The sequence below is a fragment of the Phacochoerus africanus genome, chromosome 7 (genome assembly GCF_016906955.1).
Source record: "Phacochoerus africanus isolate WHEZ1 chromosome 7, ROS_Pafr_v1, whole genome shotgun sequence".
Lineage (NCBI taxonomy): Eukaryota > Metazoa > Chordata > Mammalia > Artiodactyla > Suidae > Phacochoerus > Phacochoerus africanus.
This window is the reverse complement of record NC_062550.1, coordinates 36,663,154-36,735,242: the sequence shown is the minus strand read 5'-3', so window position 1 is coordinate 36,735,242 and position 72,089 is coordinate 36,663,154. Positions and strand designations below refer to the sequence as shown.

The 72,089-nt window shown below is 40.1% G+C and overlaps 2 protein-coding genes across 4 annotated transcripts in view; both read right to left on the bottom strand.

The window, feature by feature from the left end:
* The window catches only part of SLC35E3 (solute carrier family 35 member E3), a 15,113-nt gene extending 488 nt beyond the window's left edge, over positions 1–14,625 (bottom strand). The window contains exons 1-5 of the mRNA XM_047787161.1: positions 13,979–14,625; positions 13,027–13,137; positions 9,987–10,145; positions 5,182–5,264; positions 1–537 (exon numbers count right to left, since the gene is read on the bottom strand). The exon at positions 1–537 is cut by the window's left edge and continues 488 nt beyond it. Coding sequence (XP_047643117.1) covers positions 351–537; positions 5,182–5,264; positions 9,987–10,145; positions 13,027–13,137; positions 13,979–14,380 — 942 coding nt within the window. The 5' untranslated portion in view covers positions 14,381–14,625 and the 3' untranslated portion in view covers positions 1–350. The remainder of the gene's footprint in view (positions 538–5,181; positions 5,265–9,986; positions 10,146–13,026; positions 13,138–13,978) is intronic.
* A 6,743-nt stretch (positions 14,626–21,368) lies between these two features.
* On the bottom strand, positions 21,369–70,933 carry NUP107 (nucleoporin 107). Of its 3 annotated transcripts, XM_047787157.1 has the most exons (28): positions 70,817–70,933; positions 68,461–68,552; positions 67,559–67,645; positions 66,824–66,939; positions 61,364–61,508; positions 59,398–59,501; positions 56,562–56,689; positions 55,818–55,866; positions 49,870–49,941; positions 49,397–49,485; positions 44,571–44,649; positions 42,354–42,467; positions 38,341–38,431; positions 38,131–38,207; positions 35,801–35,860; positions 34,898–35,043; positions 34,730–34,778; positions 30,595–30,664; positions 30,146–30,264; positions 29,427–29,465; positions 29,027–29,177; positions 28,567–28,679; positions 27,531–27,633; positions 26,926–27,086; positions 25,603–25,728; positions 25,092–25,205; positions 22,320–22,487; positions 21,369–21,723 (listed from the first exon to the last, which is right to left on the bottom strand). In XM_047787157.1, exons 1-28 carry the CDS (start codon positions 70,822–70,824, stop codon positions 21,616–21,618), a joined length of 2,778 nt encoding a protein of 925 aa, XP_047643113.1. In that variant the 5' UTR covers positions 70,825–70,933; the 3' UTR covers positions 21,369–21,615. The 3 variants fall into 3 exon arrangements, with proteins under 3 accessions (XP_047643113.1, XP_047643114.1, XP_047643115.1); XM_047787158.1 differs by lacking the exon at positions 70,817–70,933 and having other exon boundaries at positions 67,559–67,647; XM_047787159.1 differs by lacking the exons at positions 68,461–68,552; positions 70,817–70,933 and having other exon boundaries at positions 66,824–66,966; positions 67,558–67,630.
* Positions 70,934–72,089: the final 1,156 nt, after the last annotated feature.

Genomic DNA, 72,089 nt, shown 5'->3' with positions numbered 1-72,089 from the left:
GAGGATTCCTGTGTGTCCTTAAAAAGATATGAATTCCTTTGTCACCATTACAGAACTGTAATTTCAAGTACTTCATTTGATATAACCAAACCATCCAATATAATTCATGTAATCATTTGAAAAGAAGCATGAGCCATGTCTCAGAGCATTAAGTTTTTTCCAAAGGTGCTCTAAAAGAGAACGTCACATTTAGAATAAAATTTCCTTTGTGTTACTTCTTGGGACCCATCGTGTAATGAATTTGGCAATATAATTTTTGTTTCTTCTTTGAAAGCAACTTTTTTAATTGCATACTTCACACTTCTATAAAATCTTCTTGAAGCGACTTCCTTTCCGCCACAAACACCCAATTAAGGACGCTGTACCAATTTACTCTTACTTCCTTCCTGTTCACTGAGTTTAAAATGGGTATAGGCGAGAATGCCAAATAATGTACACAACATGCCAAGGCCTTGATTAATTGACAACGGATCCTTAAATAAAACATATCCTCCAAATAAAGTAATGCAGAATTTGAAGTGTCCAAACATGTTATAGCTGAGGGTTTTGGATAAGGATAAAAAAAGAGTAACAAGCTAGATTTATATTTTCACATGTGCATACCCACGACCACCTCTCACCACCCCTCTCCCCCCAACCCCAGTCCCGTGAGGGAAGTGCTGGTGCCTTTAGGTAGGTTTTTTGCATTTAATCAGTGACAGATTGCCTCAACTCTCCTTGTTGACCTCTCCAAAGAAGAGAAAGGGGGCCGCAAAACAAGGCTGGGAAAGGGATTCAGAATAAGGTACTGAGGGAGCTCCCATCAGCTCAGTGGAAACCAGTCTGACTAGTATCCATGAGGATGCAGGTTTGATCCCTGGCCTCACTCAGTGGGTTAAGGATCTGGCATTGCTATGGCTGTGTTGTAGGCCAGCAGATATAGCTCCGATTCAACCCCTAGTCTGGGAAGCTCCATATGCTTCCCGTATGGCCCTAAAAAGACAAAAAAAGAAAAAAAAAGGAAAGAAAAAGGTAGTGGGAAGATATTTTATAGAGCAATTCGAGATACTGTTTCATGGTGCCATTTCTAATAAAATTTCCTGGGCAATAAGGTGAGACATATAAGGTGCCAGAGAGCTGACGCAAAGTCGACACAGCCAGTGTGCTCAAATTTTGGAGGGACTTTTGGACAGGGGAAGGAGCAGCACTGAGCACCGATGACACCCCAGGTGCCATGCCATTATATTATATTATATATAAATGCGTATATAATTGAGCACTTTAATTATATATTATATATAAGCACGTATATAATTGAGCACTTTTATTAACTGAGCATGTTTCCCTTCACTGTGTTTACTCTCCCCATCCTACAACTGTACAGGCTCAAGGATTTTAAGTACCTTGGATCAGAGTCAGTAAGTGGCAGGGCGTTGGAGTCCAAACACAGATGGGTCTATTTAACTCCAAAGTCCATGTTCTAGTTGAGTTTACTGCCAGAGAACTTGCTGCCGGATTAGTGCATTTCCAAATGACTGTGCACTTAAAAGTCAGACTAAAGACACACACGTGGTTCCTTTACAAATTCTTCTCTATCTTAATTTTTTCTATTTGAATGAATCCCTTATTGTTTTGCAGATGTTTGATATGTATCCATCTGCTCTTCCTAATAACAATACTGGAAACACTCGCTGCCTCAGTGGCACGCTGCCTAAGCCAATATATGCAAGGCGTGTATTTATACTTAATAAATATCTGCCAGGTGCTGGACACAAAGTCTCTCAAACACTCACAGCAACCCAACATTACAGGTACCATGACCCCTTTTCATAAGCGATGAGAGCAAGACCCCAAATATCCCACAACTCAGGCCCACCAGCAGGGATGGAGCCAGGCTTGCTCACCTGGACCTGTCCGACCTCAACGCCCAGGCTCCCTTCTCTGTTCTGAGTCCAACTAAGCAACGTGGAAGTTCCCTCTGGGCAGGCGAGGTGCACTGGGTCACCAGGGTACCTGTGCCTGCCTGCCCCCATAGGGGTGATTTTCCTGAGGGATGGGGGACCTTCCCAAGGATGTCAATGATAACCATAGAAACAAGGCTAATTATGAGCTATCTTCAAGTGCACTGGCTCCCACACAGCCGCATTTCCTTACTCCCCAGCCACTCTTACATATATATGAGAAGGCTGGTATAATATACATACATTATACCCATGGCATGCAGAAGTGCCTGGGCCAGGGATAGAAACTGAGCCACTGCAGGGACAATGCCACATCCTTAACTGCTAGGCCACCAGGGAACGCCTCACCTCTCTTGTAAGTAGTCACAATCTGTTAAAGATACTTACACGAGAGGAAGGGCAAATTTATTTAATAAAAAAAAATTTTTTTAACCTATTTTAGGGCCGCTTTCGCAGCATATGGAAGTTCCCAGGCTAGGGGTCAAATTGGAGCTATAGCTGAAGCCTACACCACAGCCACCTACATCACAGCTCATGGCAACGCTGGATCCTTAACCCACTGAGGCGAGGCCAGGGATTGAACCTGCATCCTCATGGATACTAGTTGGGTTCCTAACCTGCTGAACTCCAAAAGAGGCATTTTTTTTTTTAATTGCACATCACTCCTTTATGATAATGATCAGGAAAAAAGATTTAGTACAGTTATGCTCAAATGAGTACCTAGCCCAAATGATGAGCTAAGCAACTGGAACATGCTTCAGAACTCAGGCATAGTGAAAGTCACACTCAGGTGTGATCAAGAGGCATTCCATTGCCATAAAACAATAAGGCAGGGAGGGATTCTAAAACACACAGCAGGATAAACTCCTACATCTTAGGAGTCAAGTTTATCCTGTGATGGTATAAGGAATGGATTCTTTTCTTTTTTTTGTCTTTTTAGGGCCGCACCTTTGGCACATGGAGGTTCCCAGGCTAGGGGTCGAATCAGAGCTGCTGCTGCCGGCCTACGCCAGAGCCACAGCAACGCAGGATCCGAGCCACGTCTGCGACCTACAGCACAGCTCACGGCAATGCCAGATCTTTAACGCTGAGCAAGGCCAGGGATCGAACCTGTAATCTCACGGTTCCTAGTCGGATATGTTTCTACCGCACCACAGCGGGAAATCCAGAATGGCTTATTTTCTGATGACCGCATGTGGGAATATTTCAACCGCCACTAAAAACCCCACAAGGGGTTTTTTGTGTGCGTATATATATATATATACATACATGTATATATATATTTATGTAATTTTTTTGGTAAAAGTAAATAAAGCAAATTTAAAGAAATTCTTCAGGGAATCCTTTTGTAAATTAAAGAAAGAATAAAAAATGGGAGCAATCTGTACTCCAATTCCTCTGTCTCTGCACTCTGCTCCAGTGGGCTTTTGCCAGGACGCTCTGAAGTTCTTGACAAAACCGTCAGCGCCCTCCACCTCACCAAACCCGTCCTCATTACCAGCCTTCTTCAAAGTTGACCAGTCATCAGCACTGGACACAGCTGACGCCCCTTCTCCTCACTTGGCTTCCACTCCCTCTCCTCCTGCCTTCCACCCTGAGTGCTCCTTCTCTGCCCCTTCTGCCTGGCTCCTCTCATCTCTTCAAACTTAAACACAGAGGGGACCCATGGCTCAGTCTCTGGCCATCTTTTCTTCTTCTACTTGTTTGCCTGGTGATCTCAGCCAGTCCTGCTGCTTCAAACCACATCCACACACCACTCTCTCTGCAGCGGCTCCAGCCGAGACCTTGACCCTGAACTCTCAGACTTGCTTTACCCCAAATCGAGCACTTGGTCTTCCTCCCCCACCCCAAGCCTCCTCCCAGGGGGCCCTATTTCAGTCCATGGCAACTCCACTCTACCAGCTGCTCAGGCTCAAACCGGGTGTGTTAAACCTTGTCTCCTTTCTCATTCTCCACATCCAATCTGCCAGCAAAACCTCTTGGCTCCTCTTGAAAATATATCCAGAATCCAGTCACTTCTCACTATTTTCACTGCCACCATCCTGGACCAAAGCATTGCGGTTTCTTTCTTTCTTTTTTTTTTTTTGGTCTTTTTGTCTTTCTAGGGCTGCACCCACAGCATGTGGAGGTTCCCAGGCTAGGGGTCCAATCGGAGCTGTAGCTGTTGGCCTACACCAGAGCCACAGCAACGCCAGATCTGAGCCATGTCCATGACCTACACCACAGCTCATGGCAATGCTGGATCCTTAACCCACTGAGTGAGGCCAGGGATCGAACGTGCAACCTCCTGGTTCCTAGTCAGATTCCTTTCCACTGCACCATGATGGGAACTCCTACTGCGGTTTCTAAATCAGCAAGTAGCTGAAAAAACTAAATGCTTGATACACACAAAGTGTTTCGAACAGGGCCTGGCACAAAATAAACATTTACTAAATGGTTTTTTTTTTTCCCTTTCTCTCTCTCTCTCTCTTTTTTTTTTGGCCACACCCACAGCATATGTGGTCCCAGGCCAGGAAGCAAACCTAAGCCACAGGAGTGACAATGCCAGATCCTTAATCCGATAGGCCCTCAGGAAACTCCAGTGTTGATGTTGTTGTTTTTTAAATTATCACTCATTGTTATTTGTTGATAGTTGGCAAATGTGCTTTTTTCCTTTGTTGGCATCTCAGTATTCACTCACTAAAAGCAAAATGTTGAAAATGGGCAGCTGAGTTTGATTCAGACCTTCAAGTCATGACGTCATTTCTTGATTTGAAGCAATAGTGAGAAAAACAGGCACGCCCATAGCCAGCACAAAAACAAACTCAGAAGTCAGAGTGACTGGTCTGAAATTATTTTCTGTTTTTTGGATTAACCACCCCTTTGCCTTACACCTAACCAGCTAATGATAACTGAAAAGTGAGGGAAAAACCAAGGATCCCCCCATTATTCACTCCGCAAATATTTATTTAACCCCACTCGGTGCTCTATGTTAATTCTGGTATGGGAAAAGGTCACCTATTCCTTAAGAAAATTCAAAAGCATGTATGATACAGACAGCTAACCCATTTCCCCAGTTCATAGTGCTGTAAATTTCCACAGACTCTAGCGTGGAAAGAAATAGTAAAAGACCAAAACTAACTCACTCTACTCAATTGAGGCCATGCAACAGTGATTGTGAGACTCATTTAAGGAAACTGGTGTGATGGAATTTGGAGAATATAAAAGACTGCGCATTGGTAGGTTATCAGGAAAAGGATACGTGACTGGTGAAGTGTTCCCAATGATCCAATAAATCGATAAGTTCACCATGAAAGCTATTACTCCAGAAAGCAGGACCATCAGCTACAATTAAAACCAAAAGAATCATTAATGCAAAGTGGCTGCAATCATTACAATCATCAAGTGAAAACACATTTCAACAGGCATTTCTATCAACCACTAAGAAGTGATTTTTATTTTTTAATTTTTTTAAAAATTGGAGTTCCTGGAGTTCCCGTTGTGGCTCAGTGGTTAACGAATCCGACTAGGAACCATGAGGTTGCAGGTTTGATCCCTGGCCTTGTTCAGTGGGTTAAGGATCCGGCGTGGCCACGAGCTGTGGTGTAGGTCACAGACTCAGTTTGGATCCTGTGTTGCTGTGGCTCTGGTAGGTTGGCGGCTACAGCTCCGATTAGACCCCCTAGCCTGGGAACCTCCATATGCCACGGGAGCAGCCCTAGAAAAGGTAAAAAGACAAAAAAGACAAAAAAAAAAATTGGAGCTCCTGCTCTGGCTCAGCAGGAATGAACCCGACTAGTACCCATGAGGATATGAGGATTCAGGTTCAATCCCTGGCCTCACTCAGTGCGTTAAGGATCTGGCATTGCCGTGAGCTGTGGTGCAGGTTGCAGACAAGGCTGGGATATAGCATTGCTGTGGCTGTGGTGTAGGCTGGCAGCTACAGCTCTGATTCGACCCCTAGCCTGGGAACTTCCATATGCCACAGGTGTGACCCTAAAAAGCAAAAAAAAATTAAAAAAATTAAAAAAAATAAAAATTTGGGGGGGCCTCACTCATGGCATACAGAAGTTCCCAGGCCAGGAACCGAATCTGAGCCACAACTGCAGCTTCGAAAATGCTAGATCCTTTAACCTTTTGTGCCAGGCCTGGGATCAAACCTGAACCTCCATTGCAGTTGGATTCTTTTGTTTTTTTGTCTTTTTGTCTTTTTAGGGCTGCACCCGTGGCTTATGGATATTCCCAGGCTAGGGGTCAAATCAGAGCTATAGCTGCCAGCCTACACCACAGCCACAGCAACGCAGGATCCAAGCCTCGCCTGCAACCTACACCACAGCTCACAGCAACGCCAGATCGTTAACCCACTGAGAGTGGCCAGGGATCGAACCCACAACCTCTGAGCCCCGACGGGAACTCCTGCAGTTGGATTCTTAACCCACTGCACCATGGTGGGAACACCAACAAAAACATTTTTAAAAAGAGGAAATCCAGTTGGGAGATAGCAAGAACTGAGGATAAAAGAGCAGAATAGCAGTCAAAAGTGCTACTTTTTTTTTTTTTTTTTTTTGCTGTGCTGTTCTCAGCATGTGGAAGTTCCTAGCCTAGGGATGGACCCTTGCCACATCAGCGATCCAAGCAGCTGCAGTGACAACACTGTATCCTTAACCCACTGTGCCACACAACTTCTCAGAAGTGTAATTTTGTCTACAAAATATAATGGAAAATTCTCCAGTAATATCCTGTCTCTGGGTGTGAATATCCAGGTTCATTTTCCTGAACTATCCAAAGAAAAATTATTTTGTAATAATTCTTTTTCTGCATTTTTAGGGCCACACCCGCAGCATATGGAAGTTCCCAAGCTAGGGTTCGAATCAGAGCTGCAGCTGCTGGCCTGCACCACAGCCAAGCCAGATCTGAACCTCGTCTGCGACCTACACTACAGCTCACAGCAACATATGCTGCAGGGGGGGCCCTAGAAAAGGCAAAAAGACAAAAAAAAAAGAAAAAAAGAAAGTAATATGTACTCATTACAGAAAAATCAGAAGACAAAGATGAGCAAAAACATAATTTTTCCTCCAGTTTTATTAAGATATATTGACATAGAGTATTGTGTAAATTTAAGGTATAGAGCATACTGATTTGACTTATATTCATTATGAAATGATGACCACAGTAAGTTTAGAGAACACCCATTATCTCATATGTATACCAAACTAGAGACATAGAAAGAAACACATTTTTTTCCTTGAGAAGAGAATTCTTTTTCTTTGTCTTTCTGCCTTTTTGTAGGGCTGCTCCCGAGGCATATGGAGGTTCCCAGACTAGGGGTCGAATTGGAGCTGTAGCCGCCGGCCTACACCAGAGCCACAGCAATGTGGGATCCGAGACAAGTCTGCAACCTACACCACAGCTCACGGCAACGCTGGATCTTTAACCCATTGAGCAAGGCCAGGGATCGAACCCGCAACCTCATTGTTCCTAGTCAGATTCGTGAAGCACTGAGCCACGACGGGAACTCCGAGAAGAGAATTCTTATAGTTCCAACCACTCACCACTGTTAATACTTTGGCATATAACCTTCCACATCTTTTTTCCACTTTGCTCATATTCATACTTATTTAAGTTGAATCCGTAGGCATTCACTGGATATCTAAAAACCAGGCCACATCTTGTAAGGAACACAATGGTTTCTTGCCCTCAAAGATATTAGAAACCACTTGAGGATATAATAAGAATGCTGATAATCATAGCTTATACTTACATAGTACTTATTATGTGCCAAGAAGTATTCTAAATGTTTTATATATATATTCTTTTTTGATTTTTTTTTTAGGGCCACACCCGCAGCATATGTAAGTTCCCAAGCTAGGAGTTGAATCGGAGTTAGAGTTGCTGGTCACACAGCCACAGTAACGCCAGATCTGAGCCACATCTGTGACCTACACCACAGCTCAAGGTAATGCTGGATCCCCAACCCAGTGGACAAGGCCAGGGATCGAAGCGGCAACCTGTGGTTACTAGTTGGGTTAGTTTCCTCTGCACCACAACAGGAATTCCCCGTTTCATCTTAGAAGATAAAACAGGAGAGTTCCCATTGTGGGGCAGTGGAAATGATTCCAACTAGTATCCATGAAGATGCAAGTTCGATCCCTGGCCCAGTGCAGTGGGTTAAAGGATTCAGAGTTGCTGCAGCTGAGGCGTAGGTTACAACTATGGCTCAGATCTGATCCCTGGCCAGAGAACTCCATATGCCGGGGGTGGCCATAAAAAGAAAAAAGAAAAAGGAAAATAAATAAAAGTTATAGAACATTCTCTCTCTTTTTTTTTTGTCTTTTTGCCTTTTCTAGGGCCACTTCCCGCGGCATATGAGACATTGTTAAGTGGGAAAAGCAAGATACAGAAAATTGTGTGTAATAGAATCCCATGTCTATAAAAGAAACAGATGTGTAATGTATGCAGACATCAGTGTATGTGAGCCTGTGTATGCTGCATGTGCTTCTGTATCAGTATGTACAGCACGGAGAAAAACAGAAGAACAAACACTATAACACTAGCATGACTTACTTCAGGGGCAGGGGTGGGCTAGTGAGATGCTGAAGGGTGTACAGGTAGGAGGGCAGGGGAAAAGCAAGCCATGATAAAAACAGCATGGATAACATGGCATATACACACACATATGAAATTACACACACACACACATGCATAGGTCTGTGTGTATGAAAAGATCTCACACCAAAATGGTAAAGGTGATTACCTTAGTGTGGCAAGATTCAAGGGGACTGTGACTTTATTTATTTAATTTGTCTTTTCAGATTCGTGAAGCACTGAGCCACGACGGGAACTCCGAGAAGAGAATTCTTATAGTTCCAACCACTCACCACTGTTAATACTTTGGCATATAACCTTCCACATCTTTTTTCCACTTTGCTACATTTTCATTATAAAAAGAAAATAAGAAAATGCCCAAAGTATTTGCGGGCTATAGCTTGGCATGCCCAGCACAGGAACCAGGCATCAGAAGACCTGAATGCTAGTCCTGGTTTTGCCACTGACTAGCTGTTTGACCCGAAGCAAGTCCCTTAATCTTTATGTGCCTCAGTTTCTTCATCTAAAGAGTAACCCTTATCTTGCCTCCCCCAAAGGGTGATTATAAAGGTTAAACGTGAGAGAGTTCCTGTTGTGGCTCAGTGGTAACAAACTCAACTCGTAACCATAAGCATGTGGGTTCCATTCCTGGCCTTGCTCAGTGGGTTAAGTACCTGGTGATGCTGTGAGCTGTGGTATAGGTCACAGACTCCACTTGGATCCTGTGTTGCTGTGGCTGTGGTGTAGGCCGGCAGCTGTAGCTCTGATTTGACTCCAAGCCTGGGAACCTCCACATGCCATGGGTGCAGCCCTAAAGAGGAAAAAAAAAAAATTATGAGAACAAACCCAGGGTTGCCAAGGGGGAGCGGGGGGAGGCTGGGGCTAGCAGATGTAAGCTTTTAGATATGGAGATAACCTACAAGATCTTACTGTACAGCACAGACAACTGTATTTAATGTTTTATGATGAACCATAATGGAAAATAATTTTTTTTTGTCTTTTTGTCTTTTCTAGGGCCACACCTGCAGCATACGGAGGTTCCCAGGCTAGGGGTCTAATTGGAGCTGTAGCTGCTGGCCTACACCACAGCCACAGCAATGCCAAATCCGAGCCACATCTGCGACCTACACCACAGCTCACGCCAATGCCAGATCCTTAACCGACTGATCGAGGCCAGGGACCAAACCCGCAACCACATGGTTCCTAGTTGGATTCATTAACCACTGTGCCATGACGGGAACTCCCGGAAAATAATATTTTTTAAAAAGTGTATATATATATGTATACCTGAATCACTCTTCTGTGCAGCAGAAATAAACACAATATTATAAATCAACTATACTTCGACTTCAAAAAAAGAAAAAAAATAAAGATTAAATGTGAGAATGGATCTGAGACAGAGCTCTGGAAACTAACAATTGCACTAGTAATGGAGAATTATTATTGCCTTGTTTCTTAGACACCCAAACAATTAGAACTTACCAAAGCAGAGAGTGACCAAGGACCAAATATTCCTCCTTCTCCGAACACTGGCTCAAAGAAGGGCACGGCGACCAGCAACATGGCAGATGACATAGGGGCCTGGTAGTACAGCAGCTGCATTGAATTTACTTGCAATTCATGCTGTTTGGCTCCTACCCACTGAGAATGAGGAGAGAGAACAAGTTAGGCAGGAAGAAAGAGCATCACTCAATAAACAAAAGCTGCAACTCTAGCCATAAAGATGGGACTGGGGGGCAGGGCTGGGGAAGAAGAAATGCCTAATGGTTCTACCAGATCTCAAAGATCAATAATATACATGAATATCCTTTAAGCACTCTGGATGAAAGGAGCTTTATAAATTCAGTGTCTGATCATCTACTTTCTTCTTAATTATAAAGGAGAAGCAATATCCTCTCCTCCCTCCTGAACCTAGCAAATGGGGAAAGTCAATGCACACAGGGCCCCACAGGCATCTTGGGAAAATATGGTAGGAATCGAGATGCATAAGCAGAATAATATTTAAAAGCAAGATAAGCAAGACTACAGATACATGGAGCTCCCGTTGTGACTCAGCGGTAATGAACCTGACTAGTATCCATGAGGATGCGGGTTTGATCCCTGGCCGCACTCAGTGAGTTAAGGATCTGGCGTTGCTGTGGCGTTGGTGGGAAATGGGGCTTGGATCCCGTGTTGCTGTGGCTGTGGCATAGGCGGGCAGCTGCAGCTCCAATTCAACCCCTAGCCTGGGAACTTCCATATGTCTCAGGTGAGGCCCTAAAAAACAACAAACAAAAAATACAAGGAGTTCCCCTCGTAGCTCATCGAAACGAATTCAACTAGTATTCAGAAGGATGCAGGTTCCATTCCTGGCCTTGCTCAGTGGGTTAAGAATCTGGCATTGCTGGTCGAAGGCGTGGTGCGGATCCCGAGTTGCTGTGGCTGTGGCGTAGGCCAGTGGCTACAGCTCAACCCCCTAACCTGGGAACTTCCATGTGCTGTGGGTGCAGCCCTAAAAAAGCAAAAAAAAAAAAAAAGGAATACAGATACAGTATACAGTATGTGACTTCATTTCTTTCTAAAAATGACCCCTCCAAAATGATGACTGGGGAACAGGGTGGACTCCAACTAGAGATTGACAGGAACCTCTGTTATTCCAGGTGGTTGACAATATGTGTGGCTAGAAAGATATGTGAGGGTTTTTTTTTTTTTGCCCATACCTGTGGCACGTGGATGCTCCCAGGCCAGGGATCAAACCCGAGCCAAAGCAGTGACAAGGCCAAGTCCTTAACTACTAGGCCACCAAGGAACTACTCCTTATAAGGTCTTTTCGTTCATTTCAGAAAACGCAATCAACAGCAGAAAGAACTTTCCTTTTTTTTTTTTTTTTTTTTTCTTTTTAGGGCCACACCTGTAGCATATGGAGGTTCCCAGGCTAGAGGCTGAATCTGAGCTACAGCTGCTGGCCTACACCACAGCCACAGCAATGAGGGATCCGAGCCATGTCTGCGACCTACACCACAGCTCATGGCAATGCGGGATCCCCAAACCACTGAGTGAGGCGAGGATCGAACCTGCATCCTCATGGTTACTAGCTGGGTTCGTTAACTACTGAACCACAAAAGGAACTCCTGGAACTTTCCTCTTCATGGCTGACTTTTCTGTGGATAACCCCCCACCAATATACCTCACTCAATAAATCAGATAATCACAAACCCTAAAAGACCAACACCCCAAAGCCTCAAAATGCTTCACAAATATAACTGAAAAGGAGGCTTTAAAGAAAGCTTGACAGGACTATCCCTGAATAAGACCTGGCAAGAACAGCCAGGCTTTTGAATAAATGCTCCTATATAATTCTTTTCCCTGTAGGTCTGGATATCCTGTTACATGAACTCAAAGTTGACAGAAATTCACCAAGACAAAAATAGAAGAGCAGGAAATCTGAAGCCAGCCTCAGTAAGAGTCTTCTATAACTATGAAAGACAAAGAATTGATTCTTTGGCTTGGGGCGGTGGCGCAGGGAGCAAAGATGAATGCGGAGGGTGTATGCACACCCCTCCCTTGCTTCAGCAGCCTCTCTGGGCAGCTGAGTCTTTGACACAGAAAGGCCTGGAATGGTGGTGACCCTCAGGCCTCCATGCCCTCAAAGCTCACCTGAAGTGCTTCTGAAGTGACCAGGACCAGAATATTTAAGATGCTACGGCTAAATTTAAAATTAAACTCCTAACATGCATAACAAGAACACCTTGGTTTATAACCAGGGGATGGTTGTGAAAAAAGTAAAACTGGCTACACGTTTTGGCTCCGATTCCCCATGCAAGCACATCAGAAATGTCTAGTCCAAGGTTTTCAGTATAGAGAAAATACTGTTTCACTGTACCCTACCCTGTCCATTATCCTCCCCCCCGCCCCGTATAAGAAACAGACAGACAAAAATACTTGTTGAGACTTTATGGTAATGAAGTAAGTGAATCCATGTATAAATTTCCAATAAATGCCTCCTACAGGCAAGGCACCGTGTTAGTGCACGAAATGAAATGCCCATAAAATACTGACAGAGACAAATGATTAGAAGCAATATACAAGCTGTAACGGCAGCATATTTTTGAGGCAAAGATTTATAAATGTGAAAGTTTCCTTTCCTCTTCAAAGTTTTGAACATGTACTCACTCCTTCACAGTAATGTCATAATTAAAGAGTGAATGACAAATATAACCAATGAACTCCATCCTCAAGGAAAAAGTCTTACTACTCATTCTGTAAAGATGTCCCAGAAAATAATATAACATCACCCCAAACCCAGACTGTTAAGCATGGGTGTCATACACTTACAAACAGGTAGGGAGGCACTTGATGAGCATCCTACACCCAAGTTTCTCTGTCTCCTTTCTTCTCTTCACCTTGAGTCAGACAATTTATGCAATTATGCTTTCTTCCCAACAGTCTATTGTCTCTATACTGTATTTTTAAACCTTGGGATACAGCTTCAAAATTTATGCAATCTGCTAAAAAGGCACATAAAGAAAAAAAAATTACCAACCACTTGATAAAGGGATGTAACTAAAACACCAAGAGCAGCAAACACCATTCCAAGGAAATTAAACTTCACATCGTAATAAGAATTTAGGATTACACCTAAAGTTATAGGAATCTGTAAAGAAAAAGAGGTAAATGTGTTCAGATTAAATTCATGAGACATAAAATTAGTATCCCTTTCACCAAGTCTTACAAGGTTAATCACAAAAACATCCCTAGGAAACAATGAACTTCTATAAATTTTTTTTCCATTTGAAAATCTTATTTCTTCAAAGTGAAATAGGAAATTTCTTATTTATATTCACATTTAATTCTATTTAAAATTCCGGGTAAAATTATGAGTCAATGCATTGCACACTGCAAGAAAAAAATACATGTGTGCAGAGAGGAGTAAAATGAAGGACCCCAAAACTAGTGTCTAAAGAATATATAAACCAAAACGTATAACAAAAGCATTAAGATTTTGAATATTCTAAGTTATGACGTTCTGAAATTATTTTAGCCCATCTTCTTTTATTTAAAGACGTAGAAACCTCTGCAGTACGTCGCTGCAGACATACCCTGAGACATTTTATGCTAAACCTCTAACGTTTATTATAAACGTTATTTTTCAGTTTGAGCTTTTGCAATGAACCCGATACACTCATTTGCACCACTCCATACAGCTTTCTTTTCTTACCCATCATAGATAGCATTTAAGGATCAAACCATAGTTATTAAAACTCACACAAGCACACTCTAATGGGCTAAAATTCCAATAGAGCGCCAAGATGGCTTTTCTCCACCTTCTCCAATATAAGCCTTAAGTTCACATGCCCAGAGATGACTCATGTGTGGATTTCAAGATCATGGGGAAAGAGCGTGGCTCAAGGTTAACCATTCGAATTTCCCGGGGAGAAAGACAGTCCAGGAGGTAGGATGTTGGAGGAGTGCCTCGCCAAGCTGAAGCTACTCACCAGCGTGAGCTGTATTTTGACAGAGAAGGTTTTCTTGTAGAAGAGGCTCTGGATGACTATGATCACCGGGGTGGTCATGGCCTTAGCCAGCTGATAGGTACCTATGGTGTTGTTCTGCAGAGATAAATTGGTGAAGACCACGAAGCCACAGAAGCTGAGCGCCAGGAGGAGGAGCTTGGAAGGCGGCAGACTTTTGGGGGCAAAGATGTCCAGCTTCTGGCAGGCATACAAGCCCAGCCAAGTGACCACGAAGTGCACCAGGGTCAGGCTCATGTTGGGGAAGCCGTGGTGCACATAGATCCATTTGTTGAGGAACACGATGCAGATGGACACCAGCAGGTTGAGCAGGAGTCCGGCAGCGATGCGCCCGTTGCCTCGCACTCGGTCCGCCAGCGATGCCATGACCCCCACGAAGGCTAGGGCCCTTCAACCTCCGAAAGGGGCGCTCGGACTGTCTCTGGCTGCCCTTTCCCTCCTCCTATGTTGCCGGGTCTCCGCAGACGCCGGCCTCACCGTCCAGCCGGGTAGAGACATGCAACCTTTGGGTCTCAAGCGAGCAGCAGCCTCAGCAGTGAACACACGCTCTGCCGCCGCCCATTCAGTCAGTGAGGACGCGGCAGCACTTCCCGCGCGCCCCGCCCCCTTCCGTCCGCGACCACGTGACTCGGGGCGCCCGCGCTTCCGCCCTCGAACAGTGGGCTGCGGCGTCTACCTGCGCAGGCGCGTTGAGCTCTGGGTGCTGAGAACTACAACTTTGGTACCTTTCCGGATTGCCAAGCCCTGGTGCGGCCATTCTGGGACCGGTTTTTCGATGTGTGACATTCCCCGTGTGTCAGTCAGGTAGACTTGCTAGACACCGCTGGTGCTGAGCAAATTTAGCCTTTACCAGACAGGGGAAAGCATTACTTACCGAAAGCATATTTTTAAACATTTTATTTTAAAAATCCAAACACCCAGAGTAGATAGTACAATGAGCTGTCATATATTCGTCATGGTTAGTAAACTATTCAGATTTTCTTCTCGAATCAAAGTTTGGCTTCTTATTGTCCTAAGAGTGTCCATTTTACTTAAACGTTTTAATATATTTTGTCAGAGTTGTATATAGCAGTCTAACATTTTAAAACTAATTTCATCTGTTGTTGCATCACTTTATTTATTCTAAACATTATGCATTTGGGTTTTATTGTCCCTTGATTAGCCTTGTGGGGTAACTATCTATTTTCAAAAATTATTTGACTTTGTTTCATTATTTTTTTCATTTTGACTATTTTCCAATTCCTTCCTTCCTTCCTCTCTCTCTTTCACCACGCCCAGAGCATATGGAGGCCAGGGAGCTAGCTGGATCCTTAACCCACTGCACCACAATGAGAACTCCTCCCTCTAATGTCTTGTTCATTATTTTTACTTAAAAAGATTTTAATGGGGTACCCTTGTGGCTCATCAGGTTAAGGATCTGGCATTGTCACTGCTGTGGCTCTGGTTACTGCTGTGGCACAAGCTTGATCCCCGGCTTGGGAACTTCTGTATGTGGATGCAGCCAAAAAATTAAAAATTAAAAAATTTTTAAAAGATGAATTTAAAGCTGTGAGTTTCCCCCCAGAGAATACATTTGCCCACAGTCTCCAGGACAAAGTAATAGTTTCATTGTCCTTAATGCCTTAGTCTGCTTGACAGTTTTAATTTCCTCTTTAAGAATTATGCAAATATTGAGCACCTGCTTTGTGCCAGGCACTGTATTTGGCACTTGGGAGATAATGGCAAGTAAAACCAGACCAGATCCTTTCTCACAGATGTTCCTAAACAATTACAGTTGATACTAAAAAGATTACAAGCCATGAGAAGTGTTCTGTAACAAAATATGATCCTATAAACGTATAATCACAGAACCTGATGTAAATTTTAAGAGGAAGAAATGGTCAAGTTGTTCCCCGAGAAAATGACTCATACAGGAGTTCCCATGGTGGCGCAGTGGTTAACGAATCCGACTAGGAACCATGAGGTTGCGGGTTCGGTCCCTGCCCTTGCTCAGTGGGTTAAGGATCCGGTGTTGCCATGAGCTGTGGTGTAGGTCGCAGATATGGCTCGGATCCCACGTTGCTTTGGCTCTGGTGTAGGCCAGAGGCTGCAGCTATAATTCGACCCCTAGCCTGGGAACCTCCATATGCCGCAGGAACGGTCCTAGAAAAGGCAAAAAGACAAAAAAAAAAAAAAAAAGAAAATGACTCATACAGTCTAGCTTTCCTAACACAGTCTTCCCAGTATGCTTTTCTTCCTATCATGCCACCAAATTCCACCAATTCCTGCTGTAGTGGGTGCCTTTTCAATTTTTTTATAAGTATAAATTTCTTGTATTTTGTTTTTTCCCCAATATGATTTTTTTTTCCTACTGTACAGCATGGTGACCCAGTTACACATACATGTATACATTCTTTTTTCACCATTATCATGCTCCATCATAAGTGACTAGACATAGTTCTCAGTGCTACACAGCAGGATCTCATTGCTAATTCATTCCAAAAGCAATAGTTTACATCTATCTGTTAACCCCAAGCTCCCAATCCATCCCACTTCCTTTCCCTCCCTCTGGGCAACCACAAGTCTGTTCCGCATGTCCATGATTTTCTTTTCTGTGGAAAGCTTCATTTGTGCCATATATTAGATTCCAGATATAAGTGATATCATATCGTATTTGTCTTTCTCTTTCTGGCTTACTCACTCAGTATGAGAGTCTCTAGTTCCATCCATGTTGTTGCAGATGGCATTATTTTGTTCTTTTTTTATGGCTGAGTAGTATTCTGCCTTTTCAATTTGATGATATATTGCCATCCTCTCTTCCAGTCTGGGTCTACAGAACCCCAACTACTCAGTGATGTACCAGATGTTTACCCTTACCTGCTCCGCAGTTAAGAGCCTGTGCCTTAATTAGCCTACCTTCATTTAGTCTACTCAATTCATCATCACCTCCTTCTGGGTACAGATGTAGACTGATAATCCAAGCATGATGATATATGTATAGGGCCACCTGCAGCATATGGAGGTTCCCAGGCTAGGGAGCGAATCCGAGCTACAGCTGCCAGCCTACACCACAGCCACAGCAATGCAGGATCCAAGCCGTGTCTGTGATCTACACCACAGCTCACGGCAACGCCAGATCCCCTACCCACAGAGCGAGGCCAGGGATTGAACCCACATCCTCATGGATATCAGTCAGATTCATTTCCGCTGCACCACAATGGGAACTCTGATAAATTATATTTCTATCATTCCTCTATTTTTCTTGTAATATTTGAAAATAGTTAAAATATGAACTCTGACATTTGGGTTAAAATATAAAAGTATCTAGTGCATTCCAACTGCCTGTTGGATTAAGTTTACTAATCCTGCCATTCAAGGCCTTCATTCATAAGCCTAACCCCACCTATGACATTCATCCAGTTTCCCACTGTTTGAGAACCTACGCCTCTCCAAGCTGATTTAGTTTATGTAAATACCTTCTTCGTCAAAGCACAGGAGCCCTAATCCTTACTTGTCCTGAAATGTGATTATTATCCTTATTCTCACAGACATTGTAAAGTCAGGGTTGTTATCCTGCAGCAAGAATAGGTGAGAATAAGATTCAAACCCAAATTTCTATGGCTCCCGGTCCATTTTTCCTTTTTATTATGAAAAATTCCAAATGTAAGCAAGGTTAAAATGGTATGGTGATCAATCCCATACCCATCACCTGGCTTCACCAACAGCCGTCCTGTTTTAGGATACTCACTCCCCACCCCTCTATTTATAAGTGGTAATTTTGCATTTGTTCAAATATACAAATCTTTTTGGCTGCCCCACAGCATAAGGAGTTACACTAGGAATCAGATCTGGGCCACAGGTGTAACCTACACCACAGCTGAGGCAATGCTAGATCCTCAACCCACTGTGCTGGGCTGGTGATCAAACCTGTGTCCTAGCCCTATAGAGACGCCACTGATCCTATTGCCACAGTGGGAACTCCTAAATGTGCAAATCTTATTATCATACGGTTTTTGACAAATGGATGCATGTAGTAACCCACACCTGTCAAGACAGAGAACATTTCCATCACCACACAAAGTTCCCTAGAAAATCAGCACCCCCACCCCCAAGAAGAAACCACTGTTGTAGTTTTCCTTCACCAATAGATTAGTTTTGACTGATCTGGAATTCCATCTTAATGGATCATTAAATATTCATTTCTTTTTGTGGCTAGGTTTCTCTTTCTTTTCTTTGTCTGTGTGTGTCTGTGTTTTGGACTGTACCCATAGCATATGGAAGTTCCCAGGCTAGGGGTCTAATCAGAGCTACAGCTGCTGGTCACGGCCACAGCCACAGCCGCAGCATTGTGGGATCCAAGCCTCATCTGTGACCTACACCACAGCTCACCGCAACGCTGGATCCTTAACCCAGTGAGCAAGGCCAGGTGATTGTTTATAAGAAACAGTCTAAACTTGCCTCAAAGACTGTACTACTTTACATTGTTCTTCCCAGAGATGTGTCTGAGTCTCAGTTGCTCCTCATCCTCACCAACATTTGGTTCTTAGTTTCGTGTGTGTGTGTGTGTGTGTGTGTATGTGTGTGTGTTTCTGGCCATGCCTATGGCATGAGGCAGTTCCTGGGCCAGGGACTAAACCTGTACCCTAGCAGTGACAACGTTGGATCCCTAACCAGCTAGGGCACCAAAGAACTCTCTATTCATTTTTGTTTTAGCCATTTTGATGGATGTGTAGTGATACTTCCTGGTTTTAATTTTCATTCACAATTGATTTGAGTATTTTTGGTGGGTATATTGATTATGTATTGTCTTATGAATCAAATGTTCCGTCTTTTGCTCACTCTACATTTTTTTGACCTTTTATTACTGAGTTAAAGGAGTTCTAATTTATATATTCTGGACACAAGACTTTTGAGTCAGATATCTTTTTGCAGATGTTTTCTCCCAGTCTAAGATTTATTTATTTTAATGATATCTTTCATAAGCAGAGGTTTTATACTTTGATGAAGTTTAAGTTATCAGGGAGTTCCCGTAGTGGCGCAGTGGTTAACAAATCCGACTAGAAACCATGAGGTTGCGGGTTCGATCCCTGGCCTTGTGCAGTGGGTTAAGGATCCAGCGTTGCTGTGACTGTGGCATAGGCCGGCGGCTACAGCTCCGATTAGACCCTTAGCCTGGGAACCTCCATATGCTTCGGGAGCAGTCCTACAAAAGGCAAAAAAAAAAGTTTAAGTTATCAGCTTTTTTTCTTAGTGGTAATTGCTCGCTCTCGCTCGCTCGCGCTCGCTCGCTCTCGCTCTCTCTCTCTCTCTCTCTCTCTCTCTCTCTCTCTCTCTCTCTCTCTCTCGTATAGGAAATCTTATCAATGCTAAGCTCATAAAGATATTCTCTCCTCTTCTTAAAAGCATTAGAGTTTTAGCTTTTATATTCAGGTTTATGACCCATCTCTAATTAGTTTCTATGTACAGTATAAACTAGGGGTCAAGGTTCACTATTTTCCATATGGACACTGAGTTGTTCCCTTACATTTTACTGAACTCCAACCAAAGATTTTATTTTGAAAATTTTTAAATCTGCAGAAAAGTTGAAAAACCATAACAAAGACTCCTGAAAATACAACCATATACAATCTATGAGATTTCACAAAAGCAGTTCTTAGAAGGAAGTTGACAGTAATACACGCCTTCCTCAAAAAAAACAAGAAAAACCTCAAATCAACAACTTAATCTACCACCTGAAAGAATTCGAAAAAGAACAAACTGGAGTTCCCATTGTGGTGCAGTGGAAACAAATCCGACTAGTAACCATGAGGTTGTGGGTTTGACCCCTGGCCTTGCTTAGTGGGTTAACAATCCGGCGTTGCCATGAGCTGTGGTATAGGTCAGAGACGTGGCTTGGGTCCCGCATTGCTGTGGCTGTGGTGTAGGCCAGTGGCTGAACGTCTGATTCAATCTCTAGCCTGGGAACCTCCACATGCTGAAGGTTTGGCCCTAAAAACAAACAAACAAAAAAAGCAAAAAGAAAAGAAAAAGAACAAATAAAACCTAAAGTCAGCAGAAAGAAGGAAATCAAAGATTAGAGAGGAAATCAATAAAATAGAGTTTCAAAAAACAACAAGTGGTGCTGGGAAGACTGGACAGTTGCATGTAAATCAACACACTCTCACATCATGTACAAAAATAAACTGAAAATGGCTTAAATACTTAAACATAAGACAAGACACCATAAAAATTGTAAGAGAGAACATAAGCAAAACATTCTCTCACATAAATCATACAAATGTTCTCTTGGTCCATCTCCCAAGGCAACAGAAATAAAAACAAAAATAAACGAATGGGACCTAAGCAAACATACATGCTTCTGCACAGTGAGGGGGTGGGGTGGGGCAGGAGAACATAAGAAAAAAGCAAAAAGACAATCTACAGAATGGGAGAAAATAGTTGCCAACAATGCAACCAACATGGGCTTAATCTCCATAGAGAAACAACTCATACAATTCAACAACAAAAAAACTAACAACCCAATCAAGAAATGGGCATGAGACCTAAATAAACAACTCTCTAAAGAAGACATACAGATGGCAAAAAAACACATGAAAAGATGCTCAACATCACTAATTATTAGAGAAATGCAAATCAAAACTACAATGAGTACCACCTCACACTGGTCAGAATGACTGTTGGTAAGTCTACAAATCACAAATGCTGGAGAAAGTGTCAAGAAAAGGGAACCCTCCTACGCTGTTGGTGGGAATATAAATTGGTAAAAGTACTATGGGAAATAGTATGGAGGTTCCTCAGAGAACTAAATATAGAACTACCATTTGATCCAGAAGTCCCACTCCTGAATATATATCTGGACAAAATATTCAAAAAGATACATGCACCCGTATGTTCATAGCAGCACTACTGTAAATAAGAAGATGTGGTATATATACACAACAGAATACTACTCAGTCATAAAAATGAAATAATATCATTTGCAACAACATGGATGCAACTAGAGATTCTTATACTAAGTGAGAGTAGTCAGGAAGAGAAAGACAAATATATGCAGTCACTTATATGTGGAATCTAAAATATGGCACAAATGAACCTATTTACAAAACAGAAACAGATGCATAGACATGGAGAACAGACTTGTTGCCAAGGGGGAGGAGGGTGGGAGTAGGTTAAGGATCTGGTGGTGTCACTGTAGGGGCCTGGGTCACCACTGTGGCAGGGGTTAGATGCATGGCCCAGGAATTTCCATATGGCACTGGAGAGGCAAAGGAAAAAATAAGTAACAATTTCAATATATCAGAGTACTTATGATCACAAGGGAAAAGTAGGATAATAGGAAATTTAATTTCTTATTACATAATTAGAGGGACAATCCTGGAATTTGTAAGAACAGAAATTTTAATTTTTATGTAATTTTATTAATAAACACAGGGAAATAATGATATAATACATTAAAATTTTAAAGTGTCAACATAATATTATTAAAAGTACAAAATTCAAATGTCACAAATATCTTCCCCATGATAATGCAAAAGAAAAAAACCAGTAATTACAAATACGTATATTTTACAAAAAAACTCCATTTATCATGGAAATTGTTGCGATTACAAAGAGTGGATGAATTATGATTGAATTTCATATCCTAGAGGATCAAGTCCCTGGTCTAGGAGCATTAGAGAGGATTCTCTTAACTTCTGAAGCAATTTCCTTAGTTCTTCCTTAGAAAATACCTGATTTTTAAACAGAGAGAAAAGAATTAAAAATGAGAACAAAAAGGAGTATGAATTTATAGTCACCTAATCAACCAGATTAGCTTCAAGCAAAAAGAAATTCCTCTTTAAGACTGATGTAGCCGTGGAGTTCCCATCGTGGCTCAGAGGTTAACAAACCCGACCAGTAAGCATGAGGTTGCAGGTTCAATCCCTGGCCTCGCTCAGTGGGTTAAGGATCCAGTGTTGCCTTGAGCTGTGGTGTAGGTCGCAGACACAGCTCGGATCCTGCGTTTCTATGGCTGACCCCTAGCCTAGGAACCTCCATATGCCACAGGTGCGGCCCTAAAAAGTCAAGGAAAAAAAAAAAAAGACTGATATAGCCAGAGGCTGGTATATGAGCATAGCCCAGGAACTTCAAAGACAACTCTCTGAGCCAGTGTAGATATTTCTAACTGTTTAGAAATGTATACACATTTTGGTTAAAAAAGCACATACATCAAAACTGGACCATTAAATCTAAAAACAGCTAAAATATCTAAACTCACAAAATTAAGTATTACTATAGAGTTATCAAATCACTAAAATTTAAAGGTGGAAACACTTCTAGAACTTACCAGATACAGCTTGTGGCGCTCAGAGGACACCATATCTGCTAACTGCAGGCATTCCTGATACTGACCAGTACTATGCAATATGGTGTGGAGCAGAAAACACAACATTGGCAGACAAAGCTTTCTCAGTAAAACCATTTGATGTGTTCTTTCATGGTCTTCCTCAGCATCCTGCAGACAGATATCAAGCAGTCGTTTTAGCAACTTTAAGCCTAATACCTTTACCAAAAAGTCAATGAATCAGACCAAGATGCAACTGGTAAAAGAACCTAGAGTCTCTGTAAAGCTTACCATGCCCATCAAAAAATAGAACAAGGCAGGGTTTCAATTGTGGTATCTGACAGATACAATTCTTTGGCAAAAAACCATTAGGATGAACAAAACATACTTCAGAGGAGCCAAGTCTGTTAATGAAAACAAAATGCTTCTGAATCTGTATTTACTACCTCTTGAATAAAAACATGCATAAAAGGGAAAAAAGTTAGAAAGGAGGGCAAAAATCAAACAGGAAATAATCACCACGGCACTGGATGTATACAGAAGGAAACACAGACACCTATGGGGAGGGCTGAGAGGACACTCCAGACCAACAGTGTGACTCCTGCTGGGCAGAAGGTCAGGACGAGGGGAGAGGTGTGCAGGGAGGACAACTTCATTCAAATGCTTTGTTTTTTAAACAGAAAATGAATTTAAGATGGCTTTGTATAATTTCTTAAAAACAGAAAAACTGGAAGACCCTAAAGATTTGAATAAAACAAAGAGAACTAACAGATATATGAAGAAAAACTTACTGCAGAGAAAATAATGAGCATTTCTAAGTATACATGGATCTTTTTTCCCTTTTTTTTTTTTAATTTTCTTTTTCCGGCTATACCTGTGGCATATGGAAGTTCCTGGGACAGGGACCGAATCCAAGCCACAGCTGCAGCAACACTGGATTCTTAACCCACTGTGTCACAGTGGGAACTCTTACATGGATCCTTCTAAAAAGCGGACACTATGAGTGCAGAAAAAAGAACAGGTTCTATCCTCGAACTCGCTCAGTGGGTTAAGGATCAGGCATTGCCATATGGTGTAGGTCACAGACACAGCTCAGATCCCTCATTGCTGTGGCTGTGGCATAGGCTAGCAGCTGTAGCTCGGATTTGACCCCTACCTAGCCTGGGAACTTCCATATGCCACAGTGCAGCCTTAAAAAGTAAAAATAAATAAATAAATAAATTATATATATATATAGTTGTCATAAGGAAAATTTTAATTATATATATATTGCTGTCATAAGGAAATTTTTAAAAAATTATCGGATATCCTTGTTAAGCTTTTCAAAGAAACATATATTTTAGCTTATTCTGTTTTCTGTTTTATTTTACACTATGAGTTCTATGTATTTCCTTACAATTTTTAAAGTTACTTCAGAAATTTTAAGGAATTCCCAATGTGGCTCAGCAGTAACAAATCTGACTAGTATCCATGAGAATGCAGGTTCGATCCCTGGCTCTGCTCAGTGCGTTAAGGATCCAGCATTGCCACAAGCTGCAGCGCAGGTCACGTGCACTCGGATCTGGCGTTGCTGTGGCATAGGCTGGCATCTGCAGCTCCAATTCGATCCCTAGCCTGGGAACTTTCACATGCCACAGGTATGGCCCTGTATATGTGTGATACCGCAGGTCAAGGAAAGAAATGTGGGTTTTAGTCAAAGTGTAATGAGAAGCCACCAGAAGGTACTGAGTAGGAGAGCAATCTACATGAGGAACGGACTGTATAAAGAAGAGTGGAAGCAAGGGGAAGACAGGTGAGGATCCAACTAGGATGTGGTGGAGGGAGAGGTGGCGTTGAGTAGGCAAAGATCACCTGCCTGGTCTGTTCCCCCTGCCAGCCCTCTGTGCCACCGCTTCCAACACTAATGGGACCATCCTGCAGTTATGTAAAAAATGAAGTGCAGCTATAAGAGTCAATATATAAGGCCTAGGCTTTGCTGAACAGCTGTGCCTTGCACAAGAGTGCTGGCAGGCAAGCGGGGGGGAGGGGGCAAGGCTGAAGTCTAATCCACGCCCCATTCTTCAGGGCATATGCACTTGGCATGGAATCTATCTATGTAAGAGAAAGGTTACCATTTCATAATTCTTATACAAGAGATATAAGTGCTATCAGGAACTCTGAATAATTTCCTGCTTTGTTGAAGTGGGCCTCAATGCCTTTTCCTTACCCGTTGTGGCTCAGCAGATTAAGAACCCGACTGGTATCCATGAGGATGCAGGTTCAATTCCCAGCCTCACCCAGAGAGTTAAAGATCCAGTGTTGCTACAAGCTGCGGCTCAGATCTGGCTTCGCTGTGGCTGTGGTGTAGACTGGCAGCTGCAGCTCCGATTTGACCGTAGCCTGGAAACTTCCACATGCTAAAGGTGTGGCTCTAAAAATAAATAAATAAATAAACGGACAGCTCAGAGGTGAGAGCCACTGCTTTACCTATGTCCTATTCATACTACTAGCCTTACTTTCATATCTGTAAATTGAGCTTAATACATGCATAAGTAATTTTTAGGCCCAGAATTTTAAAAAATTAGATTTTACTATCCTGAATGAACATATTAAATAAGGAGAATACTGTACCTAAGAGTCAAACATTCGTATATTCCCTAACTAGCATTTCAGGTTAGGGTTAAATTATGAGATGTTATAAGCACAAAGGTTACAAGATCTATAGGTGCTCCCAAAGAATTAAAAAAAAAAAAAGACTGCCTTCGCTTTTAGCTATAAACAATGTACACAACTCACCTCTCTAACATCTACCATCCACCCTCCATCAACAAACAACAAGACATTGTACATTTTCTCCTTCACATCAGCAGTGAGGGCATCCAAGTGCCCTTTCCAAATTCCGTAATCCATCTGCAAAACAAACATAAGGCAGACATATGATGGACTAAAGCCAATACAAATAATACATTTGTACACACAGGAATACATACATATGGAACATCATTCTAAAGAGTTGACATTCAGTAAGCTAAATACAAAAATAAACACCAACAGACTGCAGTTAAATAAAACACTCAAAACGTTAATCATGTAAATGAACACCTGTGTCACCTGAAGGTATGTTTCATGTTTGGTTAATTATCGACAGAAAAGTAAGTAAACAGATGGCTTTTTTTCAAAGCAGAACAGTAAAAAAGGAAGATCATCAATTACAATAGGAATATAACTACTAAAGAACTGATCTCTTTAAATACATAACATGTATTTTTGAGATGCAATAGACATGTCTCATCTCCATTCAACTTACTTCGTATTTCTTTTCTTTGTGTTCATGAGCCACTTTCTCAGTAAAAGTTGCTTGAGGTATCAAAGTAGGTTTTTGTGGAGCTGAATTCATATGCTTAAACCACTCATTAAAGGTTTCATGGGCTTCCTAAAATGCAAAATAGAAAAATACAAAAAAGAAAACTTTTCACATATGTTTAAAACAAAGCTTTTAAAAAACAGGTCCTAGAAATAATTTTGCAGCACCAAGAAATAAAATCGTTTAATATTTCTTTTTTTATGCAAAAAACCATGGTGAATAATTGTTTTGTTTGTGATGTTCACATGTTTACTTGCTGTCTTCTTGAGGAGCCTGTTAGCTTCTAGAGGGCAAGGATAGAAAGCCATCCAGACTTAGTCCTAGAACCTAGTCAATATGATCACCTCATTGTTGAATGAATTTTGAATGAGTATGTTGTTATTCAAACTCATAGTATGTTACGTAGTCATAATACAGAATATTTTACTTTTCTGTTATTGCTAAAAGCAGAACTGTTAAAGTTGAGATAAGCATCCAAAGAATCTTAAGAAAACATCCAGGAGTTCCCGTCATGGCTCAGACGAAACGAATCTGATTAGTATTCATGAGGAAGCAGGTCTGATCCCTGGCCTCGCTCAGTGGGTTAAGGATCCCGTGTTGCCTTGAGCTGTGGTATAGGTTGCAGATGGCTCGGATCTGATGTGGCTGTGGCTGTGGCATAGGTCAGCGTCTACAGCTCCAATTTGACCCCTGGCCTGGGAACCTCCATATGCCGTGAGTGTGGCCCTAAAGACAAAAAAAAAAAAAAAAAAAAGTAAAAAGAAAACATCTAGTTCAGACATCACACACACTATCTACCATGTGAGATGTCTTGGTTGGTTAGCACAGATTAGGGACTCCTATAAATGAAGACCAGGTCATGATTTCAAAGTCCTTGTGGATGAGTCAATCCCACAGTCGGAGACTGTCAATTGCCACTTCTGGGAGTTCCCACTGTGGCTCATCGGTAATGAACCCAACTAGTATCCATGAGGATGTGAGTTCGATCCCTGGCCTCGTTCAGTGGGTTAAGGATATGGTGCTGCTGTGAGTTGTTGTGTAGGTCGCAGAAGTGGTGCTTGGATCTGGCATTGCTGTGACTGTGGTGTAGGCCAAAGCTACAGCTCCGATTCAACCCCTAGCCCAGGAACTTCCATATACTGCAGGTGCAGCCTTAAAAAACAAACAAAAAAAAAATCGCCACTTCTGGAAAAACAGTTCAAAGTCTGAGAATGAATGAGAACAGTCAAGGTAAAGGCACTGTGCAGTTTTTCTTTACAATCTCACCAAGTAAGCTCTAATGCACAAATGTTCTCGGATGGCGTTATCATCTTCAGCAGGAAGTGGGCTCTCCATTCCTTGTTCCTCCCATTGATTATAGATTTCTGCTATCGAATCCTGAGGAATTTTCACGAATACTTCTTTTGCAGCTTCGTGTTTTTTTGATGCTATGAAAAAGACGATTCGCCAATATATATGGATTTCTGTTAAATGGTTTCTAACGGAGTCAAATCATTGGTTTGCAACTTTCACAGTGACCTGTAACCACTTCAGGTCCCGAGGTACTTCGGTTAAAGATCTGAGTGATCTTTCTACTGAATGGCTGGGCTTTTTCCTTATTTCGATGCAACCATCACAAAAAGATTCATTAATTGTAGTTACTTTTACATACTATTCTGTATCTTAAAAAAAAATTCCATTTTCAAAGCCTTGAGGTTTTAGAGGCAAAACTGAATAGGACATGAAAATTCACTATTAAATATGTTTTGTTTCATAGTACCAAGTTTAATATATAAGTGGCTGTTTTGTACTTTACCCTAAAACAGAAAACAAAGTTCAAGAACAAAACAAAAACTTGAAAAAAAAAATATATATATACAAATACAGCATACCTAAGAATTTCCTCATTATCGCATTGCCTTGTTTTAGTGCTTCCGCTCTCTGTGCTGGGTCAAATACCAACCAGTCAATTACATCAATTTTTAAACGGTCCTCCTATTCATTTAATTGGAAAAAAGAAATGTCAACTTTGTTTTTTCTAAGGTATCTTGCAAATTAGTAGAAATAACTTATATGCTCACTTCTAGTGAATATTTTCCCTCAAGTTACATAAAATTATGAAGAATATAGCTTTTCTTGTTTTCACATTTATTTTTATTTTTACATTTAACAGCAGCCTATCAAATTACAGAAAAAACTTATTGGACTGTGAATCTGTAATTATATATTCAATGCACCACCAACTTAACCATGTGATTTCTTTAGGTGCTACTCTAAATTTTTTTTCTTTCTGAAATAAAACTTTCTATTATTTTCTGAAAATAGGAATAAAGTAAGCTACATAAAAGTTAGGGATGCATCAAGTATCTAGAAAAGTCTGATGAGCAAAAATCTAATGCTCAGCTATTTTCTATTAAAGAAACTTCCTTTAACATACTACTACTACTAAGCAATTCCTTACATAAGCTCTTAAGTTTGCTGCCAATTTTTACAACTTGGATGACACAGAAAAATTCTTCAAAAAAGAAAGAAGCCAGAGCATTTTAAGGGTAGAAGTTGACAAAGGAATAACATGAGGGGTTATTGCGGGATATAGAACACACACCCCCGGAGTTCCCGTCATGGCTCAGTGGTTAACGAATCTGACTAGGAACCATGAGCTTGCGAGTTCGATCCCTGGAACTCGCTCAGTGGGTTAAGGATCCGGCGTTGCCATGAGCTGTGGTGTAGGTTGCAGACGCGGCTCGGATCCCCTGTTGCTGTGGCTCTGGTTGCAGGCTGGTGGCTACAGCTCCAATTCGACCCCTAGCCTGGGAACCTCCATATGCCACAGGAGTGGCCCAAGAAAATGGCAAAAAGACAAAAAAAAAACAAAAACAAAACAAAACAAAAAAAAACCCACTACACACTCCCTTCCCCGAGTATTACCTCTGTAGTGCCAGTATCTAGGGCTGGGGCCAGGTCATGATGACTGAATTCACCATTATCTTTCTTTCGAGTATTCTCAACTACAGTTTTTGTTATAGTTGCAATATCCAAATCTAAAGAATTTTTTGAGGAGACAAAAATCAAGAATTAATTGTTCACACATTATTCTCTAAATGGTTACAATGATTTGGTAAATTTGGGATAACAATTCTTTAAAAATGTCACATGTAAAATGAAAGACATTCTGGCATTATGAAATGCCAAAATTAAAAGACATGTTATACTTCAGTGACAGTAGAAGTTATTTCATTGCTAAAAAACAGACTTTTATTGAAAAACTCATTCCTTTTTTTTTCTCTTAAGAGAAATAAGATTTAAAACTAGAATGATAAATGTCACTAGAGCCAAAATGATAATTTGTCTATAAAGCCCAACAGATGAGATTCTCAACCATTTTTACCTGCTTCTTTCGCCAGCTCCAGGCAATGGTGGCGCTGTTCAAATTCTGTAACACCTTCCAAAAATAGTGCATACTGGGCAACAGCTAGGTCTTGAGGCAAATGACAGGTATAAAATGCTATGAGATCTGTATGCTTCTCATTTATTAAAAGCTAAAAAGCAGAAAGAGATCAAAGTGTGTCAAAAATAAAACAAGTTCTAGGATCAGCAGTGCTTTTTAAAAAGTTCATTTCAAAATTTCATATGTATTTTAGAGAGTCATACAGACACAGATTTGTGCTGCTAAACATAATTAATTTTAAATTTCAAAAGAAAGTACTTATGATAATTAAAAGATCTCTTATGGATTCTGATGACTTTCCTGCCACTGGATATTAAAATATTATCATTCTGAAGTTTACCTGTATGTATGTCTTTAAAACCTCAATGGAAACTTCTTCCTTCATAGGAAAAAAAGAAAGATATAATTCCATTATAAACACAACTGCTTACATATACCAACAAATACATCTAATAAAAATTCTGCTATAATGATTTTTAATACTTACCATTGAGCAATAACTATATGTCAAGTAAAGTACTTAGCGAGGTTTACATTCAAAGTTCAAAGCCTGATTTAACCTTACCAGACCCTTTGTCGGTAGTCACTATTATTTGCATTTTACAGAGGAAGAAACCAAGACTTGTGGAGGTTTCATTTACCCAGAATTACACAGCTAGAAGCTGCTGAGCAAGGATGTGAACCTAGGCTCCTTACTCCAAAATCCAGGCCTTCAACCGATGTATTGTTCTGCCTTCTACATGTACTCTGAGCAAAATGTTACCAATCATTTAGGACAGAAGAAAAAGAAAAAACAAAACAAAGGTTTAAAATCTCACAGAGAATTTAGTCTGGTTCAGTCAGTTTAGGAGATTGATTTAGGGCTCACTATTGATGAGGATTCGAATTACAACTTCATCAAAAACCAACCCATCAGCATTCTGCTGCCACAGATAAAACCCTAATGGGTCACCACAGTGAATGATCAGTGAGTGACCATATGAGACTATATGCACCCTTATCACCATTTCTTGAAAACAACAAAAAAGCAGTAAATGTATATGGCTCATTTTTACTTACTTTGGTCTGCAGTCCCAGAGTGCGGAAAAACAAAATGAGGTGAGTCATGAAGCGGAGAAGGTGTCCAGGTAGATTGTTTCTGCTCTTGGAAAGCCATTTGCTAAATTCATCCATCAAACCTACAAGCCACCAAAGCAAAGATTCAACAATAGGGATAAAAATCAAAAGAAGAAATATAAACACTACCCAAAGGCATTTATTGTATTCCCATAGTACTACTAAATCACTATCTCATTGTTAATAACCATCATATAAAACAGATACTGGATTAAGTTCAAATTTTATTTTCTAACAACTAAGTAAAGAGTTGTATTCAAATAGGCTGATATTTATAAAGTGTAAAATAAAATACGTAGTAGTTAAGTCATGTGCACCGTTCTGATAACTTTCTACAAAATTACTATAAGAAAACAAAGAACTCACACAAAGCAAAATAAAATATATCTTACCATCAATGTCTCCAAGGATAAGGAATTTTTGAACTATATGATAATGTTCTTGATTCTCTTCCAGAACTCTCTGAAAAAATTTTTACATTTTCTGTAAATCTATTGTGGACATTCTGTAGCATGTACTCAGTGGTAAGCTAAAACTGTCTCAACTTTTGAAGGAATATATACATATATGTATATATATATATACACACACACACTATATATACATAAAAAATAAGCTGAAAATGAAGGGTCTTAGGAGACCAAAGTAAAATAAAATATGAGAAGGATATTGCCCTTGGAATATATATTCAAGGCTGAATATTATCTTTGGAAGCAAATAACTATGATAAAACAATTTAATCTCTGTGAATGTTATGAAAATCTTATTTTTTATATTTTACTACTGTTTTTCTTGGCAGTCTATGGTGACCAGAAAAGAAGGGCCTCTGTAACTTAAGCAAAATAAACTGTAAGATTTCCTTCAACATAAACAGCAGTTCTTGAATACATTCATTGGGTTTTTGCTTCTGCAAATGGTACAAAGAGTAACAAAACCTTTCGCGATACTGATTAGACACAGGGTAGAAAAAGCATTTATAAGTAACCTGCTGTTGGATTTTTTTTTTTAAGCAAATAGTTCATTTATTTTTTGTCAAATGTATTTTAATTTTTACTTGCCTAAATTTTCTTTCAGCATTTCTTTTTTACATTCATATATCTGCTCCACCTGGAATTGATTTTAATACATGGCATGAGGTACAGATCTAGCTTTGTTTTCTTCCAGATGGAAAGTCAATTACGCCCATACTGTGCATGTAAATAAACCATCCCTCTTCCTCTGAAAGACCATCTCTGTCATCTATTAAGTTCTCATATATATTTGGGATATGGACATCTACATTTCAGTGATTCTATCTGTTCCCATACCAATTCCATACTGTATTGTTGTATGTTTATATTTTTTTTATTTTTTGGTTGTTGCTGTTGTTGTTTTGGTCATGCACACAGCATGCAGAAGTTCCTAGGCCAGGGTTCAAACCTGTGCCACAGCAATGACAATGCCAGATCCTTAACCTACTGAGCCACAAAGGAACTCCCTATATTGTTTTATTATTAAGGCAAGTATCCCATAGCTATTGTTCTTTTCCAAATTTTCTTGCCATTCTCACTTATTCTTCAGTTGGGAATTTTCTATTCAGAAATAATATCCCAAAGTATTAGATTTCTATGTTAATTTTGGAATGACTGATATTTGTATCAAATCCTCTCATACAGCAACATGTGACATCTATTTATTTGCATCTTTCAATAAGATACTAGTTTTCTTTCTGGAGGTCCTCAAACCTTTGGTTGATTTTATTCCTAGGTAACTTATAGCTTGGGTCAGTAATTTAAATGGGACTTTTTTAGGGAGCTAAATCCTTTTCTAACTAGCTGTAACAAATACAGAAAAGTTAAAACTTTTGGGGAACTTTGTCTTGAATTTAGATACTTAAAAATTACCTTATTAATTATAGTAAATTATTGAGTCTTAAATTTCCAGATTTATACTTTAATCATATGTAAATGTATCCCACCTCTAATATTTGTATCTATTCCTTGACTTTCATGTTTTATTTTCATTCACTGGAATCTCCAAAATAACAAAAATGGTTAAAAAAAAAAACTTGACAGAGAAAATATTAATTTCTTTTTTTTTGTCTTTTGTCTTTTTTGTTGTTGTTGTTGCTATTTCTTGGGCCGCTCCCTCGGCATATGGAGGTTCCCAGGCTAGGGGTTGAATCGGAGCTGTAGCCACCAGCCTACGCCAGAGCCACAGCAACGCGGGATCCGAGCCTGCGTCTGCAACCTACACCACAGCTCACGGCAACGCCCGATCGTTAACCCACTGAGCAAGGGCAGGGACCAAACCCGCAACCTCATGGTTCCTAGTTGGATTCGTTAACCACTGCGCCACGACGGGAACTCCTTTTTTTTTTTTTTTTAAATGAGAGTTGCAACGTTTATTTCAGGTTCTCTCTCTTTTTTTTTTTTTTTTTTCTTTTTTGCCACACAGGCAGTATGTGGGAATTCCTGGGCCAGGGATTGAACCTACGCTGCACAGCAGCAACCAGAGCCACAGGAGCCTCAACCCGCTAGGCCATCAGAGAACTCCCTTAATTTCTTTACTACACAAAGAGCTCTCATACAATAACAAGGAAAAGATAAAATCCAACAGAAAAACAGTTGACAAATCTGAATAGGTAATACATAAGTGGTCAATAAACACAGAAAAATCTATTCAACCTTATGAATAGACAGGGAGATATGAAAACAGTGAGCTCATATCTCCCACCTACTCTGATGAACTGGCAAAAAGTAGAAAAAGTGTGAGATGTGGAACTGGTGAGAATGCAAGGAGATGGCCACATTAATAAGTTACTTATGGGAATATGAATTAATTGACATATAACCTTTAACCCAGAAACCCTGCTTTCAGGAAACATATCCTAGAGAGATAGGACTGGTAGATAAGCATAAACCAGAGTAAATAAACAAGAATGTTCACTGTGGTGCTGGAAAAATCTAAATATCACCAAAAAGGGAATGGTTTTTAAAAGGATACATCATTCTACAGACCATTATATACCTACTTAAAAAAATAAGTTAGGGAGTTCCCGTCGTGGCGCAGTGGTTAACGAATCTGACTGGGAACCATGAGGTTGTGGGTTCGATCCCTGCCCTTGCTCAGTGGGTTAACGATCCGGCGTTGCCATGAGCTGTGGTGTAGGTTGCAGACGCAGCTCGGATCCCGCGTTGCTGTGGCTCTGGTGTAGGCTGGCGGCTACAGCTCCGACTGGACCCCTAGCCTGGGAACCTCCATATGCCACAGGAGCAGCCCAAGAAATAGCAAAAAGACCACAAACAAACAAATAAATAAATAAATAAGTTAGGTTAAATTAAAACTATATCCACTAACTTAGAGAAACAATCATTAAATGGGGAAAAAAACTGTAAAGGTAGTGCAGGTAGAAGGATGTAAAAAACAACAAAAACCAAAAATCCTATATAGACTATCTACATTATTTACATGTAGTGGTGAGAGTATGGAGAAGGACATGGAAGGCTATATAGCAATGTTTTATCATCTCAGTGAATGTGAATAATCACAGGCGGTTGGGAGGAACTTCTAAACATCTTATTTATGTATCTTTAGATTATTTTTTTAATTTTTAAATTTTGTATTAAAGTATAGTTGATTTTCAGTGTTGTGCTAATTTCTGCTATGCAGCAAAGTGACCCAGTCATACATACATATACATTCCCCTCCTCCCTTCCACGCTTCCTTCCTTCCTTTCTTGTGCTTTTTAGGGCCGAATATGAGGCATATGGAAGTTCCCGGACTAGGTGTCGAATTGGAGCTGCTGGCCTACACCACAGCCACAGCAATGCTGTACGCTTAACCCACTGAGCGAGGCCAAGGATTGAACCTACATCCTCATGGCTACTAGCAGGGTTCATTACCGCTAAGCCACAATAGGAACTCCTACGTTCCTTTTCTTACATTATTTCCCATCATGGTCTAGCCCAAGTGACTGGATTACTCTGGTGATTTTTAAAGACTAAATTTTGACATCTAGGAAAAGAAAGCCTTGTTAATTTTCCTTTATATATTTTTCAAAAGAAAAAGAATAGATTCTTTTGCCAAGAGCTAGGGAGTTGGCTGGGGTGAGGAATACATGGCCGCCTGGCCCCATCAAGGCTCGAACACATATTGAGACATACATATGTCTATTTATTATTGAGTTATTTTATATGTGTGTATGTATATGTATATCAGAGTAATATATATAAATTTGGACAAATGCATAATGTCATGTATTCACATAAACACATACACACACACACACACACAAAAGGGATAAATTAGCTTATACCCACACCACCTATTTAGATGAAACCAATCCTAAACCAAAGAAACAGAAATGATGTATCATTTAATATACTACTACGTTTCTTCCTTTTAAAGAATATATTCCATTTGGATTAAAGGTGAGGAAAAGAGAATATAACAAGATTTCACATACTTGTGCATCTTTCAGCCATAGTGCATGACAATGCAACACTTAGTTTCCTATTCCATTTATCATAAAATATTAATATTTACCTTTTTATCAGTAGCTTGAAGTTCTTCAAAAACCTTTTCTAAGGTCCAGCTTCAAAAGGAAGAACAAGGGAAGTGATACAATAACAATAATATGAACAAGGGCTACAAAATGAAACTTCGCAGAGCATATTACAAATGATGATGATGAAAACAAACCAATAAACTCACTTTGTTTCCAAATATTCTCTAGGGAGTTCTTCAGTTTCATCCAGAGTCATTACTGATGTTCGGATCTCCTGTTCTACCAGACTGTCCACCATCACCCGAAAGTAGGCCCACACTGTATCCTCCCAGGTGTCACAGACAGGAAGCAGCTTTCCCCCAGTTTCAAACAGAAACACACAGATACAGTCAACAGAAGAGACAGGAATAGCAGTTACACCCATTGCTCTGGACCATAAAGGCACCTAATGACCTAAAACATTAGGAATGTAAATTATCACAGCTCCCCCCCTCCACCCCTCCAACCACATCTTCTAAGATGTTTGAATTATTAAGATTTCTTCCATAATGAGTTCACAACAGCATTCATTTCCCATGCTGATATGGTATTTCAACTAATTTTGAAAATATCCCTCAAAATAGCTGTAAAATGTAGCATAGTCACTGTGCTTTATGCAGTACACTTCTGCATAAAGCTATGGGTACCATAAGTCATTAAGAAATAAGTATTGTAATTAAATTTACAATGCTAGAAGAAACTGAAATCAGATTTCATGTATTAAAAACATCAAGTGGCACATGGAATACATCAATTTAAGCAGCTCAAGTCACTCTATTTGATGATTATCTCTATCATTGCTATTCTTTTTTTTTTTTGGCCACACCCACAGCAAGTGGTAGGTCCCAAGCCAGGGATCCCAAGCAGTGACCTGAGCTGCTGCAGTGACCTGAGCTGCTTCAGTGACAAGGCTGGATCCTTAACCTGCTGTGCAACAAGGGAACTCCTACCATTGCTATTCTTAGAAAGTATCTTAACCTTACATGATTACAATATACTTTATTAGAGTATTTTGTGTATCTGATTTCATTCTATAGGGGAAAAAAGAATTATTAAAATAGACCGCATACCTGCTTGAGATTCCCACTTAAAGCTGCATAAATTGCTCTCTCGTATCTATTAAAATGCTCCTGAAATACAATGAATATAAAAAAAGTTGAGCTTTTGTTTTTCTTAGCATGTGAACTTTTTTCATAATGGAGAATTTTGCAGTGTCTTTTGAACTGAACTTATTTATGCACCTGACAGTTTTTAAACTTTTTAAAAGACCTAGTGGGGTAATAAAAAGGAAAGACCTCTTAGTTTGATATAGTTAACGTTGAATTCTAAATTTCAAATACAAGGTGAAAGCAGACCCAACTCTAACGGATGCTTTGATTATTTATTAGAGTCAAATTTTATTCCATATAGAACCTCTACAGATGTCTTCCCCTATTTAAGTTTCTAAATACCTAATACCACCTGATAATCTCCTAAGAATAACATCAAAACAAGGCACTTGGAGCTGACATGCATCAGTTTGCATCAAATTCCTAAGGGGAACTAATTAAATTCATCAAAATTTGTCATTTTACTTCTGGATTCTATTAATGGCATTTCATTTTTTCATCGTCCAAACAAGAGACTTCAGAGACTCTCACTATATAAATGAGTGTTCCTCGGCTTTCTGTTTCCAATCTCTGGTCCTAACCATTTTTGTTCCTTTCTTTTCCACTCTCAGTACTAACCTGGGGCAGGCCCTCATTACTTAGTGTCTGAATAATTCTGACAGGCTCCTAACTAGCGTCTCAGCCTTTATTAGTCCATTCAACTTTAAGCCTATCTTCCACTGCCATGCTAATCTTAAAGTACTGCTGTCATGTGCCCTCTTGGGTTTTTGGGTTTTTTTTTTTTGTCTTTTTGCCTTTTCTAGGGCCGCTCCCGCGGCATGTGGAGGTTCCCAGGCTAGGGGTCTAATCGGAGCTGTAGCCGCCAGCCTACACCACAGCTCACAGCAACGCTGAATCCTTAACCCAGAGCAAGGCCAGGGATTGAAGCTGTAACCTCATGGTTCCTAGTCAGATTCATTAACCACTGCCCCATGAAGGGAACTCCGCCCTCTTGGTTTTTGATGGCTCACCACTATCTATGGTATAAAGTTTTCATTCCTTAGAACAGCACATGAGGGCCACCACTGCCTGTGTTTAATTTACCCTTTTCAATATTTCCCATTACAGTCAGTTCTGCTAAAATGCTTGTTTTGAAAACAGGCACTTGTTCCAATGCAACTGACATATCAAGGAATACTTTTTTTTTTTTAATGGCTGCTCCAGCAGCATATGCAAGTTCCCAGGGCAGGGACTGAATCTGAGCTGCAGCTCTGACCTAAGCCACAACTGGGACAATGCCAGATCCTTTAACCCACTGCACCAGGCCGGGGATCAAACCCATGCCTCCACAGCAACCTGAGCCACTGCAGTTGGATTCTCAACTCACTGCACCACAGTGGGAATTCCTCAAGGAATAATCTGAACATAATACAAACTTCCCATTTGCTTATGCCCAATTTTGTGCACAAGACACACGAGCTGAATGCAGAAAACTCTATCTAGCTGAACCAAACTACTTAGAAATAGACGAAACTGACACACCTCAAACACCTACCAGCTTCCTGAGTTCTCCAAGTGTGTTAAAAGCTAAATTCACCTACAGAAAGTGTTACAATTTTGCTGCAACTCTCTGACACCCCAATTCCACAAGCAAACCTCAGTTCTATTTCAAGGTAAAGTGCCATATTTATTGCAGTGTTTATGTATTTCATAACTGTTTAACAGCGTATAACTGTGCTACTGCATTTAAGTTTTTATCTTTTTATGTATCATGGATGTTTTTTGAGTACAGTGGTCTTAACTCCATTTCCCCTAAAAGCCCTGTGGGTTTTCTGCACAGTTCTTCATGCTGTAATGATTCTTAGGAATGCATAGGTCATGTCATAACAGAACTGATCATATTTCCTTTTGTGAGCCTTCTGCCCTAACCTGGTAAACTTGCCTGCCCTTGAGTTCCCCAACCTAGGCATCCTACCTAGAATTCCTTCCTCTGCTTTTTCCAACAACTCAAATCCTACTAATTTTTAAAAGTTCAATTCTATACTCTCTCGGGAAGCCAGCCCAATGCCTATTCTGTGGATTTGGTTGGTACTTTTTTTTGGTATTTTGGCCTTTTATCAGTGTTTAATTCTTAGTGCCTGAATAATTCTGATTAGTAGGTAAGCCTTCCCACCCTTATTTATAAGTTTGATTGGAAGCTCTTTGAAAACAGGAAGTTCAGTTTTTATTTACTCTCAAATGTTTCATAGTGTCTTCAGCAGGCCTTCAGTGAGTTAAGAGTAAAAATCAGTATCAGTAAATATATATCTTACATCTTCTGCCATCCTCCAACAACTTATTTTCCAAATGCATCGATAAGGATTCCCTTCAACAGGTTCTAATTCTGTTCCTACAAAATAGTAAAAGAAAGTTTATAGTTTAAAATGAGATTTCCTTATTTTGACAATGTCTAAAAACAAAAAGCTATACTTGACAAAATATCCTCTAAGAGCTAAACCAAGAATAAAATCTATTAAAAGTACCTCCATTAACATTGGGGTCATGGTAGAGTTTCCAGCCTTCAAGTGTTGCAGCTCTCCATGCCTGACCACAACGCTTGCAGAGTCGTTGTGCCTTTAGAAACAAGAAAGAGCAGTTAGTGACATAACCAATGCAGTACTGGAAAAGCACTTGTGCCTTGGGGAAAAGTACCAGCAATTTTTTTTTGTCTCTTTGCCATTTATTGGGCCGCTCCCGCAGCATATGGAGGTTCCCAGGCTAGGGGTCAAATCGGAGCTGTAGCCGCCGGCCTACACCAGAGCCACAGCAGCTCACGATCCGAGCCGCGTCTGCAACCTACATCACAGCTCATGGCAATGCCAGATCCTTAACCCACTGAGCAAGGGCAGGGACCGAACCCACAACCTCATGGTCCCTAGTTGGATTCACTAACCACTGAGCCACAACGGGAACTCCAGTACCAGCAATTTTTGACAGAATTAGATAATTAATCACAGGATGGTGTAGGCAATTAGTAATGGTATTTCATTTTACCCATACGCATGTCCTTCTGTGGTCTCTGCCCTTCTTTAATTCTGCTAGAGACAAATGGGCTAAAGAAGTTGATGACCCCTGATTTATGTAAAAGCATTACAAAAACACTGTTAGTCTCCATAATGACAGGGTGCTATTACTCATTCAATTTCCTGATGTTGTTTTTTGTTTGTGTGTTTGTTTTAAAATAGCCACATCCACAGCATATGAAAGTTCCTGGGCCAGGGACTGAATCTGAGCCACAGCTGTGACCCACGCTGTAGCCGTGGCAATGCCGAATCCTTTAACCACTGCTCTGGGCTGGGAATTAAACCTGCATTTCCATAGTGACCTGAGCTGCTGCAGTCAGATTCTTAACCCATTGTGCCATAGTAAGAACTCATGATATTTAAGTTAAATGTGACCAGCCAGATGAGCTTAATATACCAATGAGAAAGATACATGTTTATAGGTGCACTATCTCTTAGCAACCAGTTCTTCCCCATTTAGTTCATATTGTTTGGGTAAGTCATGTGGATTCCATCTCCGAACTCCAGGGTTAGGCATGTCATCTAGTAAGAATCACTCCCAGGACTCTTGCTGGAGATATAAATACTACTTTTGCTAGAATTGCTAGCTTCTAAGAGAATGTAAGGCTGGAGCTGCTGGTGGCCATCACTGACACAAGTGGCTTCTTGAGAATGACGCCACAGAGAGGAGGGCAGAGTCAACAGCATGGGAGAGACAGTAACCTAATGACACCTTCTGAGCCCCTGGACCTGCTTATAGCCAGATATAACCTCTTTACTTCTCTCTTCCATAAGCCAATCAACCCCCACTCGTAAGTAATTTGAGTTGGGTTTCTATGATTTGAACCTAAAGAATCTGAATACAACCAGTTAAAAGGTATCATACCCCAAATATCACTTTGGATTTATGGCTCTTAAAAATTATGAAAGCTATGTAGCAACATAAAAAAATATTTCAAAAAATGTTGATACACTATCTAAAAAAGGCAGGACAAAATCTGAATGCAGAACCTAGAAACCATTTTTCTAAGTGAAATTAACAAGACAAAAATAAACAAATATTGTATAATTCCACTCATATGAAATGCTAGAATAGGCAAATTCACAGAGAAAAATATTAGAGGTTACCAAATGCTAAGAGAAGGAGGAAATGTGGAATTACTGCATAATGGTTACAGAGTTTCTGTTTGGGGTGATGAAAGTTTTAGAAACAGTGGTGATGGTTTCACAACACTGTGAATGTAATTAATGTCACTGAAGTTTACACCTGAAAATGGCTAAAATGACAAATTTTGTTATTTATCTTTTATGACAATGGAAAAAAAACAATAATGTGGAGTTCCCGTCGTGGTGCAGTGGTTAACGAATCCGACTAGGTTGCGGGTTCCGTCCCTGCCCTTGCTCAGTGGGTTAATGATCCGGCGTTGCCGTGAGCTGTGGTGTAGGTTGCGGACGCGGCTCGGATCCCGAGTTGCTGTGGCTCTGGCGTAGGCCGGTGGCTACAGCTCTGATTCGACCCCTAGCCTGGGAACCTCCATATGCCGCGGGAGTGGCCCAAGAAATAGCAACAACAACAACAAAGACAAAAGACAAAAAAAAAAAAAAAAACCAATAATGTAATATACCAAAACTAATGAACTATTTATTTATTTATTTATTTGCTCTTTAGGGCCATGCCCATGGCATATGGAAGTCCCCAGGCTAGGAGTCAAATAGAAGCTACAGATGCCGGCCTACACCACAGTCACAGCAACTCGGGATCCAAGTCACATCTGTGACCTATACCACAGCTCACAGCAATGCCAGATCAACCCACTGAGAGAGGCCAGGGATCAAACCCGAACCCTCATGGATCCTAGTTGGGTTCGTTAACCACTGAGCCACGAAGGGAACTTCGAACTATTCACTTTAAATGGGTGAGCTGTACATAGTATTTGAATTACATCTTAATAAAGATGTCAACAAAATCTGAATGTATACTATGTTAATAATTTTGTTAAAAAGAGGTACAAAAGAAAAGGGATTATAAGTAAATTTTTAAAAGCCCACTATTTGTGATTACATAAAGGTAGTGGGACCTTGAGAGTTTTGTTTTTGAAGTCTTCCAGTAATGTGACTATAACTATATACATATGTATATATATATATTTTTTTGGGGGTGGTCTTTTTTTGTCTTTTTAAGGCTGCACTCACAGCATATGGAGGTTCCCAGGCTAGGGGCCCAATCAGAGCTGAAGCCACCGGCCTACGCCAGAGCCACAGCAACACAGGATCCGAAGCACGTCTGCGACCTACACCACAGCTCACGCAATGCTGGATCCTTAACCCAGTGAGTAATGCTAGGGATCAAACCCACCTCCTCCTGGATGCTGGTCGGGTTCTCTAACTGCTGAGCCGTGACAGGAACTCCTGTTTTCTGTTTTTAAAAGTGCATCCTTGTTTGCCATTTTGTGATTCCTAGTATCCTGCACATCAACCTGGCAGAGAGGCTGGACTTAATAAATGAGTACGTGTTACTTCTTTTCTTAATTAAAAAATACGAATGATGTTTAATAATCGAAGAGTTACTACTATAAGAAATTACACGCAATTCCCGTCAGGGCTCAGTGGTAACGAACCCAACTAGTATCTGCGAGGATGCAGGTTCAATCCCTGGCCTCGCTCAGTGGGTTAAGGATCCAGTGCTGCCGTGACTTGTGGTGTAGGTCGTAAACATAGCTCAGATTCCACATTGCTGTGGCTATGGTGCAGGCTGGCAGCTACAGCCTGAGAACTTCCATGTGCCACAGGTGCGGCCCTAAAAAGACAGAAAGAAAAGAAAAAAAGAAAGAAAGAAAGAAAAGAAATTACATAACATATGCCAGTGATTTGTAACACAGAAGAACAAGAAACACTTTGAATTAACATTTCTATCTGGAGAACACTGCCAATAGTACCGCAAAAGAGGTACAACATAACATCTGAGGCTCGAAGGTCCTATTTATCAGAGGGCTTCAACTAAAGAGTCCACAAAGTCATTCAGTAAGCTGTCTAATTAGGTACTTCATCTTCTAGGCATAAGATCTTAACTATCATGACGGAGGTTACATTTAAAGAGGTGAAGGTAAAAGGAAGACGTCTGAGGGCAGCAGAGTCTTCAAATGCTTAATAGTGTCAACTAGACAAACAGTTAGGGTCAGACTTATTCTTAACTCTTAAAATGCAAACTAGAAATAATGGGGCTATGCTTAGGGTACACAGTATAATACGAGAAGGCAAAGTTTGACTTCTCATATAAAGAATTTTCTACCAGAGTTGTACAATCTAAAGCGCACGGCTCTCTGAAGCAATGTGTTCTTTATCACTTGAGATGTTCACACAGGAGTTAGATCCAGAAATACTGTGAAAAAGCTACTGCACTGAGGAGACACATACTAGACGGTCACAAAGATCCCTTCCAACTTACAGTCTGTGACTTCTTGATATTAAACAAGCAGGATATACACATCATTTACCTCTTCTGTCATTCCAGCACGAATGAGAGTGAAGAGATATTTGAGTAATCTGACTTCATCTTCTCTATCCAGATCATCGAGGGGCATTTTCTGCCTTATGGGAGCATCAGGATCCTACAAAACAAACAAACAAACAAACAAATAAAACCATCAACTCCAAACCCTTTGCAGGTACATACAATTTAAACATCACCAAGAGATGATCAATCTCTCCGGAGTTTAAACACTGAAATAAATTCATTTAATTTAGCTAAGTAACAAAGGGAATGAAAGGGTCTCTAGTATTCCACATTTCCACATAGCCACAAAACTGTCTGCTGGCTATTCAAAACATGTGCCACTGGCCCACAAAGGTAAGTGCCCTGGTCAGGCAAGTTAGAAACACTACTAGCCCAGCCAGCAACTTTAGAAATCATACTCATAATTCAAGATGGCTTGAGCTTTACCCTGCTGTATCAACCACCTGGCCAAGATAAACCCAAATAGCATTAGCATTAGGTCTAGATGGAGAATGAACATAGAGGAGAAACTGCAGGAATCACAACGCATTCTGTGACTAGAACATGCTTAGCTGTTCTTTCTGAGAACATATAAGAAGAGAACCCAGCATGGGATTAATGCTACATAAAACACACCAACACCCCCCCCCCAAAATTTTTTTAGGTATTCCCTAGTGGTGCTGGGGGTTAAGCATCTGGCATTGTCACTACCGTGGCATGGGTTTGATCCCTGGCCTGGAAACTTCCACATGCTACAGGCATGGCCAAAAAACTTTTAAAACAGATTTCTTTTTTTTGCTTTTTTTTTTTTAAGGGCCTCACCCTCGGCAAAAGGAGGTTCCCAGGCTAGGGGTCAAATTGCGAGCTATAGCTGCCGGCCTACACCACAGCCACAGCAATGTGAGATCCAATCCATGTCTGCGACCTATACCACACAGCTCACGGCAACTCCAGATCCTTAACCCACTGAGTGAGGCCAGGGACCAAATCCACAACCTTGTGGTTCCTAGTTGGATCCGTTTCCGCTGTGCCACTACGGGAACTCCCTAAAACAGATTTCTAATAGATAAATACCTCCACCCTCAAACAGTTATTCCTACCAACCACCTTTCACAGATAAAAAGAAATGTGTCTTGAAACTTTTGGGATAACATACAGTCCTCACTTCTGCAGCAAAAAGCAACATTATCTACATGATGAATTTCAGATGAAAAACTATTTGAATATGACTATTAAGAGAGGAAATATTCTTATTCCAAATGTAACTGAGTGTATGGTAATATGAATATCAATTCAGAAAATGGAATGTATAATAGGTCAACTGGCTACTTTCATAAATATTTTGGAGACAGATAATCATTTAATTTTGGAACACAGTTTGTTTGTTTTTTAATTTTTGTCTTTTTAGGGCTACACTTGCAGCATATGGAGGAACCCACTGAGCAAGGCCAGGGACCAAACCCTCCTCCTCATGGATACTAGTCAGGTCTGTTTCTGCTAGGCCACGACAGTAACTCAGTGGAACACAGTTACTCTTTCTGGCAAAAGGAAATCACCGCTTTCCAGATTATTAAGAGTAAGTGATTTTTAGTTGCTTGCTACAGGGTGATTTTGCTACAATTTTTTATAAGCACTTTCAGTAGTTTCCACATAATTTTCATCAAAACCCACTTTTGTAACCAAATGGAATTTTACCTATTTTTTCACTTGTTACTTATTTCTCCTACTCTTCACTATAAATATTTAATTCACAGGCCTCCACCTATCACAAAGCTCTGCGCCTTCATTACTATAATAATTAGACTCCCATTCTTTTCAAATCCACTGTTACTCCTATTACTCATATCCTAGAATGATCTTTCTAACCTCAAACAATTCACAAAGCTTTATTTTTTTTCTCTGCTTTCTATATAGAAGAGCTTATATAGGTCACCACCTTATAGTTGAAGAATCAAATCTTGCTATTCAGTCAAAATTAATTTGTTTTAATGTTGGAAAATCAGGAACGCTTCCTATACCTTCCTTTACAATTTATAATCCATAGGCCACAGACAGGTTCAAACACATATGCAACTTGTTACTTTTTAGAGTTAAATAATACATGCAATCCTTCAGGAAAGTAAAACTAAGATTCAAAAGAAAAATTCTCAGTCCTTGGGGGGCAGGGGCGGGGAATCACTTAACTTTGAGGACAACTTTCACTTCAAAGAATACTTACCAATTCAGTGACAAGAGGACGGACACTTCCTATATAAGAAGGTAGCTGCCGCTGTTTCAGGGTATGCAGAGTATTTTCCCTGAAAGAAAAAGTACAACTCTTCTTCAGCCACCCCAGAAGCATATGGAAGTTCCAGGGATCAAATCTGAGTCAGAGCTGCGACCTATGGCACAACTGCAGCAACACTGGATCCTTAACCTGTCACACTGGGCTGGGGATCAAACCCATGGCTCCAAAGAGACAAGCTGGATCATTAAGCCACTGCACCACAGCGGGAACTCCCAAGTATAACTTTTTTGTTTTTCTTTTTAGGGCTGCACCTCTGCCATATGGAGGTTCCCAAGCTAGGCGTTGAACTGGAGCTGCAGCTGCCAGTCTAAGCTACAGCCACAGTAATGCCAGATTTGAGCCATGTCCACAGCCTACACCAAAGCTCGAGGCATTGCCAGATCCTTAACCCACTGAGCAAGGCCAGAAAGTGAACCCACATCCTCATGGTTACTAGTTGGGTTTGTTATCGCTGAGCCACAACAGGAAATCTAATTACAACTTTTTTAAAGGAGCAATTGTAATAGGTCTTAAAAAAAAAAAATCAAGTCAAAAAAAGAAAGAGTACAAACTCAGAAAAAAACATGCAGAATGCTAAACAGAAAAGGGCTCAAGTGATAAATGACGTTGAGTACTTTTTCATACCACATTGGTCTATCTGTGAGGTATCTGTTCAAATCTTTGCTTTTTTACTCAGTTATCTTTTTGTTACCTGGTGGTAGTTCTTTTTATTTATTTATTTTTTCCCCCTTTGCAGGGCTGCACCTGCAGCACATGGAACTTCCTGGGCTAGAGGCTGATTCGGAGGTACAGCTCCAGGCCTACACCACAGCCACAGCAACACAGGACAAGCTGCATCTGCAACCTACACCCAACTTGTGGCAACAATGGATCCTTAACCCACTGAGTGAGGCCATGGATCAAAGCTGCATCCTCACAGACACCATGCTGAGTTCTTAACCAGCTGAGCCACAACGAGAACTCCCCAAGTTGTAGTTCTTTGTGAACTACAGGTTCTGTGTTTCTTCCAGTCTGTGGCTTGCCACCAATTCATTTTTTCAATACCTTTCAATGAGAAGTTTTTAATCGTGATGAAGTCAAATCAATCTCTTTCCCCTTATTGCTTTTTGTTGTCTAAGAAACAATTGCCTATCCCCCAAGTCACAAAGATGTCCTCTTATGATTTCCTCTAAAAGCTTTTATATTTTGGGACTATGATCCATCTTGAATTAATTGTTGGGTATAGTATGAGGGAGGTGTCAAAGTTAATATTTTTTTCACATAGATATGCAGTTTTTTCTGTATGGTTTGTTGAAAAGACATGCCTTTCCCCAGTAGATTGCTTTGTTGAAAACCAAATGACCATACAAGTGTGCCTCTGTTTTAGGGATCTCTAGTCTCTTCTACTGATTGGTAAAAAAGAGACTAACTGGTTTAAAAAAAAAATTAAAACTTGCAAAAATATTAACAGGACATTTTAACTTAAAAAAATTTTTTCCCTGAAAATGAAACTTTCTTTCAGAAAAATCACAACTTCCCAAGATTTAATTTTTAACAAACATTTGGTAGCACAAATTTTCTAGTTAAACAGAGGAAAAATAATTAACTTGTAGACTCTGTACATATATAATCTACTGAATTCAAAGGCAAGCTGAACTTTTAATTTGAGTCTTGAAAAAAATTGTCCCTTTAACCTAGGGGTGCTTTCTAGTTTCAAGGTCTTAAAATAATTTAGAAGTACTGAAGGATATATGGAAAGGAAATTAAAAAAAAAACAAAATACAAGTAGCTAGAAACATATCAGAAGTGTTTTCTTGATGATCAAATTATGATTAAGAAACTACAGCAGGAGTTCCCTTTGTGCCTTGGTGGTTAACAAACCCAACTAGGATCCATGAGGTTTCGGGTTTAATGCCTGGCCTCACTCTGTGGATTAAGAATCTGGTGTTGACGTGAACTATGGTGTAGGTCACAGATGTGGCTCAGATCCTGTGTTGCTGTGGCTGTGGTGTAGCTGGCAGCTGCAGCTCTGATTCAACCCCTAGCCTGGGAACTTCCATGTGCTGTGGGTGTGGCCCTAACAAGCAAAAATAAATAAGTAAAAATTTTTTTAAAAAAAGAAACTATAGCAAAGTGATTATTTAAAAATGCAAATCAAACAACTCATATAACTCAACAACAAAATAAACAACCCAATCAAAAAATGGGCAGAAGACCTAAATAGATAGTTCTCCAAAGAAGACATATAGATGGCCAGTAGGCAAATTAAAAGATGCTCAACATCACTAATTACTAGAGAAATGAAAATCAAAACTACAATGAGGTATCACCTCACACCAGTCAGAACAGCCATCATTAACAAATGCTAGAGAGGGTATGCTGAAAAAGGAGTCCTCCTGCACTGTTGGTGGGAATGTAAGTTGGTAAAACCACTATGGAAAATAGTATGGAGGTTCCTCTCAGAAAATTAAAAACAGAATTATCATATGATTCAGCAATCCCACTGCTGGGCATATATCCAGACAAAACTATAATTCAAAAAGATAATATGTACCCCTATGTTCATTGCAGCACTATTCACAATAGCCAAGACATGAAAACAACCTAAAGGTCCACTGACAGATGAATGGATAAGATGTGGTACATATATACAATGGAATACTATTCAGCCATAAAAAAGGATCAAATAATGCCATTTGCAGCAAAATGGAAGCAACTAGAAATTATTCTACTAAGTGAAGTAAATCAGAAAGAGAAAGACAAATACCATATGATACCACTTACAGGTGGAATCTAAAATATGGCACAAATGAACTATCTACAAAAAAGAGACAGACTCTCTGACATAGAGAACAGACTTGTAGTGGCCAAGGGGGAGGAGGGAGAGAATGGGATAGACTGGGGGTTTGGAGTTAGTAGATGCAAACTATTACATTTAGAATGGATAAACAATGAGGTCCTACTGCATAGCACAGGTAACTATATCCTATCTCCTGGGGCAGAACATGATGGGGGATAATAAGAGAAAAAGAATGTATATATATATATGTATGTATGACTGAGTTACTCTGCTGTAGAGCAGACATTGGCACAACATTGTAAATCAGCTATATGTTAATAAAAATGGTTAAATTAAAAAACTGGGAGTTCCCATTGTGGCACAGTGGTTAACAAATCTGACCAGGAACCATGAGGCTGCGGGTTCAATCCCTAGCCTTGCTCAGTGAGTTAAGGATCCAGCGTTGCCATGAGCTGTAGTGTAGGTTGCAGACTCGGCTCAGATCCCACATTGCTGTGGCTCTGGTGTAGGCCGGCAGCTACTGCTCTGATTGGACCCCTAGCCAGGGAATCTCCATATGCTGCGGGTGCGGCCCTAGAAAAAGGCAAAAAGGCAAAAAAACAAAAAACAAAAAACTGTCATTTGAGAAGGTAATCGAAGTGTTCACAGCTAGAAAATATTGGAGGGAAAATTTTTTAAATATTATAGAAATATGCCAAGCTGATAATTAATGTTGGGCCTAACTAATGCCATTTTTCTGTGTATCATTTTGTTATGCTAATATATAGTTTTAAAATTTATCATTTATTTTGATTTATCATTCTGAATAACGATAAATCCCCAAAATAAATAAGTAAATTATAAATAAATTCATAGAAAACACAAATCAGATTATGTCATGATTTTATCCTTGAGGCTGTCCATCACATTCAGAAATAAGTCCAAAACCCTTACCTGGGCTGCTTGTAAAAGTCCTACATGAATGAGCTCTCTTCAATCTCATTTCCTACCATTCTTTTCTTTGCTATCTTCACACTGGACTTCTTGTGCAAATCCTTTACTTATTTTTCTTAAGGCCCACACCCATGGCATATGGAGGTTCCCAGGCTAGGGGTTGAATTGGAACTGCAGCTGCCAGCCTATGCCACAGCCACAGCAATACCAGATCTGAGCCATGTCTGTGACCTACACCACAGCTCATGGCAACACCAGATCCTCAACCCACTGAGCCAGGCCAGGGATCAAACCGGAGTCCTCATTGATACTAGTCCAGTTCATTACCACTGAGCCACAACAGGAACTCTATGCAAATACATTACCTTCTTAGAGTTTTCTCCAGTTCTATTCTTGCCCAGAACACCTGTCCCTCAGATTTTTGCATAGAAGGGCTCCTTTATTTCTTTCTTTTTTTTGGTCTTTTTGCTATTTCTTGGGCCGCTCCCACGGCATATGGAGATTCCCAGGCTAGGAGTCCAATCAGAGCTGTAGCCGCCGGCCTACACCAGAGCCACAGCAACACGGGATCCGAGCCGCGTCTGCAACCTACACCACAGCTCATGGCAACGTCGGATCATTAACCCACTGAGCAAGGCCAGGGATCGAACCCGCAACCTCATGGTTCCTAGTCGGATTCGTTAACCAGTGCGCCACGACGGGAACTCCTCTTTTATTTCTTAAAAGCCTCTTACTCTGAATACCTATTATTGCCTTACAGAGACATTCCCTGGTCACCCCTTCAACTTAAGAGTAGTTCTCATTATCATCCTCTATCCATCAACTCTGATTCTTTTCTTCTTTCAAAGCTCTTAATACCCAATAGGGTATATATTTATTAGCTGTGTAACTCTACTAAACGTTTATAAATTCCATAAAGGCAGAGTTTTTATCTTTTTTGCTCAGAGAACACTGAGTTCAGTAAGAACCGAATAAATATTTGCTTAAAGATGAATAAACAAAACCAACATTAAGTTACTTCAAGCATAGAAGTTTAGTGACTTACCAATATACTGATTTTGCATAAAACTCAATATTATCAGAAAAATCTCCAATCTCATCTTTGGCAATGCTCTCTAACCAATCCACCACCAGCTAGGAAAGGGGGGAGAAAAGAGTATTAACTATACAATCTTTATCATTAATTTCAAAAGAAATTTTTCTTTGGCCACACCTGAAGCATGTGGAACTTCCTGGGCCAGGGATCAAACTTGCACCACAGTAGTGACCCAAGCTGCTGCAGTGACAACACCAGATCCTTAACCCACTACACCACAAGAGAACTCCCAGAATAATACAGTTTTTAACAGGCTATTCCTGGAAATACAAGGGCTATTATTTCAAAACCAAAGAACAAGGTTCCTAACTCCTTTTAATTATAAATCAAAAAATCAAAAAGAAAAAAAAATTACAAAAACTTTTATGTCATCTGCCTTTTCTTCATATTTCATAAAACAGATTTTTGAATTCTAGTCATACCTGACATTGTCGGACAAGTGAATCCCTCTGAAATAATGCTTCCACAACTGCTTTTTCACTGGCATTAAAAGCCTTAAAAAAAAAAAAAAAAGCTCATTAAAAAAATTATTTGAAGGAAAGAAAGAAAAGATGCTCGAAGAACATTATTTCAACAGAAAAGTAAAAGAGAATCTGAAATAAGTATATATTTGACCACCCATAACCATTTTAACACAGGATATCTATATAATCACCTTTGAAGATTTTTTTTATAAATTAATTTCAAACTGCCAGATCAATTTGCAGCTACTCTTACTTGATAATTTTAATCCTGGCTACATTAAAAAATTTTAAATTCCATTTCTCCAGAAGTGTTGTTTTAGGAAAAAATATAATACAAAATGAAATAAATAAAAATCATAATAAAGGGCAGGATGCAATCATGTGGCATTATTAGAAAATTAACATTTTAAGGAATATATACATATATGAGTAACCAAATCACTTTGCTATACAGAAAAGTTAATACATTGTAAATCAACTGTATTTCAATAATGACATTTTAAAAATAAAAATATCTAAAACTTTAAAATCTTTTCATTCTACATAGCAGAAGCTGATAGATGATAAAATTTTAAAACAATCCAAGGCTCTTAATATTAACTTTAAAACAACTTGACAAAAATATTAGCAAGCTCTATTAAGCAATATATTAAAAGGATAATATATGATGTCCAAATCTATTAAATCTACCTTATTTACTGGTTGAAGGAGAAAAGCCATATAAACATCCTGACAGAAGCCAAAATTTCATTTGATAAAAATATCTTTGTAAATTAGAAATAGAATATTTTGCTAATATAATAGACTATCTAGTTGATGCTTATAGCAGATAGTATACTTAACTGTAAAGAGAGACACTCTTTTTAAAATCCAGAAGATGAAAATAGTAAGAATTCCTGTAGGAGTTCCCATGATGGCACAGCGGTTAACGAACCCAACCCGACTAGTAACCACGAGGATTCAGTTCGATCCCTGGCCTCGCTCAGTGGGTCAGGGATCCCGTGTTGCCATGAGCTGTAGTGTAGGTCGAAGACATGGCAGGGATCCCTCATTGCTGTGGCTATGATGTAGGCCGGCAGCCACAGCTCTGATTCAACTCCTAGACTGGGACCCTCCATATGCCTCGGGTGCGGCCCTAAAAAGACAAAGGGAAAAAAAAGAATTCCTGTAATTATTTAACTTTCCTTTGACATACAAAACCAGAAAAAGAACAGTAATAAGTATGAAAGAGTCAAAGTCATCACTATTTGTAGATAACAGGTCTGCCTACCTAGAATACTAAGACACTACTGAATGAAAAACTATTAAAACTTAGAAGTTCAATAAATAGCCAAATATATGATAAAAATCTTCCTAGATGTGCACGTCATTTGGTTGGAATGAAGTATTTGTAGAATAAATAAATGATTGAAAAATATTTTAAAATATTTTAGGTGTAAAAAAATTAACAAATGTGTAGTTGAAGTCATTTATTATAAAAATGTATATTTACTTTTTCCTTTTTTTTGACTATTCATAATTCATAGCACTTCAAACATGAATTACTTTTGTGATCGGAAAACAAAAAAGAATTAGCCAAAAGACGACCTGAGTTTTAGGGTTTTAAAGGCATATTTTTACCAAGCCTTCAAAGAATAGGTTAATTCTTATATTCTTCAAACAAAGCACAAAAAAGTGATGGAAGATTTATGAACCTGTTCTGGAGAGCTAGCATAATTCTAGACACCAGAAATGGATGAAGATACATCACGAAAAAAGCAAATATATTTGGGAAAGTTCTAAATAAAATATTAGCTAATAAAATTTAGGAGCATATTTAGAAACAGATCATGACTCAAAATTTATCATATTTGAGGATAATTCAGTATTAGGAAAACTACTAATGCAAGCCATTACGTTAATAAAATAAGCAGGCATCTATAGAAGATTAAAAACACATCTGACTACATTCAGTACCCATCCCAACTCTTAACTAGTTGGGAGAGAAAAAAAATCCTTTATCTGCACTAAAACAAAAGCATTCTTATCAAAAGACAGATACAAGAAAAGACTACCTGCTATTACTGATATAACTGTATGGGTGCTCCTAGTCAATGAAAAAAGGAAAGTGAAAGAAATGATTTTAGAAAGGATTAAGGGAAGTTCGCTATTTGTAGATCATTTCTGCCCACAGAGAAATCCCAATAAAATGAAGTAAAAAAACTTACTGGAGCTAAAAAGAGACGTCCAAAAGATAGCCAAATATGAGCTTCACATGTAAATCATTAACCTTCAATTTGACAGATATAATTACAAAATGTAGCAGGAAAGAGAATTCATTCGCAATAGGATTTTTATAGACTTTCACAGAGCACAAATATATATAACTATAGAAGAGCTAAATAAATGTAGAGATACGCCATCATCATAAGCTGGAAAACTCAACATGGAAAAGATTCCATTTTTCCTCAAATTAATATTCAAATTCAATGTTACTTCAATAAATATATCAAAAGGACTTTTAAAGATGGAAATGGTAAAGTTCATCTGGGAAAAAAAGTGTCCAAAATAGTAGCCAAAGCTGTTTTTTAAAAATGAGGAGGAAGAGGTACCCTACAAAACATCAAAATTTCTGAGCTAGAGTGACTCAGTTGGGTAGTACTAGCTTTCAAATGTACCAATGAAAGTAGAACAGATCCATGTATAAATATGATAAATATATTTGTTTGATAAATGGTGTTGGGATAAATGGATAACCATCTGAAAAAAGCTAACTCTATTGCTTTCTACATAGACAAGACAATTCAGGAGCTTAGTATATAGAAAAAAAGATTTAGAACATTGGAGAATATATATATATAAATTTTTTTTTCTTGCTTTTTAGGGCCGCACCCACATTATATGGAGATTCCCAGGCTAAGGGTCGAATTGGAGCTACAGCCGCCAGACTGTGCCACAGCCACAGCAATGCAGGATCCGAGCCACATCTGCGAACTGCTCCACAGCTCACGGCAACACCAGATCCTTAACCCACTGATCGAGGTCAGGGATCGAACCTGCAACCTCATGGTTCCCAGTCAGATTCGTTTCCACCGAGCCACGACGGGAACTCCCCCGGGGAATATTTTTTTACAAAGGTAGGAAAGGCCTTTCTTACTAAGACACAAGACAGTGAAAGATAAAGGAAAACATGATAGATGTTGATCGGTTATGCCTGACTGACAAAGACCTCTTAAACAAAGCTGAAAAACAAGTGACAGAAAGATAACTATCTTTAACATATATGAGAAAACAATAAGAAAATAATTAACAGAAAAACAAGCAAAAAATATGAATACAGAATTCATATAAATATTTAAGAATGAAAAACACCACCTCACAAATAATCAATAATATGCATATTAAAACAAAGTACCTCCCCTACAATTGACAAAATCAAATGACTGATAGCAGAGGAAATATTTTCACACATTGAGAGTGTAAACTGGTACGAGTCATTAGGAAGGCAACATGACAATCTCTATCAAACTTTGTCCCAACAATTTCATTTCCAGAATATAGGAAATACTCAAGTATGGAGCTAAGTATGAAAAACAATGTTCACTGCATTACTGACTGCAAAAATACTGGAAGCAACTTAAATGAGTTCAGCAGAGTGTCTGAAAAAATTATGGTATATTTATACTCTGGTATATTTTGAAAAAATAAGATAAACATATGAATTTACATGAAAAAAACTAAGAAATATTGATGAATTAAAAAAAAACCCTCTCAGTATAATGTATAAATGACATCATACTATATGGTAGAAAACAAACAAATAAACAAAGCCCCTAAAACTATGTGTGTGTGTATGGCCAGGGGGACTAGATCAAAGTTACTGCAATAAATAGTGTAAAAAATATTGAAGGTTTTAGCTTAAGGGGTGGTAACAGGAACAGAGATGAGAGGTCAAAGTTGGAAGAGACAGAGTCAACAGGTTTTGATGATGCACTACATTTTGAGATATAGAGGCCCCAGCTACTCAAAGTGTAACATAGAGACCAACAGGTCAGCACCATCTGGGAATCTGTTAAAAATGCAGGATCTTAGGCCCCACCCCAGACCTACTGAACCACAATCTGCATTTATTAACAAGATCCCCCGATGACTCATGTGCACAGTAAAGTTTGAGATGTGCTGGCTTAGACAATGTTCAGGTTCCTTGGAAAGCTGGCCATGGGGCCATCTACTGAAAGACAAAAATAGGTTGTCTTTTGACAGTTTGGAGTAATGGTGCTTAAAAATTATTTGCTTTAAAAAAAAGTGTGTGGGGGGGGAGTTCCTGTCCTGGCTCAATGGTAATGAACCTGACTAGTATCCATGAGGATGTGGGTTCGATCCCTGGCCTCGCTCAGTGGGTTAAGGATCTGGTGTTGCTGTGAGCTGTGGTGTAGGTCACAGACATGGCTCAGATCCCATGTTGCCGTGGCTGTGGTATAGGCCAGCAGCTACAGCTCTGATTTGACCCCTGGCCTGGGAACTTCCATATGCTGTGGGTAGGGGGGGAGGGGGGGGAAAGAGGCAAACAAAAACAAACAAAAAGACAGAAAAAAAAGAACACAGCTGACACTCAAACAATGCAAGGGTTACAGGCACTGAACCTCCCTACAGTCAAAACCCACATATAACTTTACAGTCAGTCAGTTCTCCATATCCCCAGTTCCTCTGTATCCAACGTTCAACTGAAGAGTCAACCAACCACAGATTGTGTAGCACTGTGTTATGCTTTCACTGAAAAATATGTGCATATAAATGGACCCTCGAAGTTCAAACCTGTATCATTCAAACATCAACCATAAATGGTGCTGACTTTTGAAGGGGAGCAAAGTGGCTGAATTCCCCAGGTCGGCTGGGGGAGAAAGAAAACTACGGAAAGACCATTTAGAGAAGAAGACAGAGCTGGGGGACTCATTCCCTTCAGGCTCTATCTTCTCTTAGCTTTGGATTCTCTAGGAGAGAACAAAATACTTTCCAGTGCTGCAGAGAAACCTGCACAATCTAACAACTTGACTGATACCTTTGCTAGAAACAAAGTCACTTAATCCTGCAACACTTCACCCAGATTGTGGTTAAAAAAAAAAAAAAAAAAAGGGCTTCTGCTGAATGGCTTGAGGGACAACACCCTCAAATTTCCTAGAAGTTCAATGTTTGATGAATGAGAGGCACACCTTCATTATCTCAGAGGGCCCTCTGTCTAAATGAAGGATTTCTAGAGTACCGTGCTTCATCTTTTCAACTTCTTTGTGTGTGTGTGTCTTTTTTGTCTTTTTAGGGCTGAATCCGAGGCATATGGAGGTTTCCAGGCTAGGGATTAACACAGAGCTGTAGCTGCCCAGCTGCACCACAGCCACAGCAACTTGGGATCCAAGGCAAGTCTGCCACCTACACCATAGCTCAGGCAATGTCAGGTCCTTAACCCACTTAAGCAAGGCCAGGGATCGAACCCACATCCTCATGGATACCAGTCAGGTTTGTTAACTACTAAGCCACAATGGGAACTCCAGATCTTTCCAGGTTTAATCAAGCATTTCAAACTGACATTCTCAATTTGATTTTTTTAAAAAACGCCACAAAACGTGTGTGTGTGTGTGTGTGTGTGTGTGTGTGTGTGTGTGTGTGTATGTATAAAGATGCACAGAAGAATGTCTGGTAGGATACATACCAAATTGTTAGACTGAATAGTGAGAGACAGAAGAGGACTTTTACCTTTTACTTTATAATATAAATCAATCTAGATTGTTACATCTTTTACTGGATCTTTTATTCACTTGCAAAATTTTAAAAATGAAAAAACTCAAGATGGAAGGTCAAAAATCAAATTCTACTATTAAAAAACATTTGAATTTTTAAGGATTTATAAAGGAAAAAATTAATATAAAGCTTACAGTAACTGCAAATATATTTTCATCTTCTAATGCAGACTGTATTCTGTCTCTGGGGAAAGACAGCAAAATGAAAAAGCCTTATTTTCATGAACACATGACATCACCTTTTAAGCTAGATACATGCACAAACCTGCATTCCATCCAGTGTAAATGAATTTCCAATTAACAGAGCCAACATGCTTTAAAAATAAGACACAAGCAGTAAATGCCTTCTGAGTCTAATATTGAATCTGAACAAAACTGATATTTACTAAAAATACGCAATGCCAAGTCTTTAATGGCTACCTTCTAATGCATAAACCTAACTTTTCACAAGGCAAACAATCAAAGAATATGATTTTCTCTCAGGATTTTCTCATTAGGATAAGAAAGCAAGAAAATGAGAGCCAAAATCACCACGCATGTGAGAGAAGAGAAATTTGGTTAATTTCTCTCAAACTTCCACATTACATAAAGTATATCTGTCAGTTCTTTTTCTTAATCTATTCTAAGTAAGTACTGTAGTATCTTTAGCACTTCCCTTAAATCGTTACACATTTCTCATTTGGGGTAGCTACCAGCTTTATAACTTACCATCCCCTTCTTTCCCCCTAACTCACTTCTGACAACTAAGGCCTTAGAAATGATACACATCTCAAAACAGCAGAACCTATTTCCAAACACATCTTATTCTAACTTCTAAATCAATCTGCTACTTGGCTTGTTACCTTGTGTTGACTTCTCTTGAGTCCTACGCAACATTACCTATACAACGAAGCCAGCAGCCGCCATGTGACCATTTCCTGTTGAAGAAGCCAGAGCATACTGGCTGTTTTTGAAAACTTTTGAAGTCCAGGTGTTGCTCGGCTCACTATTTTACTCAGTATATTCACCTGAATTAAAAACACAAATGTAAAGAGGTTTTCTACAATTCTGAGTTACAACCGTGTATTCTTCAAGTACAAAGTGCTGAAACTAATCCTATATTTTATATATGTACATATTTATATGATAAATTTGTCCTGCCTACTATTGTCTTTTTATTTCCATTTTTTCCTATTGTCTTTTTAAATTGAATGTAATATAACATTCCCACTAGAAATGGCCTTAACTTGAAAGTGTTTATGTGAGTTTATGTATAAAAGTTTAATACACTCTAGGTTTCAGATTCAACAGTAAGAACCGTAAGTACATTTTTTTTTCCTGTGGCTGAACCCTCGGCACGTGGAAGTTCCTGGGCCAGGGATCAAACCCACACCACAATAGCAACCTGAGCCACTGTAGTGACAATGCCAGATCCTTAACCCATTGCACCACAAGGGAACTCCCATGAGTACATTTTTTTCTCCCTGTAGATCAACCCAGAAGCTAGATCTAACCTATACTTGACAAAATTATAACATGAACCAACAGAACAGCAATAAAAACTAAAAATAAGATATCTTCAAGAGTCCACTTGCAGTGCAGCAGGTGAAGGATCTGGTATTGTCACTGCAGTGGCTCAGGTTCCTGCTATGGCGTGGGTTTGATCCCTGGCCTAGGAACTTCCACATGCCATGGGTGTGCTTCCCCATCCCAATTTTCAAATTACATCCTTTTTTTTTTTTTGTCTTTTTAGGCCCACAGATAGAGCATATGGAAATTCCCAAGCTAGGGGTCAAAATGGAGCTTCAGCTGCTGGCCTACGCCACAGCCACAGCAATGCCAGATCCAAGCTGCGTCTGAGACCTACACTGCAGCTCAAGGATGCTAGCTGGGTTCGTTACTGCTGAGCCACAAAGGGAACTCCTCAAATTATATCTGAAAAATGTATACCATATAAAAAAAAATCAAGAAAAATATTTTCCTAAAACTGGTACATTGTCATCTCTAACCAAAACCTGATGAAAATCCCTCTTCGTTCAAAAACATGAGCTGTTAACCTTTTTGATTTCTCTGGAAATCTAATCCATTCACCTACTAAAGGACATATTGGGTGCTTCCAAATTTTTTTTTTTTTTTTTTTGGCCACCCCGTGGCACATGGAGCTCCCAGGCCAGGGATCAGATCCAAGCCATAGTTGCAACCTAAGCCACACTGTGGCAACACCGGATCCTTAACCCACCATGCCGGGCCGGGGATCAACCTGTGTCACAGCCCACCCAAGATGCCACCAATCCTGCTGCATCACAGCAGGAACTCCAGGTGCTTCCAAATTTAGGTTATAATGAATAAAGCTGCTATAAACATCTATGTGCAAACTTTTGTGTGGACAAACTTTTTTATTTTTTGCTTTTTAGGACCAGACTTGCAACATATGGAGGGTCCCAGGCTAGGGGTCTAATCAGAGCTACAACTGTCGGCCTACACCAGAGCCACAGCAACACCAGATCCTTAACCTACTGATGAGGCCAGGGATCAAACCTGCAACCTCATGGTTCCTAGTCGGATTCTTTTTCCGCTGAGCCACAACAAGAACTCCTAAGTGGATAAACTTTTTTAACTCTTTGGGGTAAATACCACAGGGTATGAATGATGGGTTAGAAGAGGATGTTTAATTTTGTAAGAAACTGAGAAACTGTCTTCCCAAGTAGCTATACCATTTTGCTTTCCCACCAGCAATGAATGAGAATTCCTGCTCCACATCCTTGCCAGCATCTAGTTGTGTTAGTGTCTTAGATTTTGGTCATTCTAATAGGTGTATAGGTGTTGTTTCATTTGCAGTTCCCTAATGACATATGATGAACATCTTCTGTCATCTATAGATCTTCTCTGCTGAGTTGTCTGTTAATATGTTTTGTCCACTTTTTACGTGTATGTGTGTGCTTTTTTGCCTTTTTTTTTTTTAGGGCTGCACTCGAAGCATATGGAGGTTCCCAGACTAGGGGTCAAATCGGAGCCACAGCTACACAGGATACGAGCCACATCTGCGACCTACACTCACAGCAATTCTGAATCCTTAACCCACTGAGTGATGCCAGGGATTGAAGCCCCAACCTCATGGTTCCTATTTGGGTTTGTTTCTGCTGCACCACGTCGGGAACTTCTGTTTTGTTCCACTTTTTAATTGAATTGTCCATTTTCTGATTGTTGAGTTTTAAGTTCTTTTTGTGTTTTGGATTTTCCTTTTTCTGTTTTGTTTGTTTATTTTTGCTTTTTAGGGCCACACCCATAGCATATGGAGGTTCCCAGGCTAGGGGTCAAATCGGAGCTGTAGCTGCCATCCTACTCCACAGCTACAGAAATGAAGGATCCGGGCTGTGTCTGCAACCCATACCAAAGCTCACGGCAATGCCGGATGCTTAACCCACTGAGCAAGGCCAGGGATCAAACCCGAAACCTCATGGTTCCTAGTCAGATTCGTTTTCACTGCGCCACAACGAGAACTCTGGATTTCCTTTTTCAAAGCTGCAGAATCCATTTGTTCTCAAAAGAAATCTTATGTGGACTCTTAATATGTAAAAAGCAGAGCTTCTCTGGCTGACCTTCTAACCATGCCACCCCTGCCACTATATCCCTAAGACATCTTCCTGAAATATTGTAATTTACAAGTTGATGGAAATTTACAAGTTAATGCTACCCAAAAATACATCTGACCAACAGTGGACTAAAATTAACTTACCTGACTGCTACAAATGTTTTCATACTCTTCTACAAGTTCAAAAACCGTAGTTGAAGAGTGCTTCAAAAAAGACTGCAGGAAATCAGAAAACATGCTCATGGATGCTAGAACACATTAAAAGAAAAGGAATAGAAAGTTAAGTGACATAATTCTAGGCAATTCTGTTTGTTTGAAAACTAAAAAACATAGCTCTGAGTTCTTTTTTTTTTTAACTGCTGGGTTTTTTGGGGTTTTTTTGTTTGTTTGGTTTTTTTTTTGGTCAGACCTGCAGCAAAAGTTCTGGGGTCAGGGATAAACCCAACCCATATTTCCTTAATGATAACAACTTTTCATATACTTACTGGCTATTTTTATATCTTCTTTGGAGGAATATCTATTCAAGTCCTCTGTCCATTTTTTAATTGGATTGTTTATTTTCTATTGCTGAGCTGTAGGAGTTCTTCCTACATTCTAGATATTAAGGTCTTATCAGATATATAATTTGCAAACATATGTTCCCATTCTGTGGGTTGCCTTTTCACTCTATTGATTGTATCTTTTGACATACAGAAGTTTTAAATTTTGAGTAAATTTTGATGCAGTCCAATTTTTCTGTTTTTTCTTTTGTCACCTACAAGCCTTTAAGATTGCAAAGATCTATTAGTGATTACTCCGTCAACAGTTACTACAAAAATGTAAGCCAAATTTTAAAACATTTGAATTATATTTTAAGTACATCATAAAGTAGCTGAGAAAGTTATAACAGATATTAAAATGACATGTTTTACTCAGGGAAAATAATACACTCTACTATAATACTATATCATATTTGTTCCTATTAAAAATAAAATTCTTGGAGTTCCCATCGTGGCACAGTTGAAACAAATCTGACTAGGAACCATGAGGTTGCAGGTTCGATCCCTGACCTGCTCAGTGGCTTAAGGATTTTCGGCATTGCTGTGAGCTGTGGTGTCTCAGACGCAGCTTGGATCTGGCATTGCTGTGGCGTAGGCCAGCAGCTATGGCTCGAATTAGATCTCTAGCCTGGGAACCTCCATATGCCGCAGGTGCAGCCCTAAAGATACAAAAGACAAAAAATAAAAAAATAAAAATAAAATTCTTATATTTTGTAGATTAAGTACAAAGTACTTTTGAGTCACTCAAAATCTGAGTACTTAGAAACAGCCGTCACCACAATGTTAAAAGAAGGGCTCTGAAATCATACTGCTTTCTTTCAAATCCTGGTGCCATCACTTCTTAGCTGGGTGAGCACAAGTAGGTGACTTAGTCTTTTTGAGCAGCAGTTTCCTTTCCCCCAAAATGGGAATAGTTATTATAACTATTTAATTGGACATGAAATGAGTTAATGTTCATAAGCAAACTGACTAGCACTTAAGTACATTAACTTATAAAGATAAAATGATGAGGAATCTACATCATAACCAATAGGTAAAAGAGTCACTAAAAGCAAGTTTGTTTTTTCCAAAAGGGAATTTTCCAAAATGTTTTTTTTCCCAAAAACATTCCAAAAAGGATTTTTTTTTTTTTCCTAGAGCTAGAATGGTCACAATACTATCTGAAAAAAAACAGCATTAGCATCCAACCCAAAAGAAAACATGTCAACGATGTTAGATAAAAATTAAACCAAAAGAAAAAGCTCTTTGAACAGCACAAATACGGAAGGATTAAAAACACTAGAGAAGTGTCTATTAACCCAAATGGCTGCTATTTACACTGAAATGTAAAATAGCAGCCAATTTCAATTTTTAAAATGTAAAAATTGAATCTGCTGCTCCAACCAGGAACTAAGGTGAGGTTCTCAACCTTTTAGAGCGACTGCATTAAAAGGCTGAGCCATACTTTAGCCATTAGCATAACTAATTAGCTTAACAAAAAAATTTTTTAATGATGTTCAAGAATAGGAGATATTTCCTTGAACTCAGAAAAACGACAAGCTACTATGTTACAAAGCTCAAAATCATTTTACCAGCTTCTCCAGGATCATCCTCACGTAACATAACAGCACTAAGGGTTACGTCCTCTGTTACGCTGTGGGGCTCTGTGTTGGTGAAGAGCCCTGCACGCTGCGATGAGAATGCAGCAGCCCAGTTACTATCATCCAGGTTAGTGACCTTCAAAAAAAGGGAAGATACAGAAAAGTAATGGAGTTATTGCCAGTGAATGAATAAAGATTTTAATACTATTAAAATTTTTTAAAACATATATATGCATGTTTTATTTTTAAAGAATAGGCATGGGGCTATTTTGTTGAGGAAATTATGGCTTTTTTGATTGTTTCTTTTTTGTACTATTCCACACTTTAAAAAAAAGCCCATTGCTTCGTGGCTCAGCAGGTTAAGGATCTGGCACTGTCACTGCTGTGGCTCTGGTTTCAGCTATGGCCTGGGTTCCATCCCTGGCTGGAGAACTTCTGCATGCCATGGGGGCAACAACAAAAAAAAAAGCAATTCCCACTATGGTGCAGTGGGCTAAGGATCCAGCGTTGTCTCTGTGGCAGCATGGGTTTGATTCCCACCCCAGTGCAGTGGGTTAAGAATCCAACATCTGTAGCTCCGATTTGACCCCTAGCTTTGGAATTTCCATATGCAGCAGGTGCAGTCCTAAAAAAGAAAAAAAGAAAAAAAAAAAGGGAATTCAACATTACTGCAGCTGTCATATAGGTCACATCTGCAGCTTGGATCTGATCCCTGGTCCGGGAACTTCCATATAATGTGGATGCAGCATCTCCCCCCCCAAAAAAAGCCAAAAAAGACTGCATTTTGTAATGTTTAAGCTGATATTAATCAGTAAAATAAAGAAGTCCTATCACTCTAGAACTAGTGAATATCAATATTTTAATTTCGAGAAATAGTAGAGGACAAATGACCCAATTTCCTCAATAAAGTAATGGTACTGAAAAAAAGGTAACACAGGAACTTACAAATTATAACACTTAAGGACATACCAAACCAATGCAATGTGGTGAGCTTATTTGGATTATGAATTCAACAAACTAATTTAAAAATCTGATACAACTGAGTAAATGTGAACACTTAAGTAAAATGGCCATTTGAAATGATAAAGGAATTATTCTGTGTGTGTGTGTGTGTGTGTGTGTGTGTGTGTGTGTGAGTGTAGGGCAGAGTTAGATGTGTTAACAATACAGTGCTTAGGTTAAAGAAATTGTCCGTGTCCCCATCATGGCTCAGTGATTAACGAATCTGACTAGCAACCACGAGGTTGCAGGTTTGATCCCTGGCCTCGTGCAGTGGGTTAAAGATCTGGGATTGCTGTGGCTGTAGTGTAGGCCGGTGGCTACAACTCCGATTAGACCCCTAGCCTGGGAACCTCCAAATGCCACAGGTGCAGCCCCAAAAAAGACAAAAAAAAAAAAATTGTCCTTGTGTCTCAGAGATACCTACCGAAGTATTTATGGATAAAATAGCATGAAATCTGGGAACTGTAAAGAAGTGTGATAAATGGACGAGTTCCCATAGTGGTGCGGTGGAAACGAGTCCGACTAGGAACCATGAGGTTTCGGGTTCGATCCCTGCCCTTGCTCAGTGGGTTAAGGATCCGGCGTTGCCGTGAGCTGTGGTGTAGGTCGCAGACTTGGCTCGGATCCTACATTGCTGTGGCTGTGGTGTGGGCTGGCAGCTGTAGCTCCAATTAGACCCCTAGCCTGGAACCTGCATATGCCGCAGGTGCTGCCCTAAAAAGACAAAAGACAAAACAAAATAAAACAAAAAGGAAAATGTGATGGAAATGCTTGTGGGTGTAGATGAAACAAGATCAGTCAGTGGGCAATTAACACATTCAGACTTACTTTACAATTCTTTGGTTTGTTTTCTGTCTTTTTTAGGGCCGCACCAGAAGCATATGGAAGTTCCCAAGCTAGGGGTTTAAATCTGAGCCACAGTCACAGCAATATCAGATCTGAGCCAAGTCTTCAACCTACACTACAGCTCATGCCAATGCCAGATCCTTAACCCACTGCGAAAACCAGGGATCAAACCAGAATCCTGATGGATACTGTAGGTTAGTGTGGCTCAGCGGTTAACAAACCAACTAGGAACCATGAGGATGCAGGTTCAATCCCTGGCCTCACTCAGTGGGTTAAGGATCTGGCGTTGCCGCGAGCTGTGGTATAAGTCGCAGATGTGGCTCAGATCTGGCGTTGCTGTGGCTGTGGTGTAGGCCAGCAGCTGTAGCTCTGATCTGACCCCTAGCCTGGAAACTTCCACATGCCATGGGTACGACCCTAAAAAAAATTTAAAAAATAGAATAAAATAAAATCCAGGCATGAGCAATAATAAAAATGTACTTTAAATCAGTCTCTCCAAGGAAAAATGCTAAAGATGGGTATTAGGACCCTATTTATTAATCAGGTGGTAACTATGGGCTGAGGACAGTTTTGCTTCAGCTACTGAAGGGTGACTGACAGTCTACTCTCTTCTGGGTACTTATCATCATCACTATGAAGATCAAACTGAAAATTTTACAGAGCAGTGACATTTTACAGTCAGAAAAATACTCTGGTCCACAATCAAATCTTTGTAAATTAGACACATAGTAAAATTAACGTAGCAAATAAATATTGTACTTCCTTCAGGGCAACTTATATATCCAAGACCACCTCTCACAGGTGATATGAAAGCTGGAAAAACAAATCAAGAAAATACCTTTGACTCTAAAGTCATTTGTGATTTTTTTTTTTTTTTTGGTCTCTGTCTTTTTAGGGCCTGCAGCATATGGAAGTTCCCAAGTTAGGGGTCTAATTGGAGCTACAGCTGCCGGCCTACACCAGAGCCACAGCAACACCAAATCCATGCCTCGTCTGCAACCTACACCACAGCTCACAGCAACGCCAGATCCTTAACCCACTGAGCGAGGCCAGGGATCGAACCTGAGTCCTCATGGATACTAGGCGGATTCGTTAACTGCTAAGCCACGACAGGAATTCCATTTGCAAATATTCTGTAATAATCGATACACAGTTACTCTATACTGGCCTTTAAGAGAATAATAATTTCACTTATTAACCTTACAGTTCTGAAGGAATAAAAAATAAAAGTCATCTTCTTCTGCTTAAACCCAGAGGCAGTAAATAAACTCATTAAGTAAAATAAGAATAAACATTGCCCAAATAAACGTTTTGGCAATCTAAGCAAGTAACACAGTTCAACAAGTAGATCACTGTTAGATGTTAACACTCTAAAAATCCATGAGACTATAATAAATATTTTAGAGGTTCTCTCCTTTTTTTTTTTTTTTTTTTTTTTTGGCCAAGTCCCCAGGCATGCAGAAGTTCATGGGCCAAGGATTAAACCCGGGCCACAGCAGTGACAATGCTGGATTCTTTACCCACTGAGCCACCAGGGATCCCTATAATAAATGTTTTAAAGATCACTTTAACCTTCTAAAACAAGGAGAGGTTTAACATGCAAAACCATTCTTCAGAAAACATATAATTTAGACAATTTAAAGTATGTGTAAAAAATCTCTGTGCTTTTTAGGGAGTTCCTGTCGTAGCTCAGTGGTTAACGAATCTGACTAGGAACCATGAGGTTGCGGGTTCGATCCCTGGCCTTGCTCAGTGGGTTAAGGATTCGGCGTTGCCATGAGCTGTGGTGTAGGTTGGAGATGCGACTCAGATCTGGCGTTGCTGTGGCTGTGGCCTAGGCTTGCGGCTACAGCTCCGATTAGACCCCTAGCCTGGGAACCTCCATATGCCACGGGAGCAGCCCTATAAAAGGCAAAAAGACAACAAACAAACAAAAAAACCCTGTGCTTTTTAAAATAAGCATAGAATCAAATAAGAGCCATTTTCATCTTGTTTTCGGAACTAAATTGGCCATAATACTCTACTATTCCAACAAAACTCTTCCATTTTCTTCTGCTCGGATAGATATATTTTTTTCCTTTTTCCATAGGGTTTTGTGTGTGTGTGTGTGCTTTCTCAGGGCCAAAAATGTGTCATATGGAAGTTCCCAGGTTAAGAGTCAAAGTGGAGCTGCAGCTGCCAGCCTAGGCCACAGCCACAGCCACAGCCATGCAGGATCCAAGCCTTGTCTGCAACCTACACCACAGCTCACAACAATACCGGATCCCTAACCCACTAAGTGAGGCTAGGTATCAGAAACTGCATCCTCAAGGATACTAGTCAGGTTCATAATCCGCTGAGCCACAACAGAAACTCTTTAGGGTATTTTAAACACCTATATCAAATCATTCTGGATCATAGTTTATATATATTTCTTTTGCTATTTTAAATGCTGTACCATAGTGATTCCTAAAGACTGTCTCATCTCCTTTCCCCAAAATTATCTCTTTTCTCTTTTTTTGTCTTTTTGCCATTTCTTGGGCCACTCCCGCGGCACATGGAGGTTCCCAGGCTAGGGGTCTAATCGGAGCCGTAGCCACCGGCCTACGCCAGAGCCACAGCAACTCGGGATCTGAGCCGAGTCTGCAACCTACACCACAGCTCACGGCAACGCTGGATCCTTAACCCCCTGAGAAAGGGCAGGGACCGAACCCAAAGCCTCATGGTTCCTAGTTGGATTCGTTAACCACTGTGCCACGACGGGAAACTCCTCTTTTCTTTCTTTTAATGCCGTCTCTCTTCCTTATGAGAGTCTTCATTAATTACCTTTGGCTTTCTCCACATCTGTGCTTCAAAATAGGGCTCAGTTTTTATAGCCACAGGCAACCAATCCGAACTTATCTTTTCTGATCAGCAAACACACATATTTAATCTGCTTCTAACTGTTGCTGGTGTCACAGCTCCCACTTAAGACATGAGATGCTTAAGGGTTTCAGTTTTCTCAAAGTCTAACCCCAAAATTATTTCAATCCACATAACCTAGTTACTTTTATGCTGAATAAGACTTTAATTCTCATTAAAAGCTTTTAAGCTTTAAATATTATACTTTTATAAAAATGGAGAGGCGTTCCCACTGTGGTGCAATGGGTTAAGAACCCAATTGCAGCAGCTCAGGACTCTGTGGAGGTGTGACTTTGGTCCCCAGCCCAGAGCAGTGGATTAAAGGGTCCCATGTTGCCACAGCTACAGTCTAGGTCACGGCTGTGGCTTGGATTCAATCCCTGGCCCAGGAACTTCCATATGCTGCATGTGCAGCCATTTAAAAAAAAAAAAAAAAGGAGAAAATTTCAGCCCCATTTTTTTCTTTTTTTAGGGCTGCACCCACGGCACATGGAAGTTTCCAGGCTAGGGGTCGAAAAAGAGCTGTAGCTGCCCAGCCTAAGCCACAGCCACAGAAACTCGGAATCTGAACCACGTCTGTGACCTACACTGCAGCTCATAGCAATGCTGGATCCTTAACCCACTGGGTGGAGCCAGGGATCAAGCCCACATCCTCACGGATACTAGTGGGGTTCATTACCGCTGAGCCACAATAAGAACTCGCAGCCCTATTTTTATACATACCATAGACAGATTTCCCAAGAACCCAGAAGACTGTGTAAGCCGGGGAGACCTCCCTCCAGTTCCAAAAATGCTGGAAGCATCTGGTTGCCTTAGTAAGCTTCGGTTTGGTGGAGTAACTACAAGCAAGAGGTTAGTAAAAAGAATTCAAAGTGCATGAGCATCGATCATGAAAACATGAAAAAACAGAGAATAAATAATTTCCATTTTTCAATTACTTAGATTCTAACCAAATGAATAACTTTCAATATTAACATTTCCATGATATGAAGATTTAACTTATTTTTCTAAATACCCAAACTTTTGGTGTTACTGAACCTACCAGGAAAAAATTATTACTGCAAACAGAAATGCTTTCATTATAACATAACTTAGCATTAACGAAGGACACTAAGGAGCCCATGACTTTGTCAAAGCATACTACAACTACAGTATAGAGGGGAAAGATGTGGAGTAAGCAGATTACGGTTTGAATTTTGGTCCCATTACTTACACACTAAGTAGCTATGTTATTTGTAGGAATCAGCTTCTCTAAGTCTCACTTTCAGTTTTGGCAAAACAAAGATAATACCATGTCATAGTTATTATGTATCTATGTAAGCACAGTGTCTCACACATGGTAAGAGTTCAACAAACAGTAACTGCAATCATTATTATTTGTTCTCAATTATTGATACTGTAGCCAAAGAGTATGAGATGTTATTATTATTATTAAATGCCTTAAAAGCAACAACTTACAAGGCGGTCGAAATGAAGTGGGAGTTCGGGGGATAACCTGGTTTCTCGGTGTAGCATTAGTAAAAATTTCATCTTGGGATGCCCGAACTATAGGAAAAGTTAAGTAAAGTTTTCCAGGTAGAAAAGACACCATTAAAGTTGGAATGAACCATATTTAGACTAAACAAAATATGTAAATTACAATTTTTAAGAACATGGTATTTTATGGCTAACATTGTTCCTATGCAAAGAACAAATAATTCCCTTTCCCATTTAAATTTATAGTTATGAGTCTTAGATTTCTACACATTGAACTAAGAGATTTCAAATAATAAAAAAAAAATCTAGGAGTTCCCGTCGTGGCACAGTGGTTAACGAATCTGACTAGGAACCATGAGGTTGCGGGTTCGATCCCTGCCCTTGCTCACTGGGTTAATGATCAGGCGTTGCTGTGAGCTGTGGTGTCAGTCGCAGATGTGGCTTGGATCCCGCGTTGCTGTGGCTCTGGCACAGGCTGGCGGCTATAGCTCCGATTACACCCCTAGCCTGGGAATCTCCATATGCGGCAGAAGCGGCCCTAGAAATGGCAAAAAGACAAAAAATAAAATAAAATAAATTTTAAAAAATTAAAAAATAAAAATAAAAAATTAAAAAAATCTAATTTCAGCAGAAGTTAATCACAATATGATAGCAGTAGAATGGAACATTCCTATTTTCAGGGAAATATGAATCCCACTGAATTTCAGCATTATATTTACCAAGTAACATATGTGGGGAGTTAAAGAAACAAAACAAAACCTATTTTCCACAGCATTTTATTACTATAGCTAGTGCTTAATATCTCTCATGAAAATAAAATTCTATTAATTCTGATTCCAAACATGTTGCAATTTTTATTCTGATGCTTAAAATGCAAAGGATACTTAAAACTCTTTTTTGGGCACTCTGTTTGCGTGCAGTCCGAGTCACCTCTGCCTCCCGGATCACAGGGGATAACATCTCTCCAAAGCCACTCCTAAAATTGCATAATCAAGTTCATGTGAATGAAATGAGAATGTAGTATTTGCAAAAATACATTATCGTCATGATTGGCGCAAAAGACCCTGAGTCAGTCAAGGTGTAGATCACCTCAGTAGCCAAGTCTTTGATTTTTTTTTTTTCTTTTTGGTCAGGCCTGGGAAATGTGGAAGTTCCCAAGATAGGGATCAAACTCCTGCCACAACAGAAACAATGCTGGATCTTCAATGCACTGCACCACAAGACAATTCTCAAGTCTTTGATATTTGTGTTGACAATACCCTTCTGGCTCCAAATCCTGCTTATCCTTCAGAGTCCTGCTCATATTTTACTTGTACAAAGACTTCTTTAACTTTCTAGCACTTGTTATTTTCTCCTACGGAATTATTAACACTTGGAATCTAATCTAGATTATAACAGTTTTAGATAACTGCGATCGTCGTACAACTATAAATGTAAAATAATTCATTGAGTAATAAAAAATAAATTAGCAATAAAATATCTAAAATAGCTATCAAAACTTTAAAAAAAAAGATAACTGCTTCATGAAGGTAAATCTTTTCTATTTTTTTTTAGGTAAATCTTTTCTTATTGGCTTGAGGAGGTCCCTAAAATTGAAGGAACTATCTCTTAAAGGGATTTTCTGTTGTCTCTAGAATACTCCAAACCATGGGTACAACTGTTTGAGCTGGTGACTTGGGATGCTAAGTGAAAAAGAATTCTAGTAAAGTGAAGAGAATGACCCTTCGAGTTATTTCTCCCCAGAGTACACTAAGAGTACAGCGCTATTGTAGTCACAACACCCCTGTCATTCTCGGCCTGAAGTCTAAAAATATTGTGCGAATTATAAGACCTGTATCTTAAGACTCTAATATGCATTTCCTCTACTTAAAATCTTCAGATAGGAGTTCCCGTCGTGGCGCAGTGGTTAACGAATCCGACTAGGAACCATGAGGTTGTGGGTTCGATCCCTGGCCTTGCTCAGTGGGTTAACGATCCGGCGTTGCCGTGAGCTGTGGTGTAGGTTGCAGACGCGGCTCGGATCCCGCGTTGCTGTGGCTCTGGCGTAGGCCGGTGGCTGCAGCTCCGATTAGACCCCTAGCCTGGGAACCTCCATATGCCGCGGGAGCGGCCCAAGAAATAGCAACAACAACAACAACAACAAAAAAGACAAAAAAAAAAATCTTCAGATAGCTATCTGTGGCCTACAGAATCAAGTTCAAATTTTGAAGCACGGTTTTTACAATTTGATTCCAGCTTACCAGTTCAGGCTTATATTCAGCCACAAACATCACTCCCATACAAAGCTACATTGAATGTGACCATTCAACTATCCTTTCATAGCCTTACACTTGTGTACGTGTTATTTCTCTTACAGAGGCCTACATTTGTCTCCTTGGTATACCTGGTGAATATTTATTTATCAAACAGCCTCCTGGAGTCTGGAGACACACAGATCTAGGTTGGTGACTTGCTTCTTTTATTTGTTAGCTTCCTAACTTTGACTAAGTTCCTTAACCTCTTTTAGCCCCAGTGCTACCTATGAAAAGAGGATCGCAGTAACTATCCTCATAGGATTGTTAGGGAGATTAGCTAATAAAACATTTAAAGCGTACTCATTGTAGGCTAATGTTATTATTCAAAGACCAACTAGAAAGTTATCTCCTTTGAGAGGTCTTCCGCATACCTTCCAGGACAGGGAGACTTCCGTGCTCCCTCATTTCTTTTCCCAAAGAGCAGTACCAAAAACACCACTTTGTACCGCTCGGTTGTCTCCTCCACTACGCATTCTCCAAGGCCAAAAAGCTTAAATAACTCATCTTTGTCGCAGGTGCCTAGCATAGAGCCAGTGTCACAGAAAGAACTCGATACAGTTAACTATGTGATGCTGGAACTTGTAATGAGAAGGTCTGGGCTGAGATCCCAGTTCCGTCACTGACTGGCTTTGTGATCTCCGGCAGGTAATAGCATCTCGAAGGCCGGGCCACCTCCTACCCCGCCCACCCCAGGAGGGAAAACTGTAGCGCGAAGGTGAACAGATGGTGGAGTCAAGCGGAAACGCAGGGGATTACCATTATCCTTATCCCTCCCTGACCTAGGCAGCCTTTCTTCCATCAGCTGTAGTCCCCCAGCCCAGAAAAGAAGTCCCGGGTCAGCATCCGGGCCTTCCTCGGCTTCCTCCAGGAGTCGGGTTTCACCCATTTCGTTCCTCCAACGGGGAGAGACAAGTGTCCGAGCCCAGCCGTCATCACCAGAACTGACCTGTCCATGGCCACGGCCTTCTCCACCGAGAAGCTTATAAACTTAGATCCAACCTAGCTGCCGCGTTTCGGCCTTCCCGCTCTCCGGAAGCAAACCCTGTGACCCGGAAGCATAGCCTCGCTAAGCCGCTGTAGGAAAAGAGCCGAGTAGTGGGCGGGGAGAAAAAAAAAAAAAAAAAAAAAAACCAGCTCTCCCATTTGGCGCACGCGCAATTTCTTTCTGCCCGGGGCAGGCGGTTCGGTTTGCGCAGGCGCAAAGGTGTATCTTGCGGTCGACCACGCCGGGCTCAGCCGGGCAGGGCCAGGGGCGGGGCAGGAGGCGGGACCTGACCGGGATTAGTGGCGCTGCTCGGCCGCCCCTTTGCCTGATTGGCATTTGTGGGCGTGGTCCAGACGTAGGGTTATCCTACTGGGATACTTGACTTGTATTGATAGTTCAGAAAAACGTGAAGTCATTTCCCGGTATTCTCTACGAGTAACAGCCCAGATTTGGAATTGAGGTGTGCAGGCTCTGCTCTACACCTCGGGGGTCCGTGTCTCTCTCTTCTTATACTCATTTTGTTTGAACTGTAGTGTAAACCCCCTACAGGTTTTGAAATTGTTTTCTACAATGGCTATTTGTTCTTCACTTGCTATTTTTCCTCATTAAAGAAAAAAGAATCACTTGTCTTAAAAAGCATGAAAGATGATGGTATTGCCTTCTATTTCAAAGTGCCGGATAGGCAAAAGGTAATATATTCTGGCCCTGAATCAGTGGAAGTTTGGCGTAAGGCATTTACATTATGCTCTAATCCTGGGAAACGTAGTTCCCAGGAAGACGTCTTCATACCTAATTCCTGCTGAGACGACGTGGGGTTTTAAGAAAACGTGGCTTTGGGCTCCAGCTAGGCTCAGAGCCCCTGAGCCGCATATTTCTCATCTGTGGAAAGGAGATAACGCCTTTATCACTGAGTTCTTGGGAGGATTAAGAAGCGATGTCCAATGTGCATTGCATACAGCAGTCATCGAAATGTTAATTTTCTCCTCTTCCAATAACAGCTTGATCCCCCCCACCAAGTGCTCTCTTGTTTTTTTTCCATCTATGAATTTCCTTGTACAAAAGAGCATTTGTTCTTTTATGGAAACTGAAATGTGGTCTTAATGGTTTTTGGTCAGGGCCAGAGGCAGGTTTATTCAAACTATGAACCAGTGTTTCAGGTTCTTGCTTTGTGTCCTCTGGCAAACGAATTCCAATGTTTGTTTGTGTTTAATTTTTAGTTGATTTACAACGTGCC

Excerpts from the sequence above, each read along its gene's own strand:
- NUP107 (XM_047787157.1), bottom strand. Across the intron at positions 35,044-35,800 it reads TAAGTGGGAATCTCAAGCAG|CTGCTTCCTGTCTGTGACAC; the intron begins GTATGCGGTCTA and ends ACTGGGGGAAAG. Across the intron at positions 30,665-34,729 it reads TTCAAGCTACTGATAAAAAG|AGAGTTCTGGAAGAGAATCA; the intron begins GTAAATATTAAT and ends AAATTTTTTCAG.